This window comes from Sciurus vulgaris (genome assembly GCF_902686455.1).
Source record: "Sciurus vulgaris genome assembly, chromosome: 1".
NCBI lineage: Eukaryota > Metazoa > Chordata > Mammalia > Rodentia > Sciuridae > Sciurus > Sciurus vulgaris.
Genome location: NC_136461.1, coordinates 175,256,425 through 175,327,895, shown reverse-complemented (window position 1 = coordinate 175,327,895; position 71,471 = coordinate 175,256,425). Strand labels below are relative to the sequence as shown.

At 47.1% G+C, this 71,471-nt stretch overlaps 3 long non-coding RNA genes across 5 annotated transcripts; 1 reads left to right on the top strand and 2 right to left on the bottom strand.

Moving 5' to 3' along the window:
* Window positions 1-11,699: 11,699 nt before the first annotated feature.
* Window positions 11,700-20,362, bottom strand: LOC306655460. 2 transcript variants are annotated; one of them, XR_013762263.1, is made up of 4 exons: window positions 20,299-20,362; window positions 19,582-19,620; window positions 18,454-18,619; window positions 11,700-12,202 (listed from the first exon to the last, which is right to left on the bottom strand). It is a non-coding gene; the product is annotated as an uncharacterized lncRNA (long non-coding RNA). The 2 variants fall into 2 exon arrangements; XR_013762264.1 differs by having other exon boundaries at window positions 18,454-18,647; window positions 20,299-20,333.
* A 24,812-nt stretch (window positions 20,363-45,174) lies between these two features.
* On the bottom strand, window positions 45,175-54,424 carry LOC306646872. Of its 2 annotated transcripts, none has more exons than XR_013759991.1 (4): window positions 54,004-54,424; window positions 53,284-53,322; window positions 52,154-52,347; window positions 45,175-45,934 (listed from the first exon to the last, which is right to left on the bottom strand). It is a non-coding gene; the product is annotated as an uncharacterized lncRNA (long non-coding RNA). The 2 variants fall into 2 exon arrangements; XR_013759992.1 differs by having other exon boundaries at window positions 52,154-52,319.
* On the top strand, window positions 53,706-57,057 carry LOC306646879. Its single transcript, XR_013759995.1, has 3 exons — window positions 53,706-53,905; window positions 56,190-56,308; window positions 56,952-57,057. It is a non-coding gene; the product is annotated as an uncharacterized lncRNA (long non-coding RNA).
* The last annotated feature ends 14,414 nt before the right edge of the window (window positions 57,058-71,471 follow it).

Below are 71,471 nucleotides of genomic sequence, written 5' to 3'. Positions count from 1 at the left end.
ACCCCCTTTCTCTCCGCTTCCAGCTGCCACCCCATACCTCTCCTAGCTGAGATTTTCAAGGGCAGAGACTGTGCCTTGGTTCAATTGTCAGCACCTATCTCAGTGCCTGGCACTTGCTGATAATTTCTTAGATGCTTGATATATGGATGAGTGAGTGCCAGGCGAGCAGATCAAAGGTGCTGAACACTTGGCCTCTGGCACAAGACGCACTCGCGTGCACATCCCACTAACTCACTACACTTGTTCACGCTTGCAGGCACTTATCCTTCAATCAGATATTTGAGTTGAGTTCCCATGATATTCCAGGCACCTGGCTCGCAGTTCGTTGTGGAACCCAAATGCACTGAAGCACTTAGCATAGTGCTGACCACATAGAAAGCACTTAAGATATACTAGCTCTTGTTTTCGATTACGGGGATCTGATGTAGAAGGGAAGTGAGGGTAAGGCCACGCAGGCTCTCTGCAATTACCACTTCCTTCTCCAAGTTATCCCAAGCCATCTGTTCAATAATCCATTCAAGAATGTTCCCGAGGGCTGGTGTTGAGGCTCAGTGACAGATGGTAGCTCGCCTTGCAAGTGTGAGGCACTGGGTTTGATCCTCAGCACCCATGAAAATAAATACAATAAAAAAGTCGCTGTGTTCATCTAAAAATAAATAAATAAATAAAGTTTAAAGACATGTTCCTGAGCACCTGCCTCAGCTTTCTGGTCTACAGTCTCTAGAATATTTCAAAAGCAAAAGTAAATACCTTATAAGATTGACAGGGAGCTCTCAAGTGGGACTGGCTTGAGACCCACTGACCCAAGGCAGCCTCACAACTAGGCAACAAGTTCGCTCCAGAAGAACAACAGAATCAAAGCCATGTCTGCTGCCTTCCCATCCTGGGCCCACCAGGTCTTCCAGGTGCACCTGTGGTCTGGCAGATGAGAAAAGGTTTGCGGTGTTTCTCCAGAGGGAAAAGCTGCCACTCAAGGAAATGCACAGCACTCTCAAGTCCGGCTTTATCTGCTGGGTGCATGGAAGGATCTTGCATTTGTAACAGGAACAAACAGAAAGATTCTAACTACCTCAGAGATGAAAGCTTTACTGCAGTTCAAAGTTCTTTAATCCTGTGCCTCCTCTGATAAAAGATGTGTGTGCACACACACATGCACACGCACACGTATGTGCATACAAGAGCGGCACTGGCTTCTGACAGGTATGATCATTCCATATAATTATGCTTTTTGAGTCGAGCCTTAAATGGCAACATAGAAAGATGACCAGGCGAGGGGTGGAACAAGAGTTTAATGACAGGGACCTTTGTCCAACTAACGTGCCAACAATTTGCCTGGCAGAATGATTCAGCAGTAATCCTGCCAGGGTTCCCAAAGAAAGCCCAAATCTGGAATGACGTAATGTCTCTCCTCCTCTGACGCGGCCGTCTCTCCACCCCCACCACTCCACGCTTGCCATCAAGTCTCGAGAGCCACCATTCCATGTGGAGCCATCGGCTGCCATCTGCATTGTGACGAATATGCATTTTATTATTTAAATGGTATTGCCAGGTTAATAATACAATAGAGAAATGAGGAAATGGGAAAAAATCCTGGTCTCTGGTGAATTAGGTATCAACAAATCATCAGCGATGTCTGCAGAATGTTCCAGTATCTCAAATTGGATATTTGATCTCCGCATCCCATGAATATTTATACTCTGAGGCAAAGTGATTGATTTAATTTATCAGTGGAAACTGAAGTGACTGTCTAGACTTGCTATGTGGTGAGTGTTGCAGGGAACATGAAAAGAAAGGGACCCTGGCCTTACTAGAATGTACCTTGTGTGCGACTGACAGGGACTTTGGCTGTCCTACCCCCAACCCATCACTCTCCCCCTTTTTCCTGACCAGTAAAACCAAATGCACGCTCATAAGAAGGTGCTCTTGTCTTTAGCTAATTTTGGTTTTCCTTGCCACTCCTGGCTAGGCATATCATTCATTTTATTTCAATTTACTTCAAAGCTCAAAAGGAAAGATATCAGGGGAGTGGGGAGGGTTCTGGGAAAATTCTTTGCAGGTAAAAAGAGTCAAAAAATAAATAGGTCCTTTTTTTTCTGCCCCTGAATATTGGTATGATGCAAGGAATTCCTCCATCTGGTTTGCAAATCTGAGAAGAGGGAGCTGGAAAAAAGACAGGGATGGCAAAAATCCAGGTCCCTGATGTTGATAAGCTGCTGATAAACCAAACGTAGAGTTTCCCTGTCTCCAGACTTCTCATTACGTGAGCTAATAAATTCTTTGTTATTTGAACTGGTCAGATCAAGGCTTTCTGTTACAAAAAAAAAAAAAAAAAAAAGAAAGAAAATATCATTATTACATGAAGCAGTGACTTTTTACTTTTTTTTTGGTACTGGGGATTGAGCTCAGGGGCACTCGGTCACTGAGCCACACCCCCAGCCCTATTTTCTATTTTATTTGGAGACAGGTTCTCACTGAGTTGCTCAGCACCTCACTTTTGCTGAGGCTGACTTTGAATGCACGATCCTCCTACCTCAGCCTCCCCAGCTGCTGGGATTACAGGCATGTGCCACTGTGCCCAGTGATTTCTCAACTTTTTGACCATAAACAAAAGGAATATGTTTATATGTAATGCACTCTATTCTATTTCATTTTTTAAAAATTCAAGTCATAACCCACTAAAGTGATTTCAAAGCTCTCTAATGGGTCATGGCCCACATTCTGGAGAACATTGAAGTCATAGAGGATGTTAGCTACTGTGATAGAATAGAAAGCATATGGGGTGTCATTCAGACACTATATAAAGGATCATCATAAGAGGGAATGGTCATTTTGAGATGGGGCAAACAGGGCTGGATATTGAAAAGTAGCCTGATTTTCAGCAAGGGAGGGAAGTGGAGAATGGATAAGACCATGGAGAGACGAGAGCAAAGACAGGTGGTGGAATGTACAGAAATATTTTGATACAAGTGAGTAAACCTGGCCAGAGGGTGATGTAGCCTGGAGAGTGGTGGGAAGCAAGGAATGATTTGGGTTAGGTGGTGCGCAGCTTTGAAGGGAAGGCCACTGGGAAGGACTGGGAGGGCCAAAGGTTGAGGGCATCTAAAACGGTAGCAGTTGCAAGTTGGATTGGGTCTGGATTCTATCGGGAGCTTTGACTGTGAGAGCTGAAGTTGGAGGCAAATGAGGAGGCCCTGTGTCCCTGGGGGTCAGCTTCTGCTCTGTCACTCTGCTCTGCCTGCAGTCACTGCAAAGCACTTGACACTGAGAAGCATTCTCTAACAGGGGCTGAACAAAGAGTCAACTGGCCTTTGGAAAAATTTTGCCTGGCAGCTGGCAATTTAAGCTCAGAGTACTGGTGCGATTCCTCTAAATGAACCAACAGAGAGTAGGCAAGAGGCGCCAACTAGCCAACCCAGAAAGGCGACAATCCTGACTTCTCATTGTTCTCTTCTTGTTCCCACCTGCTTGCTTTCTGATGGAAGCAAATTGCCTTCACATTTTGCTAGATTCAGACCCAAAAGGTGGGCTGAGCCCTGTTACTTGGCACCCTAATAAAAAAAAAAAAAAAAAAAAATCAGTGGAGGAGGATTTGAACTGCCAGTAAATTGGGTGTTTGTGCTATCTGTGGATTTTAATTATCCATGTCACTCTTTCTCTACTCTCTCCCTGAAAAGCAAAATTTGACTCTCTCTCTCTCTCATGATGGAAATTAATCAGAACTAATCTGTGACTTCTATCATACCCACAGGGACTGGAAATCAGAGTGGAATTTTACTGGGAATCCCACATACTGAAGAGAAGAAACAGATCTTGATAAGTATAAAGCAGAGCTGAGCTTAATCTTACCCTTTTCCTTCAAAATAGTGACAGTTTTGAATATTTGAGACTGAGCAATCAAATTTCTAGAATTTCCATTTTGTCCTGACAGTTATATTTTTTGTGGTTGGGCACGTCTCCTACCTTTCTGCACTAACGGGTTCCTATGGAAAATTACAACCAATACCTACCCTTGGGAGTGCAAAAGTGAATTGCTAGGTGGAAGGGAGCTGTACTTTGATGATGAAAAGTACCAGCTAGATACATTGGACCCTGAAACATAGAATCAAGTGATGATTTGATGTAGCATAAATTGCAGTTGATTGAGTCTTACTGTCTTTATCCAGTCATTTTTTTGGAGTTTTTCTTTGTAGAAGGTGCTGGGGATTGAATGCAGGGCCTTGTGCTTGACAGGCAAGCACTCTACCAACTGAGCTATAGCCCCAGCCCTGTAGGACCTTTTAACACTCCAGGTATTACAACCTAGGTTTGGGGTTAAATACACTGATAAAAGTAAGTGTGAAGGAAAGAGCGAGCAGTGTATATTATTCCTCTCCACAAGTCCAGTCTCGAACTATGTCATCTTCAGTGTCTGCTTCTTGCCACCCACAGGCCCTCAGTTGCCAGATCCTTCCACACATCTTCTGCCTCTATTTTCCAAAGCTCTTACTCTTAACCCAGGTTCTCCCAGTACCTCCACTGGCCGCTGGGATCGCCTCTGTGGCCCTCTACTTTCCACCATCTTTCCACTTCAAACCACCTCTTACCTGACTCCTTGGAGTAACTTCCCAAATCACAGCTTTAAGCAGGTTCACTGGCTTCTTTGCACTCAGTCCCTCAATGTCCAGCCCCCATCAAAGTCTCAACTTAATAGGAACATCATTCAAAAATACTGAGCCCCAACCTATCATTCCAGTGTTTTCTCCCATGATGTCTGTTTCATGCCTCAGAGTGTAGGATGGACAAGAAATTTCTTCTACTCAGTCTTAAAGTTTTATTATAAAGTATTGAAAACTCTCTGGATCCGGCAATATCTTCTAGACTCTAAGCTTTATGCAGACTATCAGTGTCTACTATGGGGCCAGGTACATGATTTATATTTGATAAATATTAGTTGGGTAAATCAATAAGTGAATAAAGATGTAGTGAGTCATGGATTCTGGTTTTAAAGTTCTGGAATCCCGCAGATGAAAGGAAGTGTCATTTGGAAGCCTAGAGGAAGAGCGCATTTCTGAAGATGATCTACTTCGGAACCAGAAGAGAGTTCTAGAAAACTGTTTTTCATCTTTGTTAGAACATAGGAGAACATGGTCTTTGTGAAGTAGGAGCAGTAAATCATAAGAAAGCAGGTTGAAATGAAACGTGAGAGGAATTAAATAAAAAACTACCGAGAGAAAGGTAAAAACACAAGGATGTATAGTGATCGTGAGGAGAGTCAGCACTGGGTGACAGAGCACCTCAACATTTTTGGTATTACTAAATAAGGAAAAGGGCAGCTGAAACAGGCACTAGCCAAAGACCACCCTTCCTCTCACCAGGCAACCATATTCCTAGAGCTTTGCCCGAACACTATTGTTCAGGAAATAGTGAGAGCTCGCTCGTGTTACAGGCCAAGATCAAATAGGAATCAAATGGAACACAGAAAGTGGCCCCACCCACCCTCCCTTCCACACCCTAACTCTTCACTGGCACCTTTACCCTTCCATCATGCGCAAACTGTTAACACAGCGGCTCCTCAAAAGGAGTGTGATACTGGAGGACAGGACGGGTGACTTGCTTATCTCTGTAATCCCCTAAATCTAATACAGAAACCATTTCTTGAGCAACAAAAATTAAAATCAATGAACAGCACATTACAAGACTGATACAGAGGCTCCTCTTCAGGATTTCTTGGACAATAAGAGTTCAGAATGGATTCACCTAGACTCGTCTGGTGTTGATTTTCCGTCCACACCCATCAGGGTCCCCTCAGAGTCCAAAGTGTGCTGTTCCTGCAGACGTGTGATTACCTGGCATTTCCTTTCCACATTTTTATTTCCTTCATGGATATTTATTCAAAAACAATTTCTGATCACTTACTTGAATAACTTTTCCCCGAATTTAAAAAGTAACACAAGCCCAGTTGTGTACAGAGAAATATAAAGAAAACACTGTCACATTTGTAGAATGGACTTTCTGAGGCCATCCTGTTCCACCAGGACAGGGCTTTCTGTCGTGACCATGGCCAGGCCCCCCTCGAGCCCCCAGAACAGCTGAGCATAGAATAGACACGTGACAATAAACGTTTGCAGAATGATAGCCATCAGCTGCTCGGTGCATCAAGGGAGGGCACCTCCTTGAGAAGCCCTGAGCCACAGCTCCTGGGTGTGTCCTCACAACTGCCCACTAGGCTGGAAGCTACTGCCACCTTGGTGCTCCAGGACTGCAGTACCTCTGGGACTCTGTGGCTGTCAATGCAATTCTTCTGCAGTTGGGGTCCTAGGCCCTTGGGGTCTGGGAAGGCCACTGGCTGTATCTCAGCTTAAGAGTCTGTTTTTTTCTTTATTTCCCCCATGGAGCAAAATTGTACCGTATACCCTTCAGGACTAGAGAGAAAACTGTCCCCTCCCTTTTGTCCTAAAGGGAGAAAAACTGGTAGTCCATTCTGCCAGTGCCTTGGTTTTAGTGAAAGTTTTTGTATGTGTTGAATATTTTGGTATTTGTTTCTGTCACAGCAGCAGAGGCCGGTTTGGGACCTGTTCCCCAACTGTCCCATTCAACAGAGGCCTAAAACTACAATGTTTGCCCCTCGCCACATTTAAGATGCAAAAGAAGAGGATGAAGACATCTTGCTCATGGCTTCCTGCCTCTACAGAGAACAGAGTGGCCCAACCCCAGGGCACAGGGATGGGCCTCAGGGGACCCAGCCCTGAGTTGAAGCTTCTGTGGGGTTGGCTCTCTCTCCCACCCTTAAGAAGGAACTGGTGATAACAGAGGTCCTCAGATTGGCTTACTGTGACTCAGAGAGCGGACAAAAGCTGTCAGAGACTGGAAATGTTCAGCAAAGCCTCCACCACGGGGAGGGAGGCCTGCGGGACCATCGACACCGGTAGCTGTCCCAGGCCTCCCATCTCCAGCCTCCCTGGTGGAGCACTCCCTTTAGCTAGCTCTGCAGTCGGTGTCTGTATTACAGCATTTCACTTAGCTCAGAGGCTGCCTTGCCAGGGGAAGTTTGGACACCCTGCTATCCAGGGAAGCCACTGGTTACCCAGAGAGGGTCTCACAGGGCAGCCAACCCTCCAGGTGGTCTTTCTTCCCCCTCAGTGTCTCAAGTCCTAGGACCCCGCTTTGTCAGGAACTTGGTTCTGAGACTCCGGATAGACTTAACCAAGTTCACAAGGAATGCTACATTAATAAGAATTCCAGGGTGCCTGCTTATAACTGAGGATTCTCCTTTTCAGGGACCAGAACCCTGGTGGGCCAGGCCTGAGAGTCACCACTGAAGGCCAGAATAGTCATCGGAAGACTGCCTGGTGCAATTGGAAGCAAAGGAAGGAAGGTGGCCGCCGTCAATGGATTGATCCAGGCTGAGTTGGCTAAGGATACGCATCCTCCTCAACAATACCCCCTTCTCTCTTCCTGGAGAGCTGCTGCTTCTGGCTCCAGGGCCTCTCTTCCTCTCCTGGGTGGCACAGCTTGGAGCGGACAATGCTCTTTCTACTCTGTGGTCCATTCTCACTTCATCCTTCCCAAACAAATGCTGATTTTGTCCTGGTACCCAACCTACTCGGCCTAAAAGTGGAACTATCCGTGCATTGCAGGTTGTCTAGTTCTGGCCTCTACCCACTACCTGATTAGAGCCCTCCCTACATTATTGTGATATCCAAAAATACCCCCTGCACATTTCCACAGTGGCCCATGGAACCAAGTGATCCCAGGGCCCCATTCCCCTTTCCTGCAATGCAATGTGAGGGGAACTTTATGGCAGGCCTTTTGCACAAGCTGTTCTAGCTGATAAAGACACAGGTGAATAGACAGTCCCTCGGTCCTGTTCTGTGAGGATATGACATCTGGGGACTGCATCTGTCATGTCTGCTTGGGGGAGCTGGCTACAGAAGAGACCACTATGGAGAAGAAAGGTGAGCAAGCTAGTACCTGCTGGCTTCAGATGAGTCCTTGGATCAGCCAGTCCTGGAACTGTCCCCTTCATGTGTTAAATAATCATGCAAAGGAGTGGTGCAGAGTCTTTCCCATATTATAACCCAAAGCACCTTCCTGCAAAGGCTGTTCAGAGATCCCCATTTCTGGACTCCTGTAGAGGCACGGCCTCCTCTTGGTTCCATCTTGGGAGGTGGTAAGCTGAGATGGGTAAGGGACCATTTCTGGAAATCATTCCAGCTCTGACTTCATCTTGGCGAGTCATTTCCTCTTTTGATGTCTCATTTCCTCATCTGTAAAATGGGGGCAAAAATGGCTTTTGAACTCCAGGAATCCATCCAGGATTACATTAAATGAGCCAACGGAAGTACTGCTCTTCAATCAGTGCTGTGTCTAATGGACGTTGGCTCTAATGATGAAGGATCCCTGTGTGTTAGTTAGATTTCTTTCGGTCACAAATAGAAATCCAATACAAACTATGTGAGCAACAAAAAAGTGACATTATCACAGCTGGAGACAATGAGATGGGGGGTTACAGAATAAGGAACTGCTGTCGAAATCAAGGACTTGAAGGTCAACCGTGATCTGGTGCTCTAGACGAGTGGTCCAGCTCCTCTGCTGCACCTAAAAATCACCTCAAGCAAGGCCCGGGATGTGCAGCAAGACAGACCAGTAAAAACTTCTGGGCTGGCACCCAGGTACCGGTATTTCTCAGGCTCTCCAGGAGATTCCAGCGTTCATGAAGATGAAGTCTCTCCTCATGTTCTCCTCACTGTTTCTCCCTGCTCACCAGAAGCACTTCGCAATTCCCTCCAGACCTAAGAGGGCTGAATAGGAAAAATGCATACATATTATCTAAGCAACATGAGACTAATTGGACTTCATCTTGGTTGATGTAACTTACTGTCAACATCATTTCCTTCAGTCATTTTTCTGTAACCACTAAGATTTGGGCTCCGTGGTCTCTTTTCTTCCAGTCCTTTACCCACTGCAAGTGGCTCAGTGATCCCTTCCCCACAGTGATCCTTGGGGCTGTGCCTTGACTGCTGAGATGGAATTGCAGGCTTTTTATTCTCTGAAGCTTATTCACTGGGTCCTTGACACACCCACAGATAACTGCTCTCATATGTTACCCTCTTGATTTCTCCAGATTTCATTCCGGGATAATCAACAACACTCTTAACTTTAGGTATGAGCGAACACACTCAGCATTTCTTTTTTTTATTAATTCTAATTGGTTATACATGACAATAGAACACATTTCAACACATTGTACACAAATGGAGCTTTAACTTCTCATTCCTCTGGCTTTACATGGTGCTGAGTCACACCAGTAGTGTAATCATACATGTGTATAGGGTAATAATGTCTGTCTCATTCTACTGTCCTTCCCATCCCCATTGCTCCACCCCTCCCTTCACTCCCCTCTGCACAATCCAAAGTTCCTTCATTCTTCCCTACCCACCTCCCCAACTATGGATCAGCATTAGCTTATCAGAGAAAACATTCAGCTTTTGTTTTGGGGGGATTGGCTATTTCACTTAGTATAATATTCTCCAGTTCTATCCATTTACCTGCAAATACTATAATTTCATTCTTCCTTAAGGCTGAGTAACATTCCATTGTGCATATGTACTACATTTTCTTTACCCATTCATCTGTTGAAGGGCATCTAGGCTGGTTCCATAGTTTAGCTATTGTGAATTGAGCTGCTCTAAACATTGATGTGGCTGTGTCACTGTACTATGCTGATTTTAACTCCTTTGGGTATGAACCAAGGAGTAGGATAGCTGGGTCAAATGGTGGTTCCAATCCAAGTTTTCTGAGGAATCTCCAGAGTGCTCCACTGTTTTTCCAGAGTGGTTGCACCAGTTTGCAGTCCCACATGACACACTCAGCATTTCTATGCAAACTGAAATCCAAATTTCCATTTTCTTGAACTTTCAACCTCTCTCATCTCCTTTCCTTGGTTATCTTTGAGTTGGAGTAGTGCTTGAGGGAATGCATGCATTTTTAACCAAAACAAGATTAGAATCACCATGTGGGGATCCTCAATGGTATTTACCCAGTTTCCAAAGAGCACTTATGAATTCTCTTTTTTTAAACTAGACATAATTGAAAATAATAAAACACATGCTCAACTTACCAGATAGTGGAGAAGTTTTTTCATTAGTTCAAAGCAAGTTCATTTAATGAGACAGACCATTGTAAATACTGTGCAGAATTAACTTAATCGACAGCATCCTCAAATGACCCTTCTGGCACATGTCTATAGCCCCAGGTCGTGCTTTCTCTGTGGTCTACTTCTATGGTCCTATCAACGCACATTTTCTGAATTTGACTGACTTTAGGTTTCACAAAATTCTGGGTGCACAGTGAGCTCTTCCTTTGGATGTCTGTGTTTCCTTTCCTGACTAGCTAAAGTCACTGCAGCAACATGACAGATAAGCGACAGGAAAAATGACTATAGGGCTGCTGCTGGGGAGGGAGGGAGGAAGGGCCGTGCCATTAGGTGTGCTGCCTCTGGAGTCTTTGACTGTTGAGGAAATCTTGACCTTGGGTTATTAGGTCTATACCTTCCAGGCCTCCTCCGGCTTCGTTTCCTCTTTTGGTGGTTTCAGATGAAGTCAAAAGGGAATCCAAGAGGGGCTTTGCCCTCCACTTGCTGGAGGAAACGCCTCTGGCCCATAAGACCCTGAGGATAAGGGTCCACAGCACAAGAGAAGATCCGTCACCTCTCTCCCGGCCCCCCTTTCCCTCCCCTCTCTGGCTGGGCAGGAAGCCACCTGCCACAGCAACGGTCACTGCTGGGTCACAGACTCGTGTGCATTACATTCCGAGGTCTGATTTCTGCGTGAAGTCACAGCAGCCTCCTTCCTGTTCTTTGAAAGTTTCGTTTTTCCAGCTGTTCCACAAACCTTCTCTGGCCGGGGCAGCCTTGCACATAGTTTTCCAAAATTACCACGGACACGGGCGTTCTTTCCGCCCACAGCATCCGCACTGACCCCTCCAGCATCCCTTAATGCAAATCCTCTCCCCTTCTTACAGTTTTCTCACTTCCACTTATCAAAAAAAAAAAAAACTGTGTGCGTCACTCTCGGCCTCTGAGTCGCACTGGAAAGGGGTCAGCAGGAGTGGTTGGCTCTGCTCTCGATTTTAACATAAATAGAGCCACACCATGTGTCCTTTTCTTATGTGGCTTCTTTGGATCAACACATTGTCTGTAAGTTTCACCTGTGTTGTGTTGATCAGTATTTAAGAACTTTGTCGGCCAGTGGCGTACTCCTATTATCCCGGCAGCTCCGGAGACTGAGGCAGGAGGATTATGAGTTCAAAGCCAGCCTCAGCAACTTAGTAAGGCCCTAAGCAACTTGGCAAGACCCTGTCTCGAGATAAAAAATAAAAAGCGTTGGGAATGTGTCTCAGTAGTTAAGCACCCCTAGGTTCAATCCCTAGTACCAAAAAAAAAAAAAAAAACCCATATTATAATTTGTTTATTTATTCATCTATTCCCTCATTGATGGCCATTTGAGTGATTTCCAGGTTCAAGCTGTTGTGAATGAGGCTGCATGCATTCTTGGGCTAGGAGTCTTCTGGATATATGCATCATTCCTCTCCTGTGTATATTGAGGAGGAGAACTGCTGTTCCTTGTTACCATATGCTTAGATTATTAGAAACTGCCAATTTTCCAAAGTGGTTGTTTTAACATATGCTTTAATCTGTGTTTTCATTCTCTTAGCAATCTCAAGTGTTGTTCAGTCCGCTCACAGTGGTCTACTGAGCACCAGGTCTATGCCAAGCACTGTTCTAGGTGTGGGACATAGCATTGAATAAGGAACATGAGGCCCCTGCCTTGACCCATCCTCATGAAGGTGATGAGCAAGACAACCTAAATGAACAAAGAAGGTAATTTCAGGGGCTGACCCACACTCTGAAAAAGAGTCACGTTGCAGGCTGTGGTGGTGCACACCTGTGATCCCAGTGGCTCTGGAGGCTGAGGCAAGAGGATTGCAAGTTCAAAGCCAATCTCAGCAAGTTAGCAGGGGAGGCCCTAAGCAACTTAGCGAGATCCTGTCTCAAAATAAAAAATGAAAAGGGCTGGCAATGTAGCTCAGGGGCTGAGCACCCCAGGTTCAATTCCTGGTACCCCCCCAAAAAAGTCACATGTGGGAGCAGGATGGCCATGTGCTCCTTCTGCTGTTGCACCCAGGGAAGGTCTGCTTGAGGAGCTGATCACTGAACACAGATCTGAAAAACAGATGATATCAGCAGCGTGGAGCTTGGGAAAGAGTGCTGGCAGCAGAGGGAATAGCAGGTGCAGTTGCCCCAGGACAGCAGAGAGCATGGTGGGTTCGGGGGAGAGAAAGAAGGTCCCCAAGGCTGGCACACCGTCATCCATTCACTCACTCAACAAATAAGCATAATTGAGCTCCGACTTCTACTATGTGTTGGGCACTGTTCTAGGCTCTGGCACCCCAGCCATGAACAAGATGGATATTGTGCCATCACAGAACAAGCAGGAAAGAGCAGATGGGAGAATGTGGAGGAGTAAACAGAGGCCAAGGTCAGTAGGACTGTTTAGATCATGGAAAGGAATTTGGATTTTCCCCTAGAGCAGTGGGAACCACAAAAGGGTTCTAAGCAGAGAGGCGGAAATGATGGACTTGAGTGGATGAAGGAAGGATGGAGGAGGGAGACCTGGGAGGAGGCAGGTAGTGGTGCAGGCTGGAGACCCGGACTAGGATGACGGCTGTGGCCATGGAATCAGTGAGGATACTCCACATTCAGGATGTTATTTTGGAGGTTGAACCAATCGGACATTAATGAAAGGTGGATCATGAGGTAACCGATAGGAGGAATCCAGTTCAAATTCTGGGTGCTGATCCTAGCAGCTGAATAGAGGATGGTGCCCTGCACTGAGGTTTGGGATGACTGGGGTGGGGGAGGAAAACCAATAGGTCCATTTTGCTAACTTTGAGGTGCAAATGAATTTCCAAGTGGCTTAAAGAGCCCAGAGTTCTAGAAAGCCAACCTGAAGATAACTTTGAGACTCACCAGCATGTAGATGCATTTGAAAGATAAAGGACTGGATGGAATTACAAAGAAAGAGAAAGTAGGCCAAGAAAAGGATGGAGCAGTCTTGGAATAATGAGAATTTGCAGTTACATTCTATAGATGAGGAGACTGAGGCTCAGAGAAGCTAAACAAGTTGTCCAAGTTCATACAGCATGACAAAGCTGGTCTTGTTCCAGGGTCCACCTACTTATAATGCCTGAGGTTTCTCAACCGTACCACTGAAATGCCATGTAATTTCAAACAAATTGCTTAACCCCTCAGAGTCTCAGCTTCCTTGTGTGTGATGTGAGGATCATTATAATGACACATACATACCACGTAGGGCAGTGTGAGTATAAAATATAATTAAAGTGCTTAGGACAGTGTGATCAGCCAATGTTATGTGAGCCACAGGGTAAGAGCATGCAAGCCTCAGAGGTAGGGAAGAAGAGATGAGAAATTCCACATCTGCACAGCCAGGGAGCCAGGTGAGCTGGCTCCAGATGGCCCTGTTAGTATGTGATGGGGACACAGGCCAGGTCAGACAAGGTAGGTCTGGCCCAGATGGGAGACCTTTCTATTTGCTGCTAGGGCAACCACTGGCCCCAGAAACCACTGGGTGTGGATAAGTTTTACCATCCCCTGAAGGTGGATTGTGGCACTGTCACTGGGCCAGGGCGGGGCTGCAGTCAGAGGACATTGTGGTTCAATCCAGGGACAGAACCAAGCGAGCAAGGGCCTTTCCCTGGAATTATACATGGGAGCCCTGCTAATGGACCTGGGTGACATTTGTTGTTCAGTCATGACTCGGATTCCTCCAGGTAGCACCTATGCTACAAAAGCTGAATCTGGAGGCAAGAGAAGAGAAAGCTCTAGTGCATATTGAATGAATTTGCTGTTCCCTGACTTTGGGGAGCACCGTTCTCCTTGGCCTCTACTCTTGGTAACAGCATCCCCTGCTGCCCTGCCCAACGCTGTGTGCTTCAGACCCCAGCCCCCTGCCTGCCCAGAGAATGGATGGGGGATCAAATCTGCACCAACCAAGAGTTGTCCCCCTTGATTTTACAGGTATTAGGAGAACTACCTTTTATCTCTCAGGATTGCTGGCTGCAGTGACACACGTGGGACTATCTCTGTCCTTAGCTTCCTTTGCGTGTCAGCCAAGAGAGAACAAAGCCACAGACAGAGTTAAAACCAGGAGACAGAGAGCTTGGGTGACTTCATCTGGTCCCTGGATCCTGCTGTCTGGGCCAGGCCTGTGGGCTCTATTCCATGATGGGTCAATGTGTTCCTGACATTTGCTTAAGCTAGTTGGTACTGGGGTCCTTCAGAGCCATAAAGCTCTGACTAGCTGATTCACATTAGAATTGAGTAAGTGCTAATCTTCACAGAGTGAACTGAAACTCACTTTGTGAGTGATTCATGGCTGCCATTGAGTTTCATGAATAACGAACCTGGAAGGTTTAAAGTTCCAGTCCAAGGTCCACGGCATTTAAACAAACCAGCCAACAGAGCTTTTGTGGTCTATTTTTAGTTTATCTCACACCTATCTGCCCATGTAGCTTCTAAAGTCCTTGCCCCCACCCCATCAAAAAAAAAAAAAAAAAAAAAAAGCAAAGAAGCAGCAGCCCCAACTCATGTGGACAAGGTAACACTAAAATGGCTTATACTTAGCTTGGGGAGCTAGAATGTTTCTTAGGGAGATCAAGGCAAAGGAGCCCAAAAGACTGAATTTAAGTTCACACCGGACCAGATCAAAGGTACCATTTGGACTTGAGGTTTTACAATTGTGGCCTCAGCAATAGGCTCCAGTTGAATTATGAATGCCTAAAAGATTTAGCCATCTAAAATCTCATGGAATCCAGTCTTCCCACAGAGACTAAGTCACTGGGTAGCCTCTAGTTCATTCATATGAACATGTACACATATACCTCTGTGTGTGTGTGTGTGCGCGCGCGCGCGCATGTGTGTGTATGTGTGTGTGTGTGTAGTGGTCCCCCTTGCTCCTTCATGTTCAATGCCTCTACGGAAGCCTAAAACTGCAAGTAGCACTGAACACTATATATACTACGTTCTTCCCTCTACATACATACCAATAATAAAGCTTAACTTATAAAAGACGGCACCGTAAGAGATTAACAATAACTGGTAATAAAATAGGACACAAGTAATAATGTACTATAATAAAATTGTATTAATATAATGTCTCTCTCTCAAAATATTGAATTTTCCATTTAAACTTATTGTGCTGTGGTTGACTGCAGGTATCTGAAACTTTGAAAGACAGAAGCACAGATAAGGGAGACTACTCTGTGTATAGATGTGTGTACAGGCACACTCAGTTTCCAGCCTCACGTGCTTCTTAGAAAAGAGAGAGAGAGAGAGAGAGAGAGAAAGAGAGAGAAAGCCAGCCATAGTTCCTTAAAATTTCTTAGGAATTCCTTCCTGGCTGTCACCTCCTTTCCTCTGGAAACACTTTGATCTAGTAGCTCCACTGTCCTTGCAGAACCACTAAGCAGGTGAGAGCCAGTTCAGAACCATCTTGCATGACCTTGCTTTCTGCTGGGAAGTGGGGTGGGAAGGCGCCTTGAGAAGTCGGAAGAGGGGAGGGCATAGTCTCCCTGAACCTTACATCTGGCAGGCCCAGAATATGCAGCTCTTGATTAGGGCAGAGAGAGCAGACCCAGGAGACCCAGAACCAGTAGCCAAAGCGGGTTTGAAGTGTTGTCCTCAGGGGCTTGGAGGCTGGAAGGCCAATCTCCCCTTCTCATTGTTCTCACGGCCTGGAGCAGATCCTTTAAAAGGGGTAATTCCCTCCTTGCTGCAAGGAGGAGCTCTTTTGTGGGACTGTGTTTGAAGGAGGGAATTGCGAAAGCCTGACAGGAGCCCAGGCACCTCTGCAGGTGCCCAGGGCAGTGGGGTGTGGGTGCCCCTTTCTGCACCACTGTTGTGCTGGTGGCTACAATCAGCCTCTTGGAAGATGCTAATGAGATCCTTATAGAGAGCTAGAAAATCATCTGCAGCAGATGGTAGAAGGTTAGGTTTTGATTTCTCTTGTTCCACTGTTGTTTTTCTTTTTAAAAAAGAGAAAAAGTGCTAACCAACATGCTGCTTTCTTCTGCTTGATTCCTACAAAGCCACTTTTCATTTTTAAATTAACTTAACCCCTTTTATCTGACCATCCTCAAATCATAAATGTAAGGAACGATATCCTTTTAGAAACCAAAGCAAATCATTACCCAGCTCCTTCCTTCTGTCCCTCTTGTGCTTTCCACATTTTTTTGTTTATACCAGAGAAATCATTACATTTTTTCCAAATCTACAGAGATGATATTCACAATGTGATGAGGACCCTAGGGATGTGTGATTTCATTTTATTACTGGCTGGGGCAGGGCCAGGTTATCATGTTTTGGTTAATTTTTACTCCCTCTATAGATAGATGTAAAAGCGAAAAAAAAAAAAATTGCATAAGAGCCCTTAAAGAGAAAGCTGCATACTTTATTAAATACCTTCCACATGCAGGCACCATGCTAAGCAACACTCTGACATCACCACCTCATATAATCCTCACATTCACACTAAAGGAGGCACTACTATTATCCCATTTTACAGATGAAGAGACTGAGACCTGGAGAAAGAAGCTAGTCCAAAATCAAATGGCCAGGAAGGGCAGCACTGGAACTCAAAGCCACTCCCAAGCCAGGGCTTCAAGATGGTACATTTTTCCTTGATAAATTCCAGGTGGATGAGTGATAGTAATCTCTGGAGTTTGGGGGGCACTTCCCATGATTTTAGCTGCTTGTTTGGCAGCCAGATGTTGAGAGACACACTTATGGAAAGAGAGATGGACATGAGTTATAGAGGCCCAATATCAAAGATGGAAGATAGAAGCTCCATTTGTAGGTGAAGACGCTAGAGTCCAGAGACTATGGCGTTTTTGTTACTTACTGATGTGTAGCAAAAAGCCTAAAAGGTGGTGTCTTAAATCACAAATTGTTTTTATTGCTCCCGATTCTGTGGGCCAGAACTTTGGCAGAGCTTAGCAGTGCCATGTCAGGATGGATCCATGTGCGTTGGCCAGGCTGGCCGGAGCAGGGCCTCTCTCACACCACACGGGCCTTGGGGTAGGCTGCTGGCTCTGCCTGGCCCAGACTGGAACAGAACCCCTCTTGTCTTATTTTACTGCGTGAAGCTGGTCATAGGACCAGCCTAGATTCAAGAGGAGGGAACAGATTCACTTTTGGATACTGAGTTGTGACCATCCTTGCAGATGATCTACCATATAGTGCCTTAGGAGCAGCAGGTATCCAAGCATTATAATGTTACAGAAAATCCTACTGTGGCTGCTTCCCTGGAAGGGAAAAGATTCCCTTAGAAATTATATTGTTCAGATTTTTTCAGCCCTAACAAGTAAATGTGGAAGATATTTTAGGGGGCTGGGAGCTGGCGTCACTCATCTATTCCTGTGGGTGGTCTCATGGGCCTATGTGACCAGTTCGATTCAGCCAGGGTGGGAGACACCTTCCCTTGACCCAAGCAGTCTGCACATTCTCTCTGCCAAGGCAGAGCCCTGTGCAAAGGGAAGGGGCAGGGCCATGTCTGTGTGGGGGGATGTCCACTCCACCAAGGACGCAGAGGCAGTGTGCCCAAGGCTGTTGCAGAGGCTGCCAAGGTAAGGGAGGTAGGGAGAATAAACTCCATCCACTGAGAATGATGGGCTCCATGTCCCTCTAACAAAAACCAGACCAATGGCCTGGTTCAGAAGAATTTAGTAAGAAAATAAATTCTAGGCCTTAACCAGCTGGGCATTTGCAGTCATTTTATAAAACTCATTCACATACCTGAGTAAGAAGCAAACAAAATTCAAGGTCAAATACAGGACTGTGTTCTGGGATGAAAAACTAAAGTGGATTATGATGAGATGAAGTATATTTCAAACTTAGGAATTGCTAGAGTCAGAGGTAGCCTAAGAAATCAAATCTGGTCCAAGTCCCATTTCATACATGAGAAGACTGCGGTCCAGAGAAGTGTGGGTTCTGAAGCTTTGTGGGTTCTGAAGCTTTCCGTTACTTTCAAATTGCTAATGAGTGCTTAGCAAGCACTGGTTAGATTAGGTGTCAAGTGTTTTGCCTGGTGATGGGAATTCAAGGTGGGGAAGGACATAGCTGACAGTGGAGGCAGGGTATGCAGAAGGACAGCAGAAGCAAGCTATGACCTCAGCAGTGCGTGTCCGGAGGGCACCATGGGAACCCAGGTTGGTGGTGGTGGTGGGGGGGTGTTTTCAAAACAGTTTGTCTACTGAGCTGCCCATCAGAGCTACACTGGAACACCATGATTTAAAAGAAATTGCATTCATGTGCATTAACAAGAGAAAATCCTACACATGGCTTGCCTGTAAGCAGACCCTGCATGTCACATGCAGTCTCACAGAATGTGACCTTACCAACTATCCTGAGGGAGGTGGTAAGCTTTAATCCAGAGCCTCTGGTTTCCAGCTTCTTCTCTGCACCACAAAATGAGATGTATTCTAGCTGGAGACTCAGGATAGCCAGACCATGACTGGAGTCCACCATCCATCAGCATGCCTGGTCACAGCCCTTGACAAAGTCCTAAGAGTGCTACGAAGGGTGTTCAGAGCTGAGGGGAATCCAGAGAAAGGACAGCACAAGCCTGGGAGTCAAACTCTTGGAGCTTCAGGCTGCTCACTTGTCCAATGGGAAGAATAATAATAATAGCAAACACCCACGGGGTGCCCACAGTGCAACAGGGACTGATCTGAGGCTTTACCAAATTATCTTTCAGTCTGCACACAATTCTGTGAGTCAGCAATGACAATGACTCATTTTACACATGAAGGAACACAGCCTTGAGGGCTCAAGTTACCTGCCAAGGTCACACAAACTGGGGAGGGGTGTCCAGATGCGGCCCCACGTAGTCTCAGGAAAGCCTGTGAACTCTGGCTACACCTTTTTTTTTTTTTTTTTTTTTTTTTTTTTTTTGCAGGAGAAACAAAACAGGGGAAGCTCTCCTTCTCTGGGCTCCATCCCCCTTTCTCGCAGCTCTCTCCTGGGAACCTGACCCTACTCTTTGGCCTTCTGTGGCTCTTACCATCTGCTCAGAGCACCCCTCCTGCAGCCTCCCTTCTGCCTTCAGGAGACCTGCTCTCCTGGGAACTCAGGCCTAGGGGGCGGGGGTCCCTCTGGTCAGCTCCAGGCTCTGACACTGATCCTCCTTGCCCCTCCCTCCCTTCAACTGCAGCAACCACATCAAATCTGATACCATTTCCGCTCCCTAGAGAGACAGCACCGCATATGACTTTCAACCCTGTCCTGTAAGAGACAGCAGAGAGGAGACCTGGAAGGTTCTTCCTCAGCTTCTGCCATTCTCTGGCCTACTCCACCAAGGGGACCATAGGGGAGTTAAAACATCCCAATACAGTTGACTTTCACTCACTGTCACCAGGTTTCTACCAGACATCTTCCACCTCACACCATTCTCCCCTCCACATTTACACACAAAGACCAGAGTCCAATTTCATCAAACAAGGAAGTGGCAGAGATAGGATACAAACCCATGTCCATCTGCTCCAAAGTCCATGTCTTCTTCATCACTAGAGGAAACACAAAGGGACATTGAGGGTGTCTTGGAGCTCCAAATGTAACTCTCAGATCAGCAACCTTGGCATCATGGGGAACCTGTGAGAAATGCACACTGACAGCCCCTCCTAGGCCCTGCTGAACTAACTAACGGGGAAATAGGCATTTATGGAGCTCCCAGCAAAGCCTACTAAAATTTGAGAAGCCAGGGCTGGTGGTGGTTGACCACCCTGGCCAAACAGTGGGAATTACCTGGGGAACTTTACAAACTACCCGGGTCCCCTACCCGTGCTTCTGAGTTAAGGGTATGGGTACAGCCTGACCGGATTTTTACATCTTCTCGGGCGAGCCTCACGGGCAGCCCTGAGACCCACTGGCAGGACAAAGGGGAAGACTGAAGGCAGCGCAGGGTGTTAACACCAGAGGCAGAGATATGTGACCAGCATCAGGAGGCTGGGGAGACACAGTGACAGGACGGTGACGGGGTGTCCTTCCCGCCGGTGTGCGGTTGTACAGGCAGCGGAGAAAGAACCCGCGTGCTGAGAAGCCAGAGAGGTGATGCCCAGCGACCTCCGGGGGCCTGCGGCGCCCAGGGTGGGGTGCTGAGCCAAGGGGGCGCAGCGTGCATCGCGCGCAGGCGCAGAGGCGTGAGAGCGGCAGGGCGGCGGCGGCGGCTGGGCGGGGTGACTCACCGGGCGGAGGCGGCGCGGAGGCGACGGGCGGCGGGAGGCCAGGAGCCAACTGCAGCCGCCGCGGGCCGGCCTGCCTGGCAACAGCCAGCGCCGCCCCCGGGAGGGGAGGGAGCCCAAGCGGCGCTGCAGGTGCGGCGCGGCCCGGGGAGGGCGCGTTCGAGCGCGGCTTTGTTTCGGTCCCGCACAGCCCGGGGCCCCAGGCCTGTGCGCCAGCCTGCCAAAGCTGAGTCACGGCCGGGCAAGTGGCCAGAGGGCCCCACCCGCGAGGATGCATCCCTGTCCTGAAGCTGGCCGTCTGATGACCAGAAGGAACAGGAGCCGGGGAAAGGCGGCTTCTATTCTACCAAACCCCTTCGGGAGGTGGGAGTCAGGCCACCCTCAGACGGTGTGACTCCATAATCAAGGTCACCCCAGCCTTCAGCCCTTGAGCAGATTAGGAAGCAAAGCAGCAGCCGCAGTCCCTGAAGATGCCACAGCTTAAGGGAGCATGCTTTTAAGACACCTGTGAGGGGCTTGAGGCACAGCCTCCACGACAGACCTGGAGCAGCGAGGTGCAGAAAGGACCCTGGACTGCTCCAGGTCCCTGCACGTTCCTGAGGTGTGGGGTGCAGGCGAGAGTGGCTGGCCTGGGGCCGTCTGGAGGACTGTCAGAAATGCAGATTCCCTGGCTTTGTTCCCAGTGAATGAGATTCCTTAGAACTGGGCTGAAAATCATTTTAGCAGGCATGCCAGGTGTTTTTTAAATAGGTGGTTGGTACAGTGCAGTTTGAGAATCACTGATGTTGTAGAAGGTTCCATGAACAGAAACCTTTGACCACATATGGCTGCCCCTGAATAATAACAAGTTGAGGAGTTTACCCCAAGGAGCAGTTGGCAGAAGTGGAAGTCAAAGCAGGGTCATCAGTCCCCACATTTATGTTTATAAGCACAGGCCAAACCTACTCTAGGGTAATTCCCAGGAAGCTTCTAAAAACTTCCCTTGTACTTTTACAGTATTGGATGCCACCCGAGATAAGCATTCTTCTGACATTTGTATGCTGTTAGTTTTTTTTTTTTTTTCTTTTCAGAGCAATTGATTTTTTAAAATTTATTTATTTTTTTATTGTAAACAAATGGGATACATGTTGTTTCTGTTTGTACATGGAGTAACAGCATACCATTTGCATATTCATACATTTACATAGAGTAATGATGTTTGATTCATTCCGTTATTTTTTTCCTTCCCTGCTGTTAGGTTTTTATTTCTTTTTATTTATTTTGGGGAGTACCAGGGGTTGAACTCAGGGGCACTCAACCACTGAGCCACATCCCTAGCCCTATTTTGTATTTTATTAGAAACAGGACTTAGCGCCTTGCCATTGATGAGGCAGGCTTTGAACTCATGATCCTCCTGCCTCAGCCTCCTGAGGGGCTGGGTTTGCAGGTGTGGGCCACCTGGCCAGGCCACTGTTTGGTTTTATAGGGATGTTGGTATGATACGTGGATTTGGGGATATTCTACCTTAAGCCTATCAGTTACTAATAGACACAAACACCCAGAAGAGTCTATTATTTCTAGGTAGATGTCAGCTCAAATGGATTTTTATATAATCTCTAGTTTAAGGGCTGTTAGTCTATCAAAAGAGGATAGAGAAAAAATTCACTGAAAATTAGTCTTAAGACAATTTATCTCTTTGCTTGGCAAATGTCCATCTTATCCTGTTTAAAAACCCATAATGGAAAAAAATGAGTAAAAATAAATTACATTTTCAACAATTTGAAGTGTGGACACATATGTGTCTGGGGGCAGAGACTTTGACTCAGATCTCAGCATTTCCACTTCCAAGCTGTTTCAGGCAAGTTTATAGCATTCGTGCCTTGGTTTCCCTAACCTGAAAAAAGGCATAAATAGCTGACACTGACTACATGAAGAGATGGCAATGGTTCTTTTATGTAATCCACATTTTACAAAGAAGGAAATGGAGACTGGAGGCTAGGTACAAGGGATGCCACCTTTCAGGCCAGGCCTGTTGCCCCCAGCCCCTGCCTTTGACCACTCCTCATCTCTCCTGACTGGCTCTCGACACTGGCCCTGGGTGTTCTTCATCAATACTCCTAATGACTACAGGTTTTGTGTGCCGTGAACTAGTGTAAATACTTCGCTCGAAGTTAATTCATCTAATTTTACTCTTACCCTATGAAATGGAATTATTATTTCATCTTCATCTCTCAGAGGAGGAACAGAAGCACAGAGGTATGAGAAGCTTACCTAAGACTGCCACTGTGAGAAAGGGGCAAAGTCCAAACTTACACGTGACCAAGGGTACCCAACCGCTGCCCTGCACTGCTGCTCTGATATAATCACACGGGTTATATAAGGAGGGAGAGGCTGACCCATTAGAGGCAAGGCTGGGAGGCGGATTTTTCTTACCTCAGGTCCCTGCCTCTGGATACAAGGATCCTTTCTATTTACTTTTGGGAAATTTATGGCTCTCTCACTTTGAAAATTGGGTGGTTATATGGGGCAATTTAGAGGGGTTTTGGAAAGCCTGTATACAGCAAGCACATGATCTGTAGGAGACACACTGGGAGCCTTCAGCAAATGTGCATTCCGAGGCAGGGGTGGACATCGAACTGCCCAGGGGCTGAGCAGTGCCCCCTGGGTGCAGGGGAGTGGCTCACAGGCGTCAGCTTAGCTGTCACCCATCTGGTCTCCTGCAGGACCACCTGGCGCCAACCCCACACACGGCAACTGTTCTCCTGCTGAAGTGTTCCTCCTTACCTCCTTCCTCCACGCCCTCCACTGAGTCGCTTGTCTTCAGTCCCTCACTCTCTCCAGGGTCAAACTCCAGCTGTCCTCTGCACCCCCCGCCCTCCAGAGCACCATCTTGTGTTTGTGGTGGCAATAGCAGTGGTGGTGGGGAGAGGGGAGAATCTCACTCTTGCCTCTTCTCTTCCAGTTTATTGTGATTTTTAAAACTCTACACTATTACATCCGTCAAGTCATCCTTTTTGATTCTTGCCATGGGCTGAATTGTATCTCTCCCTCCCTGCAGTTTCAGATGGTGAAGTCTGTTGTGTGTGAGATCGTAAGCTCACAGCAAGTGTTAAAGGGGCTCTGCCCTGGTGGATGGATTAACGCCCATCATAAGAGGGCTTGAGGCTGTGCGCTTGAGCTTTTACTCTCTCCTGTGTGTGCCCTTCCTCCTTCCATCATGGTATGATGCAGCAAGAAGCCCTTGCCACAGGCAGTGGCTTGGCCTTGGACTTTGCCCAATGTCCCACACTAAGAAAGAAATCTCTGTTCTTTATAATATAATTACCCAACCTGTAGTAGATTGTTATAACCACTAAAACAAAATAGACTAAGACAAAGACCGACCCCAAAATAATGGTATTTGGGTCTTTGGAGGTAGGATTAGATGAGGTCATAAGGGTGGCACCCCACGATGGGATCTGAGCCTTGGTAAGAAGAGATGAGAGCTAGCGCGTGCGTACTCACTCCTGCTCTCTCTCCCCGCCATAGGGAGAGGACACGGAGAGAAGGCAGCCATCTGCACCCCAGGGGGAGCGTCTGCTGCAGACACTGACCTTGTCAACACCTTGATCTCAGACTTTCCAGCCCCCAGATCTGTGAAAAAATAAAGTTGTGTTGTTTGAGTGACCTGTCAATAACATTTTGTTATAGTTGACTAAGATAATCCTAAAAGACCTGATTTGTACGTTTAAAAACCCTGAGCTTCCTGAGGCAATGAGGTTACTGCTAGGTGTCCAGCTTAGGGAGACACTTACCCAGAGAGCTGGGGGACGGGGTAGGAAGGGAAGAAAAGCGAAGAACTTTATTTCAAGACAGGAATGGGCTGAATCTCCACCTTGTTCCAGGCACTGCGATAAGCTTCACCCTGGGGTAACACTACCTCTGGTCCCACAAATACCTGAGGGAGTTATTTCTGGCTGCTGTTAGCCAACTAGCCCTCCAGGCAGCCCTTAATCCTCGCTTCTCAAACCTACCTGCATAGACCCGGCAGGGTGACCACACCCCCACCTCAGCACCAAAAACTGGGAACATGCATGTAACCCACAGCAGATAGGTCCCCTTGATGGGACTCATGCATGTAACCCACAGCAGATAGGTCCCCTTGATGGGACTCTCCACACCGAGCCCTGGACCATGCATGGACAAGACCCTGCCAGGCCTGCAGGCTGTAAATAGCAGATAGCAGGATTGTACCTGCATCTCAGAGCTTCTCCTTTCCCATTTCCATGTTTATCTGGCCCCTGGCCAGGACCATCAATTAGAGGGAGAACTGGTCCGAGTTTTATTTCCTCTGGGAAGATGGAAATAAAAAGAAAATGTCCCAAACTTGGGCAGCAGAAGTGGAAAGAGGAAGGAGATAACCCATATTTATGAAGCCTCAAATTACTTTACCCATTTGGGAACCACCCAAACACCCCTGTGCAAACAGGCTGGGAGAAGCCAAGCAAGTTGCCCAAGAGCACCTGTCCAGGGGGCCAGAGGAGGGCAGGAGGGAAACTCTTGGACCACCCCAAATGCAAGTTCTCTCCCCTACAGCATTCTGTATTCAAGAAAGAGGAGGCCAAGAGGAGGTCTCGCTGGTTCCCAAGTTGACACATCTGCTTCTGGACCACTAGCATCCTCTGCATTATCTGTCAGATGCCCCAGCAGACGCCAGCCGCTAAGTCCGCCCTCTCCTCCTTGGCCCCCCCTCCCCAAGTTCCTCATACAAGCCTGGGACTCAACTTGGCATTTGTGTGGCTATTTAAATTTCCCAGGTGATTCTAACACACAGCCCACCTGAGCTTTCCTACCCTTCATCTGTGTAATGGGGTCAGTGATGCCTCCCCACAGGGTGGCTGTACCTGGGAAGAGGGGTCTGGAGAGTGGGAAGAGATGGCCCGTGGCCACGTACCAGGCGCTAGCTAGGGGCTGACTCACTCTGCAAGGATGACAGACAGGCCAGGGCTGGTACCTAACCTCAGCTCCCGCCTGCCCAGCTCCTGGCGGCTCAGAGACACTACCCACCCTCCACTCCTTGAGATGAGGCTGGTGCTCTGAGGTCCCCCAACAGATGTTTGCTAAAGAAATGAATGGGTGCTATCCTATGATCTTCACCACAAAAGAGGTTCTTATCTCCCCTGATCCCAAAGTAAGTGTTGGAATTTGGAGTCAAGGTTCTGTCCCTGGCTGTGGGGCCCAGAGAGGTAACTTCACTTCTCAAAGCCTTTGTTTCTTCATGTGTAAAACTGGACTTCCCAACCGCTCTTATGTTATAGGGCAAGTCTGAAGAGCAGTTGAGACAAATCATGGGGGAAACAGTTCTATAAACTATGATTTGGTGAGAGAATTGAGATTCAGAGAGGTTAAGTGATTTGCTCGCAGGAACACGACAAGTAAATAGTGAAGCCAGAACTTAAATTCAGTACTTTTAGTCTTCTCTGATCCCCTAAAAGAAACCCAGATCCTCATTCTTAAAAAATAAAAATAAAAATAAATAAAACTCAAGTGCTTGGTTATAGAGGAGGGTGCAGATCCCTGGAAAACGAACCCTGGGGCTTTGTCAATTCTCTTGGGCCCACCTTATGGGTCCTCTATTGAGTCAGACTTTGCTGGAGGGAGCAGCTAGACCTTTGGTAAAGGTTTTTGATGAGGACAAGCCTGAGAAAAAATTCACAGACATTTTGTTTTTCCATGACAGAGAATCGACCTCTGCCGGTATAACTTGGGGTTGCCTTTGTCATTTCTAGAGGGTCTTGCAACCTGGGGGAGGGTCTCTGCAGATCAGAGAATCGCTCCAGCTTCCCAGCTCACAGCCTGGGGACCTGCTGTGGAGGGATTAGGAGGTCTCCAGAGCCAAACTTTGGACTCAGGAGCTGCTGGCCTGGTGCTGGCTCCTCCATGTGGAAGCTACTGCCCCAGAGGGACACAAGAGAAAGAACCTGGCACCTCTGACCACTTGTCATGTTACCTGTGATCAAAGCAGGATGCCACAGGATCTTAAACCTTCCAGAAAGAATTGTACAGTGAGGCTGGGAGAAGGGAGTTCACTGACCACTTCTCAAGGTCCCTCCACCCCCACACACCCTGACCATTCTCCTAGTGCATGGCCCTGCACCTCCACCCCCGAATCCAGGTTTTCCTCCTCTCCTGGGCTCCCTAGTGGACTCTGGAACAAGCTGAGGAGGGCTGCCCAGCAGGCAGGCTGGCATTACCTAATTGCTGGCCAGCTTCTTTTGTCACTTCATTTTTCCAAGCTGCCTGGCTCTGAAAGTCTCCTTCTCAGACAGACAAATGAGACTCCAGCCTTATTCTGCCCAAGCTCTGCAAAAAGCAGAGATCACAGGCTGTCGCCTTGATGGAGCAGCAGCCAGGAGCCAAGGCACAAAGCGCCGGGGGGCAGCGGATGTCTTTAGCAGGTAACAAAGCCTGAGCCAGTGCCCTACTTACGGCTGTGGCTTTTCTCATTGGGCTCTGCTTTCTGCTGTGAGATGCCTGGGGTCAGCATTACCAGTACTGGGACTTGATCTTCCTCAGCCAGCAGCCTCCTGGGAAGATGAGCCCTTGGCATCTAAAAAGCCTCTCCTGCCTCAACCCAGCAGGTGTTTCTTGGATCAGGAAGAAAACCTAATCAGAGGAATGCATAGCACTACCTGGCCTCAAACAGGTCTTCACGCCTGGGGCGGAAGCCAATTTCCAAGTGCAAAGGCAAACTGCAGCATCTGGCACCTCTGGGCTCCCGGTTCTGTGTTGCGGCATCTGCTTTTGAAAGAAAACTCCTTGGAGAGGCCAAAATAGATGCGACCTCATTTCATCCTGGTCCTGGCTGGTCAGTGAGATAGACAGAACAGCCTTGACCTCCTCACTGGCCTGTGGGCATCTCAAGGATAGGAACCAGGCCCCATTGGACTTGGTATCTCCTGGCACATGGTGTCCCTTACTGAGCCCAAGCAAGGTTCTGGATGTTTTGAGAAATTTCTCCACTTACGCCTCACCCCACTTCCAAGGGTGTTATATCCATTTTTCTGATAAGAAAACTGACTCACAGAAAGATTAGGTTCATAAAGGTCTTAAGTGGGGACATCAGACTCTGGATTCAGGTAACCAGGCTCCAGAATCCAGTTTCTTACCATTGCACTACAGTGAATAAGTAAATAATGGATGAATAAATGAAGGAATGAATAAGGCAGTTAATGATTTTGTGGAGGCCACGACATGAAAGCCCTCTGTTCAAAAATATTCCCTCCGTTATGGGTTTCATAGGCACTGAATGAGCTATTGAAGTACATCCTTTGGGTTTTTAATATATCATTATTTTCAAAAAAGTTCCTTAAAAATTGGAGCAATGGCAATTATTGACCATGCCTGAAGCCACTGGAATTTCTAGGGGAGGCCTAAGCTCCTAGAAGAGATGGTACCATATATGAGGAGAGAGGAACAAGGAGTCACGTGTTCTGCAAGGGGACAGGCATGCAGGTCTGGAAGGCTGTGAGCTGGGTTCAAGGTGCCCGTGCCTCTTGCTGGCTGTGGGACCTGGGGTGAGTCCCTCATCTGCCAGCAGGATGCGGATAACTGCCTGATGGCTTAGGATGGAATAAACATCGCAGGTAATGTGTCTGACTAAGTCCATGGTCAACAAATAGTAGCTGTCACTGTTATGACATAAATCAGAGCCACAAACGAGTCAGTGGTGATTATTACTCTGATCTTCCTTCTCAAAGTGGGTTCTGCCCTGGTGACCCTGTTTCTGGTCTCCCGGGCACTCCACTCATGCCCCCAAGGGCTAGCCCTGCCCTTCTCCCCGTGTCTCCTGGTGGACCCCGTCTCTTCTTTCTCCCACCGTGGCACTGGGCTTTGGCTTCCACCACTGGCCTGGGCATCTACCACTTGTCACATGGACTGTGTCCACTCAGAGACAGAGGACACTTATGGTCAACCTATTCCCTCATCTTTTTAATTCTTTGCCAGCTTGGATCTTGGGCTTCTTTCTGCTTCTCTACCCCTTTTTCTCACTATTTTCTCTTCCCCCTTCCCTGGTCCTGTTTGGCTCTAGTGGCTCTAATTGGACTTTGCAGCATGTGGCCATGAAGACACCCTCTCCCCTGCCAGCCTTGCTGAAAGGTCACACGACAGACTCAAGAGCACCATAGACAGAAAGAGGCCTGGCTACGGTGAGGGCGTGACAGCAGGGTGACTCCTCAGCAGAGGCAACCTGAAGCCACGGAGGGTCTGTGGGCCTGCTGTGTGTCCTGGGGGTAACTCTGCTTGCCCAGCCGTTACGCCAGCACAGAATCCTCCATCCTGAGGGCAATGAGTGAAGGAGGACATTAGAGGTGACACATGGCCTCATAATAATAACTAGCATTTGACAGGGCGAGATGGGGGGCAGGTTGGGAAGTCAAGCTTACAAAGCTCCTCTAATAAATTCTGTCACTGAACCTCACACCCATCCCATGAGGTGGACAGAGAAGTACAGTGAGCTTCATTTTACAGATGATCCAACGGAGGCCTTGAGAGTTTCAATGACTTGTCCATTACCCAGGCCTCGGGGCTGATCACCTGAACCATTTTCCCGCCATTTCTCTCAGCAAATTCTCACTGTGCACACTCGACTGTGGACCCACGCATCAGTCCCACCTGATGGGAGGCAGTCTCCTGGCCTGCTCCGGGTGCTGAGCATTCTGGAGAAAGCCACACTGCTGTGAGGATTGTGGCCAACACGGACTCTGGCCTCCAATGTCAGCCAGGCCCACAGGTCCTCTGCGATCTGTCTCCCGTGCCAGGTCTGCCCTTCTTCACTCCTCTTCACTACACTTCCGGACAGTCCCTTCCCTGCTTGCTTGGCTTCCCTCCACCCTGAACAAGCAGGTGACCTCTTCTCCTTTGATGTCACATGACTGAGTTCCTGCAGCAGGTGGCCCCACACCTATAAACACACCACCTCCTCCCAGCTTGCTGTGGCTAGGTGTGTCCCCCACAGTCATCTCCAATGTAGTGCTGGGAAGAGGGGCCTCTTTCCACCTGTGCTCACTTGCCTTCTACTTTTCATCCATAAGATGACAGAGCGTGAAAGCCCTCACCAGACACTATTGTGAAGTCCTTGGATTTTCCAACCTCCAGAACTGCTAGCTAAATAAACTTCTTTTCTCTATAAACTACCCAGTCTGTGGTATTTTGTCATAGCAACAGAACATGGACTGAGACACCTCGCTTGTTTTCTATTCTATAGTTTCAGAGCTATAAGTGTCCTTCCTATTGGAGGCTCCCTTCAACCCCCTCTCCAGGGCCTCTCCAGCCTTCATATATATGGAGGTAACACCAAAAAAGGTCAAATGTCACTTCTAGGACTCTAGTCCTTTCTTCTGGACTCTCAGGCTGGTGTCTCTCCCACTTTCCTTCCTGCTGTATTTCTTACTACTCTCCTATTCAACCTTGCTTCTTGAAAGGATGGTCCAGGCCAAGGCTTGTCAGCCTCAGCACTACTGAGGCTGAACCAGACAGTTCTCCTTTGGAGCCTCCTGTACATTGGAGGATGTATAGCTGCTCCCCTGGCCTCTATTCACTAGACATGTATTCCTCTCTGTTTGGAAGGATGCCAAAGGACTCTAGATGCCAGGCACAGAAAAGTACTCCACACTTGTTGACCTGTCGGTCTGTCTGTGTCAGGAGGTAAAGCTTTTGTTAGAAAGAATAAAGGATTGTAAATCTAAAATATAAATCTGTTCACAGCATCTCCCACTGGCAGGGACCCTGGGGGCTTCCCACTGTCTAAGAAGTAAAGACACTTCTCCCACAGCTCAAAAGCCCACACAGGCACCCATTTGCTTCCTGGCCTCCACTCTCGCCCTTGTTCACTTGTACCAGCCACAGGACTTACTTCCTGTCTCAGGGCCTCTTCCTGTCTCAGTACTTTGCACATCTGCTTCTCCTGCTCCACTTCCTTTCACCTAGTCAATGCTTAGCCTGTCTTTGCATGACAGGTCATAGTTCACTTTCTCAGGAAGTGACATTTGACCTTTTTTGTTACCTCCATATGTCCCTCCTGCCTCCATCTTTCTAGAATCCAGAGGAGGGGGAGAGCCATCCTGGCAGTACCCTGCTTTTAGGATCTGAGGGGAAAGTAACCCCGGGAAAGAGGTGAGGCTTTGCCAAGGAATTAGGACTGGGCTCCCTGGCTGCTCCTGTTGCTCCAGGGTTTCCTCTGGCTCCTGTGGCTGGATGCTCAGTGCACTCTGCTGCTCTCTCTTGGAGTCCAGCTTTCTTGGCCCGTCCCTACTTTCACAGTGTCAGTGGCAGGAAGAAAGCTGGAAGCCCCCATCCTAAGCCACAGGACATTTTCAGTACATGGGCCAGAGGGGGAGGCAGGCGCTCCACCCCTCCCCAGACAGGAAAGGGAGACATGCTTTTTCAGGCCCAATGACTACACAGGCAGGTGTCCTTGAGTGAATGGTCAGCATGTCACATGAGTCTGAGATTTGGACCGTGCAAGTGGGAGCTGGTGCCCAAGCCCCAGACACAGGGCTCAGTTTGTCACTCAGCTCAAGAAGAGGTCATGGAATTTTTGAGGGTAGGAGCCATTGTTAAATGAGAAAGCCCCTGAAAAATGCTGTGGAAACCATGTATTAAGGGGCTCAAAAGCCTGTCTCAGAGGATTTTTCTGGGTGTTCCAGGTAAAGCATGAAGAAAAGGAACCATCTAGAGTGATGCTGTGCATGTGGTAATTTGCAGAATCCACTAGACAAGTGCCTGGAAAAACTTCAAAACTTTCTCCACTTTGAAGGTTAAACCAGAAATAAGATATGTTTCTCCAACTGATAATAATAAAACTAATAATTGCTATTAATGGTAACTGCATGTCAAGTATTGAGCTCACCATCTTTACATTCCTGTAACGGTTCATTTTATGTTTAACATTCAACATTTAGTGTAATATTATTCTAGGTGTGTCTGTAAGGGTGTTTCTGGAACAGATTGACATTCAAATCAGTAGACGGAGCACAGTGGAGGGTGCTCCCTGAGGGGGGTGGACCTCATCCATCAACCGGAGGCCTGCAGAGACCAACGCCTGGCCCTCCTTCAAGAAGACCGTGCTTGAGAAAATGGGAACCCTTCCTGCCTGACTACTTTGAGCTGCAACATCATCATTCTAGCCTTTGAACTAGAACTTCGACATCCAGACTCTCCTGGGGTCTTGGGCCTTCAGACTGGGACTGGAATGACCCCATCAGCATTCCTGGGTCTCCAGCCTGCCAACCACAAGCTGGTTGGGACTTACCAGCTTCCATGATAACATGAGTCAATTCCTTAACCCTCTCTGTCTGTTGTCCTGTCTGTCTATCTATCCATCCATCCTACCTGCCTAATGGTTCTGCTTCTCTAACATAATGCCCGACCTCATCTAGTCCCATGATGCTGTGAGAGGAAATGTCCTTATCATTTCCATTTTGTGGATGTGGAAACTGAGGTTCAGGAGTGCTAGACAGCCTGCCTCAGGTCGCACACAGCCTGGAGAGGCAGAGCCAGGAGCAAACCCGAGTTCCCTGATGACTACGTATGCAAGCCTCTCACATGCAGAGTGGTTTGTCCAAAGACTACTTTACAAGAAGGAGTTAATCTTGCAGCCAGTCATATTTGACCAGAGCATCCCAACCTGGCTATCCATAATGATCCTGAAGGGACCTTTACAAAAAACCTACATCTCAGCACCTTCTCAGACCAAGGGAATGAGAATCCTGCTGGAAGGTGGTTCTGGGCATAAATGTCTTCTAAAAATGTCAGGGGAGTTGTCCTTACTGATCTTCTCCCTCCCCCCACCCCAGTTCCCCAATGCCAAACAGAGCCCAAGAGGGCTGACTTTGCCCCACCTGGCATAGCACTGTCTTCTGCAGATGCTCGGGGTCCCCCCTGCTCACTCTGGTTAATATACTACACCCACACACAGGTAAACTAGCACGACCTTTGCACCCAAGAGAAAAAGGATGGAAACCTTCTTCTTCTTTTAATTGGGTCAAGAGAAAAACAGAATTATGAAAAATGCAAGTCATGGTTAGAACTCTTGTCAGGCTTTAGGATGCTGCCTCACTGTGCTCTTCTGCGTGGGAGAGCCACTGGTCCTGTCAGGGGGCTGGGATAACAGTGACAGAGCAATGACCATGAAACCCTGAGGTGCTGGCACTGGGCTGGTCACGTTTGTGCCTGGCCACCTATAAGGGAGGTGTTACAAATGAAGAGGCTGACTTAGTGGTGGCAGATGCCACACTGAGATGTGTGAGATGAGACTGGACATCAGCTTTGCCAGGTAACTTCTGTGGACAACCTCAGAGCCAGTGGGCGTGGCTGCCTCCTGGAAGGTCTGGTCTCTTCTTATAAGATGGACTCAGGTGACTGGAGACCCACAGGTCTGAGGATCAATCCTGGCCACACTCAGAGCTTCCCCTTCAAAAAAGCCAATTTCTGCAGCTGCTCAGCTCTGTGGTTTGGAGAAGTCAGGAGAGGACATTCCACCTGCTGAGCCTTCATGGGGCAGATGTGGCTGCTGACCCTGGCCACCCTCAGAGGTGGACGTGTGATCCCCTGGGGGTCTGCCATGCACCGGAACCAGCAGGAACTCAGTCTCTCCTCCCAGACACCCGTTAAGAAGGACTCCTGGTCCTCTTTCAGGAGCTGCCCACGTCTACCCCCACATGCAGACGTAACCCAGCAGGGTGGGAGAGGGAGGCCCATGGGGACAGTGTCTTTTGCTTCCTCTTGCCTTCAGCTCACAGGCTTGAGCCTGGGGCTGGGCTGTCACAATACAGTCTCAAGCCCGTGGGACTCCGGGTACAGAGGGGAACCAAACAGCTAACAAGGTGTCGCACAGTGGAATGACGGCAGTGTCGGGAGCACGTCCAGCACACGGCCTTAGTCCCCGGGAGGGCGGTGCTACTTTGCGGGGCAGGGGCCGCAGGAGGAGAGCGTAACCAGGCGGAGGACCCCGGGAAGATGGTTTTGAACAGAATGTGACCTCTAAGCACATGGCCAGACTCTCCCTCTGCAGCTTGCCCTGGCCACGCCCATTGTCCCAGACTCCCCTGCGAGGGGTGCAAATAGCACATGGTCCTTTATCTCACCCTGCTGTCTTGCTTTGTTCACAGAGCGGGGGCTTTGGTTTGGTTTTATTGTTGTGGGAGGGAAGTGTTTGGCAAGGGTCTCTTTTTTAACTGGATTTTTAAGTCCTTGAAGGCAGGTACTTTCTGGTACTTTCCACAGCCCCTACCCTACCCTGGGGCTGTCAGTGTTGAGCTAATAAACATAGAGTGAGGAGGGAAGGACGGTTGACTGGAGGGTTGGGGCCTCTGAATTGAATAGCTGGTTCCTAACAAAGGGTGGGGACCCCGAAAAGGACAAAATTAGAAGGAGGGAACCAAGTTGCTGCAATTGATACTTTTCATCAGAGAAAGAGTAAACTAGACAGAGGCAGGATGGGAAAAGTGGACAGCCCTTAAATGTGTCCCCATCTGGCTTTCACAATGTAATTGATGACCTAAGCATAGTTAAATATAACCATAAAATTAATTTCAGAGTCAAATATTGGGTTGAGGATTAAGTGCTCTTTGGGGTTATTAAAACGACTGCTCTGTTCCATAATGAAGAAGTAGGAGGAGTCAGTGCATTCTGTACAAAGACCAAATGGCCCAGGGAGGGAATGCTTTTTTTTTTTTTTTTAGATTCTAGTTTATTGAGGAAAAAAAGGCAAGTAAGTTAATTTTGAAATGGCCTTTTAAGCAGGGTGCTTTGGCACACACCTGTAATCTCAGTGACTTAGGAGCCTGAGGCAGGAGGATTGCAAGTTTGAGGCCAGCCTCAGCAACTTAGTAAGACCTTGTCTCAAAATAAAAATATAAAATAAAAGGGCTGGAAATGTGGCTTGGTGGTTAAGTGCCCCTGGGTTCAATCCCTGGGACCAAAAAACACAACAAAAAAAAAAAATGCCTTTTAACATGAATTTTGATCAGGGTAATAAATGTTAAACATCAAAAGGTCAAAAGGTGCTATAAGGTTTATAATGAAAAAGGGATCCCTTACCCACCATGTTGCAGCCTGGAATCTTCCTTCTCAGAGGGAAGCACTTTCAACTCAGACATTTTTCTGGAATTTTCCTCCATAGTTTTAAGTAATATATATTTTTGCTTCTCTTAATTGTAGACATGTATTAACTTCCTACCATAGAAGAGGAGAATGTCCCTTTTTATATACACACGTGGTGACATACACACTCAAACATTCTTCTCTATGCTATGTCACCCTTTGGGGATAAATTAATACTCAATTTACGTTAACATGCTTCTGCAAATGTCATTAAGTATTGCTCACAGCTAAGCCTCAGGGTTTACTATAGTTACATTTCCTTTTTTTGCACAATATTTGTTTTTCCTGGAGGTAAGAATGACCTCATTTGTCACATTTGCTCAGATTTTTCGGTGTCATTCACTAACTCTCTGACCTCTTCCACCAAGCTTCCTAACGGAGCAAACACAGGAAGCTGTTGTCAGATCTCTGACCTTACCCTGGTTATTACTTGACTCCGGATGGCCGGTGTCCTCCATCCTGTGGCTCCATCTGAACTAGTCGCCCTGTCCCGTGACAGCACCACATTGCCCTGGACTTCCCTTCACTCTCCTGTGTTCAACTACCGTTTCCTGGGCTGTCTGTTGGTGCTGTTGGTGGTGGTGGTGGTAGTTTACGCCCATGTTTTGTTATATTTTTAGTAGCTTCTTGAGAAAGGTCCATGGAAAGTGAGTTTACTGAGACTGTTTGTCTGAAAAATGTTTATCCTTACATTTAACCAGCAGCGCAGAAGTCATTGCCCTTCAGAATTTCACAAGCATTGCAGTGTTGTCGTCTAGTGTCCAACAGTGTTAATAAGAAGTCCAAATACTGTTCAGATTCCTGATTTTTTATTTTATTATATTTTTTATATTTTTATTTTTATTATATATATTTCTTCTAGAAGATTTTGTGACCATGTCTTTATCTTTGGTCTTTTACATTTTTCACACTGTTTTATCTAATTTTTAGCCGATCCTCTGGGCATTTACTACAAATTTTCTTAACGATTTTATTTCTTGCTCTCTATTTTTGTTTCCCTTTCTTTTATGGAATTCCTATTAGTTTGATGTTAGACTTCTTGGATTGGTTCTCTGGCTTTATCTTTTCTCTCCCATTGCTTATATCATTGTCTTTCCTGAGAGATTTCTTCAACGGTATTATTCAGCTCTTTTATTGAAATATAGTAGTCACCCCATATCTGCAGTTTTGCTTTCCATAGTTTTGATGACTTGGGGTCAACCATGATTTGAAATGTTAAATAGAAAAATCCAGATGTAAACAACTCATATGTTTTAAATGGTGCACTGGTCTGAGTAGTTGTGATGAAGTCTCATGCTATCCCATTCTGTCCTGCCCCACATATGAATCATCCCCTTGTCCAGTGTATCCATGCTGTATATGCTGCCTTCCCTTTACTCATCTCTCATATTAGAGGGACTATCAGGATCCCACGGTAGCCCTTAGATAGACTGTCAGACGTCAAGGAACCCTTACTAATAGCCTCATGTGACATCACAGTATTCATTCACGTCATTCACCTCTCTTTATCTCATCATACAGGCATTTGTATCATCTTACACAAGAAGGGGGAGTACAGTAAAATAACTATTTTGAGAGAAAAAGCATCTCCACATAACTTTTATTACATCATGTTTTATAATTGTTCTATTATAGTGTTAGTTTTTGTTAATCTCTTTCTGTGCCTAATTTTTAAGTTAAACTTTAGCATACATACATATGCATAGGAAAAATAGTATATATAGGGTTTGGAAGTATCTGCAGTTTCAGACATCCCTAGGGGTCTTGGACTGTATCCCCTATGGATAAGAGGAGTGATTACTATATTCATTTCCATTATGAACTTTTAAAATTCTACAAATGTTTTCTTATCTTCTGAATACTTTTCTTTTTTTTTTTTTTTTTTTTTTTTTTTCCTATTCTTGTTTCTTGGTGCAATATCTTCTAATTCTTCAAGGATATTGGTTTCAAGTTATTTGAAGTTTTCTTCTGCTTTCTGCCTAATTTTAGCTTTGGGATAGTCTGAAGTTTTCTTTTGCTTAGGTAGTTCCCTGGCATTTGTGTTAGAGGCTTTCCTCAAACATCTGGAAATGCTCGACTGGCCCTTCCATATTTAACAAAGGTGCCATTAAGGCTGTTCGAATGTTCTGGGGAGGTATTTATTATGATCCTTATGAGTGTGGGCCCTGGAGTCAACTAGTCCTGTGTTCTAGTTCTGCTTATTCTTTAGCTCTCTGACCTTGGACAAGTGGCCTGGTTCCCTTACATGCCAAGATGGAAATAGAGAACAGGATCAACCAGGGCTGGGGCCAAGGGAAGCTTTCTTGGGTGTCTTCGCATGGCCGTGAGGGAGGATCGTTCCTAAATGCCTCACCCTAGGTATCCTGTGTGGCTCCCCTAATCCCAAGCCCCTGTTGGCGGCCACAAGTGTCCAGCCATCCCGTAGACATGTGACACTGAACTGCCAGGTGGTAAGTGAGCAGTGGACAGGAACTTCAGGCACAGGACATATGATGTCACACTCACTAATGTGAAACATTCACTACTGTCCCCAGGACATTTGGTGCTCTGACATGAAGTAAAGGAATTAGAAAGAGAGGAAAAACAGAGAGGATTAAAAAAATAGCAAGAATTATGATGATAAAAGTAGGGGGAAAAGCAGGAAAATAGTCAAAACCTAACTTTAAAAAAGCTAGCCTGGTTGGGTGTGGTGGTGCACACCTGTAATCCCAGCAGCTCAGGAGCCTGAGGAGGATCACGAGTTCAAAGCCAGCCATCATCTTAGTGAGGCCCTGAGCAACTCAGTAAGACCCTGTCCCTAAATAAAATATTTTTAAAAAGGGCTGAGGGATGTGACTCAGGGGTTAAGTGCCCCTAGGTTCAATCCCCTGTACCAAAGAAGAAAAAAGAAAAAGAGAAAGAGAAAAGTTAGCCTGGGAGACAGGAAAGAGGCTGAAGTCACATCTTGAGGACTCCATTGGTGAAGAGAAATGCCGTAGTTAAAACAAAGGAGTTGATAAGAAAAGCCTGGAATTCCTCTCTTTTAGAAAAATCAGAAGTGCTCGACTCTGAGTTCTGCCTGAGGAAAGAAAAGCAACCCGGAGTCTGAAAGGAAATGACCTTTTACCATTTTTGTCCCCTAGATTTTAATCTATACCAGTCCCCTTTGCAGCGAGCGGCTCCATGTTTTAATTGATCATTAGTGTTCCGGGCAGGTGCCTCAAGGTGATTGGAGTCAGGAGCTGGCAAGTTATAGGCCTGAGAGGCAAACAAAGAAACACTGGAGACTCCTTCCATTCTTAAGATGATGGGACATAAAATCATTATGAAGAAGGAAAGAAAAGAATCCCCCAAACAATAAAATAGAAAGCTAGGAGGAATTGAGAAAAATACCAAAGGGTCCAGGGAAATTGTTTTCTTCTTCTAACTTATTGCCCTTCCTGGTTTAAGAGCTCTGTTGCTGGGCTCAGTTTAATTGACGAGCAGAAAGCAATGTCCAATAAGCTTTTAGGGTTGCCTTGATTCTTTTCTCCCCTTTGGGCCCAAATGCTGTGGCTTGGCCTTCCTGGGCAGAGCCCTGGAATGGAAGCTGCAGGGAGCCAAAGTCAGCCAGGCTGAGGCAGAGGAAGAGAGGGGAGAGACCGCACCCTCTGCCTCCTAGGCCTGTCTCAGAAAGAATCTAAGAGAATTTCCTCTACCAACATGGAGCCAACCTCTGTTCAACAAAGCACTTGACCTTCTAGGAATTCCGTTATTTCTTTGTGTTCTGTCAGTATTAGGGAAGTGATTGAAAAAACTCAAAGTAGTTCAAAAGTGCAATAAAGCTTTACTGCAGGGAGTGTGGCTCAATCCTGGCCTGAGGGGGCTCAGGCATCATGGAAGGGCCAGGACTGCAGAGCTTGTGTGCTGGGCAAGGGGTGGGCTTTCTGGGTATGAGGTGGACAGGAAGTAGGGCCTTCTGTAAGGCTAGGAGCCATAGAATAAAATGATTACGTGACTTTAACTAGCTTGTCTTCCTGGAGTTGTGGCAAGAACAAGGAGTGTTGGCATGACTGCACCTGTGTCTGGGGGCAGAGAGGAGGCTGTTCTTTGGTTTGGTGGAAGGACATTACTTTGGAACATGAGTTCTGGCTGGACACTGTGGCCAACTTCTGTAATCCCAGCAGCTCCGGAGCCTGAGGCAGGAGGATCTGGAGTTCAAATCCAGCCTCAGCAAAATCAAGGTGCTAAGCAACTCAGTGAGACCCTGTCTCTAAAAAAATACAAAATAGGGCTGGAGATGTGGCTCAGTGGTCGAGTGCCCCTGAGTTCAATCCCCAGTACCAAAAAATAAATGAATAAAAGAACGTGAGTTCAGGACTCAGCAGATGTGAATCTGTAGGTGGGGACAAGTCCTTTGAAGCTCAGATTTACAAAGACTTCCTCTGAAAAATGGGCACCTGTGTTCCTCCCATATTTGGCGATGGAAGGATTGGTAAAACAACATGGCAGTGTTTGGGTCAGGGATGCACATGGAATGAATGACCATTATATGGACACAGTGAGGAAGAAGCTGGTAAGTTGGATTTCACAGTTTACGTTACACTAGCTCATTGCTGGGGTATCCTGATGCTTGTTGGTGTCTTACAGGTACCGCTGAGTACCCATAGCTAATGTTGGGAAACTGACCTTGCTGTAAGCCATTTATTCTTCCAGAAGGCCTAGGTACTTGCAATGTGCCAGACATATTCTGGTTGCTAGGCATCTAGCAGTAAACCAGGAGTGCCCTCATGTAGCTTGCATCCTCATGGGAGAGATAGAAGAAAACAACAAGAAGGGCTGGTGGTATGGCTCACTAGTAGAGCACTTGCTTAGTATGTGAAAGCCCTAGATTCCATCCCCAGCGCTGCAAAAAAACAACTACAAAAACAAAACGAGAACCCTTACAATATGCCAGCATATGCTGAGTGCTAGGGATAAAAATCACAGGTAGGGAGGAAAGGGAACACAAGTGTTTGCATGGAATGGTCAAGGGGGGATCTCGATGATAAGGTTGCATATGAGCTAAAGGAAGCAGAAGAGATGTGTGAATAGAGGAAGTATAATTGATGCAACGGAGTGCAGTAAACTGAATAATGGCCTCCAAAATATCCATGTCCTCATCCCCAGAATCTGAGAATATGTTGCTCTATGTAGCAAAATAGACTTTGTAGATGTGATTGAATTGAGAATCTTGAGATGGAGTGAATAGCCCAGATTATCTGGGTGGTCTCAATGTAAGTCCAAGGGTTCTTACAAGAGGAAGGTAGGTTAGTCGAAGTCAGAAAAAGTGAAGTACTGATAGGATTAGAGGAAGATAGGAAAAGGCTGCTATGCTGGTTTTGATTCTGGAGGATTTGGCCTAGAGCCAAGGGATGCAGGCGGACTCTACAGAAGTAGAAAAGGGAAGAAAATGGGTCCTCCTCCAGAGAGAACCAGTCCCCCCACACCTTGAGTCGAGGACTTCTGGTCTCCAGGATGTAAGATAACACATTTCGTTGTTTCAATTCATTGAGTTTGTTATTTGTTGCAGCTGCAACAGGAATCAAATGCAAGGGGTCAGCAAGCAGGACAGGCCTGAGAAGGGAGTGTGCTTGGCATGTTCAGGGGACCAGCAGGGGGCTGGGGGGCTGCAGAGTATGAGCAAAGGCCAAGTGGAAAGGGACAAAGTCAAATCAGGGAGAGTTTCATGGGAACTTCAAAGGATTCTGGTTTAAAGTCATGGAAATAACGAGAAGAATGATATGGTTTGACTATCGTTTTAAACCAGGAGAAAGATAAAGATGACTGGAAATATAGCCAGAGTGGCAGAGGTCATGAAGAGTCAAATTCTAAGAATTTGCTAATGAGTGAATCAAGGTGGCCAAGAGGGATGACTCCAAGGTGTTTCACCTGGACAACATGACATCTCTGAGATGGGAGAGCCTGTGAGAGAAAGAGGAACTGACTAAGAAGTTCAGTTTCAGAGAGGTAAGTGTAAGATACTGCCAGGCACTCAGGTAGAGATGCTGGACTTGTGGCTGGACACATGAGTCCAGAGTTGGATGTACAGACTCAAGACATGGCTCTAGAAGCCATGGGACTGGATGAAATCACCGGGAATAGGTAGAGGAGAGGGATCTGAGGGCAGAACACCAGCAGTTAGAAATCCAGGAGATGGGAGAACCCACAGAGGAAACAGCAAAGGGCCGCCAAGATAGGAGAACTAATAAAATGTGATTCCCACAACCATGGAGAGAAGGTTTCAAGAAGTGAATAGCTGGCTGTATCAAATGCTATGGGGAGTCAACTAAGAAGGCAAGCAGAATGGACCAGATGTGGTAACTGTGGGTCATCTGCCATCTTGGAAAGAGCAATTTCAGAGGAAGGGTGGAAAGGTGACAAGGCTGATTGAGCTGGGCATAACAGAGAAATGGTAGGGAAGGCAAACTCTTCAGCACAATGAGGACCAGAGAAATAGACTCATAGCTGGAGATGAATGTTGAGTTAAGAGGTTTTGTGTTTTGTTTTTCTAAAGATGAGAGAAAGAACAAAATGTTTATGTATTAATGGAAATATCCAGCAGAGAGGGACAATTTGAATAATGTAAAAAAGAGGGGAGAATGACTGCCTGGAGTTAAAGGGGAACCACTGATTTTAAGGCTGTATTAGTTTCCTACTGCTGCTGTAACAGACTAGTTCAAATGTAGTGGCTTAAAACAAATGCAATTTAATTATCTTACAGTTCTATGCGTCAGAAGTCCTAATATCAAGTGTCAGGAAGACCACATATCTACTGGAAGCTCCGGAGAACAATCTGTTTCTTTTCCTTTTCTAACTTCTAAAGTTTACCTCATTCCTTGGTTCTCAACCCCTTTGTTCAAGTTCAAAGCCAGCCATGTAGCACATCTAATTTCTCTCTTTGCTTCCATGGGCACATCACCTTTTCTGACTTTGACCCTTTTACTTCACTCTTATAATGACCCTTGTGATTACATTGGGCCACCCAAATAATTAAGGTCAATCCCGCATCTCAAGATCCTTCACCACAGCTACAGAATTTCTTTTGCCATGTGAATTAACATATTCACAGGTCGATGCACACATGAAGGGGACATCATATTGGTTGACCATGGAATTTATGTTGGAGAAGGAAGAAGTAGATAACATGAGGGTGGAAGGGGACAGTTAATATGATAGGACCAGTGATTTTAGGTTGTGATTCAGTCAAAGAACAGTGGGAATTGAGGTTCTGGAAGGAGTGAGCAGAACTGGTAAGTTGGGGGGTGGGAAAAGTTAAGGAGGCTTCGCAGTTCTTGGCAGTGGTGAGGTCTAGGGACTATGAAGAGGAAGACATCGAGGAACAAGAGAACAGGTATTAAAGGGACCATCTCCAAGGCTACAGAAATCATCAAGAATTGCAATGGGCATCTGAGGGGTGACAAGGCAGGTGCTTAATTCTGAAGAAATTAGGGGAGCCATGCTGGGTCAGTGAGTGGCTGCACCTAGGTGGGGCCAGGGCTGAGCCCCAGCTGTAAGAGTTTAAGGACAAGTCTTGGAGGTGACCCTGATATAGAAAGCCCAGGGGTCAGAGAGCTCACCTGAACAGGCCAGAGTCTCACAGCTCCCACAGAAGTTTGCTGTGGCCCCAGATATACACATGCTTATCACTCATCCAGGATTTCTAAGTTACTCCCTCACCAGCACCTAGGGATGCCCAGGATGTGTCCTGGACAGTGCTGGACCTGCAGAGGGTCAAAAATGAAGCCAGAGCCTCTGCCCCAAACAGAAAAGTGACATTATCACAGCTGGAGACAATGAGATGGGGGGTTACAGAATAAGGAACTGCTGTCGAATCAAGGACTTGAAGGTCAACCGTGATCTGGTGCTCTAGACGAGTGGTCCAGCTCCTCTGCTGCACCTAAAAATCACCTCAAGCAAGGCCCGGGATGTGCAGCAAGACAGACCAGTAAAAACTTCTGGGCTGGCACCCAGGTACCGGTATTTTCTCAGGCTCTCCAGGAGATTCCAGCGTTCATGAAGATGAAGTCTCTCCTCATGTTCTCTCACTGTTTCTCCCTGCTCACCAGAAGCACTTCGCAATTCCCTCCAAGACCTAAGAGGGCTGAATAGGAAAAATGCATACATATTATCTAAGCAACATGAGACTAATTGGACTTCATCTTGGTTGATGTAACTTACTGTCAACATCATTTCCTTCAGTCATTTTTCTGTAACCACTAAGATTTGGGCTCCGTGGTCTCTTTTCTTCCAGTCCTTTACCCACTGCAAGTGGCTCAGTGATCCCTTCCCCACAGTGATCCTTGGGGCTGTGCCTTGACTGCTGAGATGGAATTGCAGGCTTTTATTCTCTGAAGCTTATTCACTGGGTCCTTGACACACCCACAGATAACTGCTCTCATAGTTACCCTCTTGATTTCTCCAGATTTCATTCCGGGATAATCAACAACACTCTTAACTTTAGGTATGAGCGAACACACTCAGCATTTCTTTTTTTTATTAATTCTAATTGGTTATACATGACAATAGAACACATTTCAACACATTGTACACAAATGGAGCTTAACTTCTCATTCCTCTGGCTTTACATGGTGCTGAGTCACACCAGTAGTGTAATCATACATGTGTATAGGGTAATAATGTCTGTCTCATTCTACTGTCCTTCCCATCCCCATTGCTCCACCCCTCCCTTCACTCCCCTCTGCACAATCCAAAGTTCCTTCATTCTTCCCTACCCACCTCCCCAACTATGGATCAGCATTAGCTTATCAGAGAAAACATTCAGCTTTTGTTTTGGGGGGATTGGCTTATTTCACTTAGTATAATATTCTCCAGTTCTATCCATTTACCTGCAAATACTATAATTTCATTCTTCCTTAAGGCTGAGTAACATTCCATTGTGCATATGTACTACATTTTCTTTACCCATTCATCTGTTGAAGGGCATCTAGGCTGGTTCCATAGTTTAGCTATTGTGAATTGAGCTGCTCTAAACATTGATGTGGCTGTGTCACTGTACTATGCTGATTTTAACTCCTTTGGGTATGAACCAAGGAGTAGGATAGCTGGGTCAAATGGTGGTTCCAATCCAAGTTTTCTGAGGAATCTCCAGAGTGCTCCACTGTTTTCCAGAGTGGTTGCACCAGTTTGCAGTCCCACATGACACACTCAGCATTTCTATGCAAACTGAAATCCAAATTTCCATTTTCTTGAACTTTCAACCTCTCTCATCTCCTTTCCTTGGTTATCTTTGAGTTGGAGTAGTGCTTGAGGGAATGCATGCATTTTAACCAAAACAAGATTAGAATCACCATGTGGGATCCTCAATGGTATTTACCCAGTTTCCAAAGAGCACTTATGAAATTCTCTTTTTTTAAACTAGACATAATTGAAAATAATAAAACACATGCTCAACTTACCAGATAGTGGAGAAGTTTTTCATTAGTTCAAAGCAAGTTCATTTAATGAGACAGACCATTGTAAATACTGTGCAGAATTAACTTAATCGACAGCATCCTCAAATGACCCTTCTGGCACATGTCTATAGCCCCAGGTCGTGCTTTCTCTGTGGTCTACTTCTATGGTCCTATCAATGCACATTTTCTGAATTTGACTGACTTTAGGTTTCACAAAATTCTGGGTGCACAGTGAGCTCTTCCTTTGGATGTCTGTGTTTCCTTTCCTGACTAGCTAAAGTCACTGCAGCAACATGACAGATAAGCGACAGGAAAAATGACTATAGGGCTGCTGCTGGGGAGGGAGGGAGGAAGGGCCGTGCCATTAGGTGTGCTGCCTCTGGAGTCTTTGACTGTTGAGGAAATCTTGACCTTGGGTTATTAGGTCTATACCTTCCAGGCCTCCTCCGGCTTCGTTTCCTCTTTTGGTGGTTTCAGATGAAGTCAAAAGGGATCCAAGAGGGGCTTTGCCCTCCACTTGCTGGAGGAACGCCTCTGGCCCATAAGACCCTGAGGATAAGGGTCCACAGCACAAGAGAAGATCCGTCACCTCTCTCCCGGCCCCCCTTTCCCTCCCCTCTCTGGCTGGGCAGGAAGCCACCTGCCACAGCAACGGTCACTGCTGGGTCACAGACTCGTGTGCATTACATTCCGAGGTCTGATTTCTGCGTGAAGTCACAGCAGCCTCCTTCCTGTTCTTTGAAAGTTTCGTTTTTCCAGCTGTTCCACAAACCTTCTCTGGCCGGGGCAGCCTTGCACATAGTTTTCCAAAATTACCACGGACACGGGCGTTCTTTCCGCCCACAGCATCCGCACTGACCCCTCCAGCATCCCTTAATGCAAATCCTCTCCCCTTCTTACAGTTTTTCTCACTTCCACTTATCAAAAAAAAAAAAAACTGTGTGCGTCACTCTCGGCCTCTGAGTCGCACTGGAAAGGGGTCAGCAGGAGTGGTTGGCTCTGCTCTCGATTTTAACATAAATAGAGCCACACCATGTGTCCTTTTCTTATGTGGCTTCTTTGGATCAACACATTGTCTGTAAGTTTCACCTGTGTTGTGTTGATCAGTATTTAAGAACTTTGTCGGCCAGTGGCGTACTCCTATTATCCCGCAGCTCCGGAGACTGAGGCAGGAGGATTATGAGTTCAAAGCCAGCCTCAGCAACTTAGTAAGGCCCTAAGCAACTTGGCAAGACCCTGTCTCGAGATAAAAAATAAAAAGCGTTGGGAATGTGTCTCAGTAGTTAAGCACCCCTAGGTTCAATCCCTAGTACCAAAAAAAAAAAAAAAACCCATATTATAATTTGTTTATTTATTCATCTATTCCCTCATTGATGGCCATTTGAGTGATTTCCAGGTTCAAGCTGTTGTGAATGAGGCTGCATGCATTCTTGGGCTAGGAGTCTTCTGGATATATGCATCATTCCTCTCCTGTGTATATTGAGGAGGAGAACTGCTGTTCCTTGTTACCATATGCTTAGATTTATTAGAAACTGCCAATTTTCCAAAGTGGTTGTTTTAACATATGCTTTAATCTGTGTTTCATTCTCTTAGCAATCTCAAGTGTTGTTCAGTCCGCTCACAGTGGTCTACTGAGCACCAGGTCTATGCCAAGCACTGTTCTAGGTGTGGGACATAGCATTGAATAAGGAACATGAGGCCCCTGCCTTGACCCATCCTCATGAAGGTGATGAGCAAGACAACCTAAATGAACAAAGAAGGTAATTTCAGGGGCTGACCCACACTCTGAAAAAGAGTCACGTTGCAGGCTGTGGTGGTGCACACCTGTGATCCCAGTGGCTCTGGAGGCTGAGGCAAGAGGATTGCAAGTTCAAAGCCAATCTCAGCAAGTTAGCAGGGGAGGCCCTAAGCAACTTAGCGAGATCCTGTCTCAAAATAAAAAATGAAAAGGGCTGGCAATGTAGCTCAGGGGCTGAGCACCCCAGGTTCAATTCCTGGTACCCCCCCAAAAAAGTCACATGTTGGAGCAGGATGGCCATGTGCTCCTTCTGCTGTTGCACCCAGGGAAGGTCTGCTTGAGGAGCTGATCACTGAACACAGATCTGAAAAACAGATGATAATCAGCAGCGTGGAGCTTGGGAAAGAGTGCTGGCAGCAGAGGGAATAGCAGGTGCAGTTGCCCCAGGACAGCAGAGAGCATGGTGGGTTCGGGGGAGAGAAAGAAGGTCCCCAAGGCTGGCACACCGTCATCCATTCACTCACTCAACAAATAAGCATAATTGAGCTCCGACTTCTACTATGTGTTGGGCACTGTTCTAGGCTCTGGCACCCCAGCCATGAACAAGATGGATATTGTGCCATCACAGAACAAGCAGGAAAGAGCAGATGGGAGAATGTGGAGGAGTAAACAGAGGCCAAGGTCAGTAGGACTGTTTAGATCATGGAAAGGAATTTGGATTTTCCCCTAGAGCAGTGGGAACCACAAAAGGGTTCTAAGCAGAGAGGCGGAAATGATGGACTTGAGTGGATGAAGGAAGGATGGAGGAGGGAGACCTGGGAGGAGGCAGGTAGTGGTGCAGGCTGGAGACCCGGACTAGGATGACGGCTGTGGCCATGGAATCAGTGAGGATACTCCACATTCAGGATGTATTTTGGAGGTTGAACCAATCGGACATTAATGAAAGGTGGATCATGAGGTAACCGATAGGAGGAATCCAGTTCAAATTCTGGGTGCTGATCCTAGCAGCTGAATAGAGGATGGTGCCCTGCACTGAGGTTGGGATGACTGGGGTGGGGGAGGAAAACCAATAGGTCCATTTTGCTAACTTTGAGGTGCAAATGAATTTCCAAGTGGCTTAAAGAGCCCAGAGTTCTAGAAAGCCAACCTGAAGATAACTTTGAGACTCACCAGCATGTAGATGCATTTGAAAGATAAAGGACTGGATGGAATTACAAAGAAAGAGAAAGTAGGCCAAGAAAAGGATGGAGCAGTCTTGGAATAATGAGAATTTGCAGTTACATTCTATAGATGAGGAGACTGAGGCTCAGAGAAGCTAAACAAGTTGTCCAAGTTCATACAGCATGACAAAGCTGGTCTTGTTTCCAGGGTCCACCTACTTATAATGCCTGAGGTTTCTCAACCGTACCACTGAAATGCCATGTAATTTCAAACAAATTGCTTAACCCCTCAGAGTCTCAGCTTCCTTGTGTGTGATGTGAGGATATTATAATGACAATACATACCACGTAGGGCAGTGTGAGTATAAAATATAATTAAAGTGCTTAGGACAGTGTGATCAGCCAATGTTATGTGAGCCACAGGGTAAGAGCATGCAAGCCTCAGAGGTAGGGAAGAAGAGATGAGAAATTCCACATCTGCACAGCCAGGGAGCCAGGTGAGCTGGCTCCAGATGGCCCTGTTAGTATGTGATGGGGACACAGGCCAGGTCAGACAAGGTAGGTCTGGCCCAGATGGGAGACCTTTCTATTTGCTGCTAGGGCAACCACTGGCCCCAGAAACCACTGGGTGTGGATAAGTTTTACCATCCCCTGAAGGTGGATTGTGGCACTGTCACTGGGCCAGGGCGGGGCTGCAGTCAGAGGACATTGTGGTTCAATCCAGGGACAGAACCAAGCGAGCAAGGGCCTTTCCCTGGAATTATACATGGGAGCCCTGCTAATGGACCTGGGTGACATTTGTTGTTCAGTCATGACTCGGATTCCTCCAGGTAGCACCTATGCTACAAAAGCTGAATCTGGAGGCAAGAGAAGAGAAAGCTCTAGTGCATATTGAATGAATTTGCTGTTCCCTGACTTTGGGGAGCACCGTTCTCCTTGGCCTCTACTCTTGGTAACAGCATCCCCTGCTGCCCTGCCCAACGCTGTGTGCTTCAGACCCCAGCCCCCTGCCTGCCCAGAGAATGGATGGGGGATCAAATCTGCACCAACCAAGAGTTGTCCCCCTTGATTTTACAGGTATTAGGAGAACTACCTTTTATCTCTCAGGGATTGCTGGCTGCAGTGACACACGTGGGACTATCTCTGTCCTTAGCTTCCTTTGCGTGTCAGCCAAGAGAGAACAAAGCCACAGACAGAGTTAAAACCAGGAGACAGAGAGCTTGGGTGACTTCATCTGGTCCCTGGATCCTGCTGTCTGGGCCAGGCCTGTGGGCTCTATTCCATGATGGGTCAATGTGTTCCTGACATTTGCTTAAGCTAGTTGGTACTGGGGTCCTTCAGAGCCATAAAGCTCTGACTAGCTGATTCACATTAGAATTGAGTAAGTGCTAATCTTCACAGAGTGAACTGAAACTCACTTTGTGAGTGATTCATGGCTGCCATTGAGTTTCATGAATAACGAACCTGGAAGGTTTAAAGTTCCAGTCCAAGGTCCACGGCATTTAAACAAACCAGCCAACAGAGCTTTTGTGGTCTATTTTTAGTTTATCTCACACCTATCTGCCCATGTAGCTTCTAAAGTCCTTGCCCCACCCCATCAAAAAAAAAAAAAAAAAAAAAAAGCAAAAAGAAGCAGCAGCCCCAACTCATGTGGACAAGGTAACACTAAAATGGCTTATACTTAGCTTGGGGAGCTAGAATTTCTTAGGGAGATCAAGGCAAAGGAGCCCAAAAGACTGAATTTAAGTTCACACCGGACCAGATCAAAGGTACCATTTGGACTTGAGGTTTTACAATTGTGGCCTCAGCAATAGGCTCCAGTTGAATTATGAATGCCTAAAAGATTTAGCCATCTAAAATCTCATGGAATCCAGTCTTCCCACAGAGACTAAGTCACTGGGTAGCCTCTAGTTCATTCATATGAACATGTACACATATACCTCTGTGTGTGTGTGTGCGCGCGCGCGCATGTGTGTATGTGTGTGTGTGTGTAGTGGTCCCCCTTGCTCCTTCATGTTCAATGCCTCTACGGAAGCCTAAAACTGCAAGTAGCACTGAACACTATATATACTACGTTCTCCCTCTACATACATACCAATAATAAAGCTTAACTTATAAAAGACGGCACCGTAAGAGATTAACAATAACTGGTAATAAAATAGGACACAAGTAATAATGTACTATAATAAAATTGTATTAATATAATGTCTCTCTCTCAAAATATTGAATTTTCCATTTAAACTTATTGTGCTGTGGTTGACTGCAGGTATCTGAAACTTTGAAAGACAGAAGAAGTGTGTATAGATGTGTGTACAGGCACACTCAGTTTCCAGCCTCACGTGCTTCTTAGAAAAGAGAGAGAGAGAGAGAGAGAGAGAAAGAGAGAGAAAGCCAGCCATAGTTCCTTAAAATTTCTTAGGAATTCCTTCCTGGCTGTCACCTCCTTTCCTCTGGAAACACTTTGATCTAGTAGCTCCACTGTCCTTGCAGAACCACTAAGCAGGTGAGAGCCAGTTCAGAACCATCTTGCATGACCTTGCTTTCTGCTGGGAAGTGGGGTGGGAAGGCGCCTTGAGAAGTCGGAAGAGGGGAGGGCATAGTCTCCCTGAACCTTACATCTGGCAGGCCCAGAATATGCAGCTCTTGATTAGGGCAGAGAGAGAGAGCAGACCCAGGAGACCCAGAACCAGTAGCCAAAGCGGGTTTGAAGTGTTGTCCTCAGGGGCTTGGAGGCTGGAAGGCCAATCTCCCCTTCTCATTGTTCTCACGGCCTGGAGCAGATCCTTTAAAAGGGGTAATTCCCTCCTTGCTGCAAGGAGGAGCTCTTTTGTGGGACTGTGTTTGAAGGAGGGAATTGCGAAAGCCTGACAGGAGCCCAGGCACCTCTGCAGGTGCCCAGGGCAGTGGGGTGTGGGTGCCCCTTTCTGCACCACTGTTGTGCTGGTGGCTACAATCAGCCTCTTGGAAGATGCTAATGAGATCCTTATAGAGAGCTAGAAAATCATCTGCAGCAGATGGTAGAAGGTTAGGTTTTGATTTTCTTGTTCCACTGTTGTTTTTCTTTTTTTAAAAAAGAGAAAAAGTGCTAACCAACATGCTGCTTTCTTCTGCTTGATTCCTACAAAGCCACTTTCATTTTTAAATTAACTTAACCCCTTTTATCTGACCATCCTCAAATCATAAATGTAAGGAACGATATCCTTTTAGAAACCAAAGCAAATCATTACCCAGCTCCTTCCTTCTGTCCCTCTTGTGCTTTCCACATTTTTTTGTTTATACCAGAGAAATCATTTACATTTTTCCAAATCTACAGAGATGATATTCACAATGTGATGAGGACCCTAGGGATGTGTGATTTCATTTTATTACTGGCTGGGGCAGGGCCAGGTTATCATGTTTTGGTTAATTTTTACTCCCTCTATAGATAGATGTAAAAGCGAAAAAAAAAAAAAAATTGCATAAGAGCCCTTAAAGAGAAAGCTGCATACTTTATTAAATACCTTCCACATGCAGGCACCATGCTAAGCAACACTCTGACATCACCACCTCATATAATCCTCACATTCACACTAAAGGAGGCACTACTATTATCCCATTTTACAGATGAAGAGACTGAGACCTGGAGAAAGAAGCTAGTCCAAAATCAAATGGCCAGGAAGGGGCAGCACTGGAACTCAAAGCCACTCCCAAGCCAGGGCTTCAAGATGGTACATTTTTCCTTGATAAATTCCAGGTGGATGAGTGATAGTAATCTCTGGAGTTTGGGGGGCACTTCCCATGATTTTAGCTGCTTGTTTGGCAGCCAGATGTTGAGAGACACACTTATGGAAAGAGAGATGGACATGAGTTATAGAGGCCCAATATCAAAGATGGAAGATAGAAGCTCCATTTGTAGGTGAAGACGCTAGAGTCCAGAGACTATGGCGTTTTGTTTTACTGATGTGTAGCAAAAAGCCTAAAAGGTGGTGTCTTAAATCACAAATTGTTTTTATTGCTCCCGATTCTGTGGGCCAGAACTTTGGCAGAGCTTAGCAGTGCCATGTCAGGATGGATCCATGTGCGTTGGCCAGGCTGGCCGGAGCAGGGCCTCTCTCACACACACGGGCCTTGGGGTAGGCTGCTGGCTCTGCCTGGCCCAGACTGGAACAGAACCCCTCTTGTCTTATTTTACTGCGTGAAGCTGGTCATAGGACCAGCCTAGATTCAAGAGGGGGAACAGATTCACTTTTGGATACTGAGTTGTGACCATCCTTGCAGATGATCTACCATATAGTGCCTTAGGAGCAGCAGGTATCCAAGCATTATAATGTTACAGAAAATCCTACTGTGGCTGCTTCCCTGGAAGGGAAAAGATCCCTTAGAAATTATATTGTTCAGATTTTTTCAGCCCTAACAAGTAAATGTGGAAGATATTTTAGGGGGCTGGGAGCTCGTCACTCATCTATTCCTGTGGGTGGTCTCATGGGCCTATGTGACCAGTTCGATTCAGCCAGGGTGGGAGACACCTTCCCTTGACCCAAGCAGTCTGCACATTCTCTCTGCCAAGGCATAGCCCTGTGCAAAGGGAAGGGCAGGGCCATGTCTGTGTGGGGGGATGTCCACTCCACCAAGGACGCAGAGGCAGTGTGCCCAAGGCTGTTGCAGAGGCTGCCAAGGTAAGGGAGGTAGGGAGAATAAACTCCATCCACTGAGAATGATGGGCTCCATGTCCCTCTAACAAAAACCAGACCAATGGCCTGGTTCAGAAGAATTTAGTAAGAAAATAAATTCTAGGCCTTAACCAGCTGGGCATTTGCAGTCATTTTATAAAACTCATTCACATACCTGAGTAAGAAGCAAACAAAATTCAAGGTCAAATACAGGACTGTGTTCTGGGATGAAAAACTAAAGTGGATTATGATGAGATGAAGTATATTTCAAACTTAGGAATTGCTAGAGTCAGAGGTAGCCTAAGAAATCAAATCTGGTCCAAGTCCCATTTCATACATGAGAAGACTGCGGTCCAGAGAAGTGTGGGTTCTGAAGCTTTGTGGGTTCTGAAGCTTTCGTTACTTTCAAATTGCTAATGAGTGCTTAGCAAGCACTGGTTAGATTAGGTGTCAAGTGTTTTGCCTGGTGATGGGAATTCAAGGTGGGGAAGGACATAGCTGACAGTGGAGGCAGGGTATGCAGAAGGACAGCAGAAGCAAGCTATGACCTCAGCAGTGCGTGTCCGGAGGGCACCATGGGAACCCAGGTTGGTGGTGGTGGTGGGGGGTGTTTTCAAAACAGTTTGTCTACTGAGCTGCCCATCAGAGCTACACTGGAACACCATGATTTAAAAGAAATTGCATTCATGTGCATTAAAAGAGAAAATCCTACACATGGCTTGCCTGTAAGCAGACCCTGCATGTCACATGCAGTCTCACAGAATGTGACCTTACCAACTATCCTGAGGGAGGTGGTAAGCTTTAATCCAGAGCCTCTGGTTTCCAGCTTCTTCTCTGCACCACAAAATGAGATGTATTCTAGCTGGAGACTCAGGATAGCCAGACCATGACTGGAGTCCACCATCCATCAGCATGCCTGGTCACAGCCCTTGACAAAGTCCTAAGAGTGCTACGAAGGGTGTTCAGAGCTGAGGGGAATCCAGAGAAAGGACAGCACAAGCCTGGGAGTCAAACTCTTGGAGCTTCAGGCTGCTCACTTGTCCAATGGGAAGAATAATAATAATAGCAAACACCCACGGGGTGCCCACAGTGCAACAGGGACTGATCTGAGGCTTTACCAAATTATCTTTCAGTCTGCACACAATTCTGTGAGTCAGCAATGACAATGACTCCATTTTACACATGAAGGAACACAGCCTTGAGGGCTCAAGTTACCTTGCCCAAGGTCACACAACTGGGGAGGGGTGTCCAGATGCGGCCCCACGTAGTCTCAGGAAAGCCTGTGAACTCTGGCTACACCTTTTTTTTTTTTTTTTTTTTTTTTTTTTTTTTTTGCAGGAGAAACAAAACAGGGGAAGCTCTCCTTCTCTGGGCTCCATCCCCCTTTCTCGCAGCTCTCTCCTGGGAACCTGACCCTACTCTTTGGCCTTCTGTGGCTCTTACCATCTGCTCAGAGCACCCCTCCTGCAGCCTCCCTTCTGCCTTCAGGAGACCTGCTCTCCTGGGAACTCAGGCCTAGGGGGGGGGTCCCTCTGGTCAGCTCCAGGCTCTGACACTGATCCTCCTTGCCCCCCCCTCCCTTCAACTGCAGCAACCACATCAAATCTGATACCATTTCCGCTCCCTAGAGAGACAGCACCGCATATGACTTTCAACCCTGTCCTGTAAGAGACAGCAGAGAGGAGACCTGGAAGGTTCTTCCTCAGCTTCTGCCATTCTCTGGCCTACTCCACCAAGGGGACCATAGGGGAGTTAAAACATCCCAATACAGTTGACTTTCACTCACTGTCACCAGGTTTCTACCAGACATCTTCCACCTCACACCATTCTCCCCTCCACATTTACACACAAAGACCAGAGTCCAATTTCATCAAACAAGGAAGTGGCAGAGATAGGATACAAACCCATGTCCATCTGCTCCAAAGTCCATGTCTTCTTCATCACTAGAGGAAACACAAAGGGACATTGAGGGTGTCTTGGAGCTCCAAATGTAACTCTCAGATCAGCAACCTTGGCATCATGGGGAACCTGTGAGAAATGCACACTGACAGCCCCTCCTAGGCCCTGCTGAACTAACTAAACGGGGAAATAGGCATTTTATGGAGCTCCCAGCAAAGCCTACTAAAATTTGAGAAGCCCAGGGCTGGTGGTGGTTGACCACCCTGGCCAAACAGTGGGAATTACCTGGGGAACTTTACAAACTACCCGGGTCCCCTACCCGTGCTTCTGAGTTAAGGGTATGGGTACAGCCTGACCGGATTTTTACATCTTCTCGGGCGAGCCTCACGGGCAGCCCTGAGACCCACTGGCAGGACAAAGGGGAAGACTGAAGGCAGCGCAGGGTGTTAACACCAGAGGCAGAGATATGTGACCAGCATCAGGAGGCTGGGGAGACACAGTGACAGGACGGTGACGGGGTGTCCTTCCCGCCGGTGTGCGGTTGTACAGGCAGCGGAGAAAGAACCCGCGTGCTGAGAAGCCAGAGAGGTGATGCCCAGCGACCTCCGGGGGCCTGCGGCGCCCAGGGTGGGGTGCTGAGCCAAGGGGGCGCAGCGTGCATCGCGCGCAGGCGCAGAGGCGTGAGAGCGGCAGGGCGGCGGCGGCGGCTGGGCGGGGTGACTCACCGGGCGGAGGCGGCGCGGAGGCGACGGGCGGCGGGAGGCCAGGAGCCAACTGCAGCCGCCGCGGGCCCGGCCTGCCTGGCAACAGCCAGCGCCGCCCCCGGGAGGGGAGGGAGCCCAAGCGGCGCTGCAGGTGCGGCGCGGCCCGGGGAGGGCGCGTTCGAGCGCGGCTTTGTTTCGGTCCCGCACAGCCCGGGGCCCCAGGCCTGTGCGCCAGCCTGCCAAAGCTGAGTCACGGCCGGGCAAGTGGCCAGAGGGCCCCACCCGCGAGGATGCATCCCTGTCCTGAAGCTGGCCGTCTGATGAGCCAGAAGGAACAGGAGCCGGGGAAAGGCGGCTTCTATTCTACAAAACCCCTTCGGGAGGTGGGGAGTCAGGCCACCCTCAGACGGTGTGACTCCATAATCAAGGTCACCCCAGCCTTCAGCCTTGAGCAGATTAGGAAGCAAAGCAGCAGCCGCAGTCCCTGAAGATGCCACAGCTTAAGGGAGCATGCTTTTAAGACACCTGTGAGGGGCTTGAGGCACAGCTCCACGACAGACCTGGAGCAGCGAGGTGCAGAAAGGACCCTGGACTGCTCCAGGTCCCTGCACGTTCCTGAGGTGTGGGGTGCAGGCGAGAGTGGCTGGCCTGGGGCCGTCTGGAGGACTTGTCAGAAATGCAGATTCCCTGGCTTTGTTCCCAGTGAATGAGATTCCTTAGAACTGGGCTGAAAATCATTTTAGCAGGCATGCCAGGTGTTTTTTAAATAGGTGGTTGGTACAGTGCAGTTTGAGAATCACTGATGTTGTAGAAGGTTCCATGAACAGAAACCTTTGACCACATATGGCTGCCCCTGAATAATAACAAGTTGAGGAGTTTACCCCAAGGAGCAGTTGGCAGAAGTGGAAGTCAAAGCAGGGTCATCAGTCCCCACATTTATGTTTATAAGCACAGGCCAAACCTACTCTAGGGTAATTCCCAGGAAGCTTCTAAAAACTTCCCTTGTACTTTTACAGTATTGGATGCCACCCGAGATAAGCATTCTTCTGACATTTGTATGCTGTTAGTTTTTTTTTTTTTTTCTTTTCAGAGCAATTGATTTTATTAAAATTTATTTATTTTTTTATTGTAAACAAATGGGGATACATGTTGTTTCTGTTTGTACATGGAGTAACAGCATACCATTTGCATATTCATACATTTACATAGAGTAATGATGTTTGATTCATTCCGTTATTTTTTTCCTTCCCTGCTGTTAGGTGTTTATTTCTTTTATTTATTTTGGGGAGTACCAGGGGTTGAACTCAGGGGCACGCACCACTGAGCCACATCCCTAGCCCTATTTTGTATTTATTAGAAACAGGACTTAGCGCCTTGCCATTGATGAGGCAGGCTTTGAACTCATGATCCTCCTGCCTCAGCCTCCTGAGGGGCTGGGTTTGCAGGTGTGGGCCACCTGGCCAGGCCACTGTTTGGTTTTATAGGGATGTTGGTATGATACGTGGATTTGGGGATATTCTACCTTAAGCCTATCAGTTACTAATAGACACAAAACACCCAGAAGAGTCTATTATTTCTAGGTAGATGTCAGCTCAAATGGATTTTATATAATCTCTAGTTTAAGGGCTGTTAGTCTATCAAAAGAGGATAGAGAAAAAATTCACTGAAAATTAGTCTTAAGACAAATTTATCTCTTTGCTTGGCAAATGTCATCTTATCCTGTTAAAAACCCATAATGGAAAAAAAATGAGTAAAAATAAATTACATTTTCAACAATTTGAAGTGTGGACACATATGTGTCTGGGGCAGATGACTTTGACTCAGATCTCAGCATTTCCACTTCCAAGCTGTTTCAGGCAAGTTTTATAGCATTCGTGCCTTGGTTTCCCTACCTGAAAAAAGGCATAAATAGCTGACACTGACTACATGAAGAGATGGCAATGGTTCTTTTATGTAATCCACATTTTACAAAGAAGGAAATGGAGACTGGAGGCTAGGTACAAGGGATGCCACCTTTCAGGCCAGGCCTGTTGCCCCCAGCCCCTGCCTTTGACCACTCCTCATCTCTCCTGACTGGCTCTCAGACACTGGCCCTGGGTGTTCTCATCAATACTCATAATGACTAACAGGTTTTGTGTGCCGTGAACTAGTGTAAATACTTCGCTCGAGTTAATTCATCTAATTTTTACTCTTACCCTATGAAATAGGAATTATTATTTTCATCTTCATCTCTCAGAGGAGGAACAGAAGCACAGAGGTATTGAGAAGCTTACCTAAGACTGCACTGTGAGAAAGGGGCAAAGTCCAAACTTAAACGTGACCAAGGGTACCCAACCGCTGCCCTGCACTGCTGCTCTGATATAATCACACGGGTTATATAAGGAGGGAGAGGCTGACCCATTAGAGGCAAGGCTGGGAGGCAGGATTTTTCCTTACCTCAGGTCCCTGCCTCTGGATACAAGGATCCTTTCTATTTACTTTTGGGAAATTTATGGCTCTCTCACCTTTGAAAATTGGTGGTTATATGGGGCAATTTAGAGGGGTTTTGGAAAGCCTGTATACAGCAAGCACATGATCTGTAGGAGACACACTGGGAGCCTTCAGCAAATGTGCATTCCGAGGCAGGGGTGGACATCGAACTGCCCAGGGGCTGAGCAGTGCCCCCTGGGTGCAGGGGAGTGGCTCACAGGCGTCAGCTTAGCTGTCACCCATCTGGTCTCCTGCAGGACCACCCTGGCGCCAACCCCACACACGGCAACTGTTCTCCTGCTGAAGTGTTCCTCCTTACCTCCTTCCTCCACGCCCTCCACTGAGTCGCTTGTCTTCAGTCCCTCACTCTCTCCAGGGTCAAACTCCAGACTGTCCTCTGCACCCCCCGCCCTCCAGAGCACCATTCTTGTGTTTGTGGTGGCAATAGCAGTGGTGGTGGGGAGAGGGGAGAATCTCACTCTTGCCTCTTCTCTTTCCAGTTTATTGTGATTTTTAAAACTCTACACTATTACATCCGTCAAGTCATCCTTTTTGATTCTTGCCATGGGCTGAATTGTATCTCTCCCTCCCTGCAGTTTCAGATGGTGAAGTCTGTTGTGTGTGGAGATCGTAAGCTCACAGCAAGTGTTAAAGGGGCTCTGCCCTGGTGGATGGATTAACGCCCATCATAAGAGGGCTTGAGGCTGTGCGCTTGAGCTTTTACTCTCTCCTGTGTGTGCCCTTCCTCCTTCCATCATGGTATGATGCAGCAAGAAGGCCCTTGCCACAGGCAGTGGCTTGGCCTTGGACTTTGCCCAATGTCCCACACTAAGAAAGAAATCTCTGTTCTTTATAATATAATTACCCAACCTGTAGTAGATTGTTATAACCACTAAAACAAAATAGACTAAGACAAAGACCGACCCCCAAAATAATGGTATTTGGGTCTTTGGAGGTAGGATTAGATGAGGTCATAAGGGTGGCACCCCACGATGGGATCTGAGCCTTGGTAAGAAGAGATGAGAGCTAGCGCGTGCGTACTCACTCCTGCTCTCTCTCCCCGCCATAGGGAGAGGACACGGAGAAGAAGGCAGCCATCTGCCACCCCAGGGGGAGCGTCTGCTGCAGACACTGACCTTGTCAACACCTTGATCTCAGACTTTCCAGCCCCCAGATCTGTGAAAAAATAAAGTTGTGTTGTTTGAGTGACCTGTCAATAACATTTTGTTATAGTTGACTAAGATAATCCTAAAAGACCTGATTTGTACGTTTAAAAACCCTGAGCTTCCTGAGGCAATGAGGTTACTGCTAGGTGTCCAGCTTAGGGAGACACTACCCAGAGAGCTGGGGGACGGGGGTAGGAAGGGAAGAAAAGCGAAGAACTTTATTTCAAGACAGGAATGGGCTGAATCCTCCACCTTGTTCCAGGCACTGCGATAAGCTTCACCCTGGGGTAACACTACCTCTGGTCCCACAAATACCTGAGGGAGTTATTTCTGGCTGCTGTTAGCCAACTAGCCCTCCAGGCAGCCCTTAATCCTCGCTTCTCAAACCTACCTGCATAGACCCGGCAGGGTGACCACACCCCCACCTCAGCACCAAAAACTGGGAACATGCATGTAACCCACAGCAGATAGGTCCCCTTGATGGGACTCATGCATGTAACCCACAGCAGATAGGTCCCCTTGATGGGACTCTCCACACCGAGCCCTGGACCATGCATGGACAAGACCCTGCCAGGCCTGCAGGCTGTAAATAGCAGATAGCAGGATTGTACCTGCATCTCAGAGCTTCTCCTTTCCCATTTCCATGTTTATCTGGCCCCTGGCCAGGACCATCAATTAGAGGGAGAACTGGTCCGAGTTTTATTTCCTCTGGGAAGATGGAAATAAAAAGAAAAATGTCCCAAACTTGGGCAGCAGAAGTGGAAAGAGGAAGGAGATAACCCATATTTATGAAGCCTCAAATTACTTTACCCATTTGGGAACCACCCAAACACCCCTGTGCAAACAGGCTGGGAGAAGCCAAGCAAGTTGCCCAAGAGCACCTGTCCAGGGGGCCAGAGGAGGGCAGGAGGGAAACTCTTGGACCACCCCAAATGCAAGTTCTCTCCCCTACAGCATTCTGTATTCAAGAAAGAGGAGGCCAAGAGGAGGTCTCGCTGGTTCCCAAGTTGACACATCTGCTTCTGGACCACTAGCATCCTCTGCATTATCTGTCAGATGCCCCAGCAGACGCCAGCCGCTAAGTCCGCCCTCTCCTCCTTGGCCCCCCCTCCCCAAGTTCCTCATACAAGCCTGGGACTCAACTTGGCATTTGTGTGGCTATTTAAATTTCCCAGGTGATTCTAACACACAGCCCACCTGAGCTTTCCTACCCTTCATCTGTGTAATGGGGGTCAGTGATGCCTCCCCACAGGGTGGCTGTACCTGGGAAGAGGGGTCTGGAGAGTGGGAAGAGATGGCCCGTGGCCACGTACCAGGCGCTAGCTAGGGGCTGACTCACTCTGCAAGGATGACAGACAGGCCAGGGCTGGTACCTAAACTCAGCTCCCGCCTGCCCAGCTCCTGGCGGCTCAGAGACACTACCCACCCTCCACTCCTTGAGATGAGGCTGGTGCTCTGAGGTCCCCCAACAGATGTTTGCTAAAGAAATGAATGGGTGCTATCCTATGATCTTCACCACAAAGAGGTTCTTATCTCCCCTGATCCCAAAGTAAGTGTTGGAATTTGGAGTCAAGGTTCTGTCCCTGGCTGTGGGGCCCAGAGAGGTAACTTCACTTCTCAAAGCCTTTGTTTCTTCATGTGTAAAACTGGACTTCCCAACCGCTCTTATGTTATAGGGCAAGTCTGAAGAGCAGTTGAGACAAATCATGGGGGAAACAGTTCTATAAACTATGATTGGTGAGAGAATTGAGATTCAGAGAGGTTAAGTGATTTGCTCGCAGGAACACGACAAGTAATAGTGAAGCCAGAACTTAAATTCAGTACTTTTAGTCTTCTCTGATCCCCTAAAAGAAACCCAGATCCTCATTCTTAAAAAATAAAATAAAAATAAATAAAACTCAAGTGCTTGGTTATAGAGGAGGGTGCAGATCCCTGGAAAACGAACCCTGGGGCTTTGTCAATTCTCTTGGGCCCACCTTATGGGTCCTCTATTGAGTCAGACTTGCTGGAGGGAGCAGCTAGACCTTTGGTAAAGGTTTTTGATGAGGACAAGCCTGAGAAAAATTCACAGACATTTTGTTTTTCCATGACAGAGAATCGACCTCTGCCGGTATAACTTGGGGTTGCCTTTGTCATTTCTAGAGGGTCTTGCAACCTGGGGGAGGGTCTCTGCAGATCAGAGAATCGCTCCAGCTTCCCAGCTCACAGCCTGGGGACCTGCTGTGGAGGGATTAGGAGGTCTCCAGAGCCAAACTTTGGACTCAGGAGCTGCTGGCCTGGTGCTGGCTCCTCCATGTGGAAGCTACTGCCCCAGAGGGACACAAGAGAAAGAACCTGGCACCTCTGACCACTTGTCATGTTACCTGTGATCAAAGCAGGATGCCACAGGATCTTAAACCTTCCAGAAAGAATTGTACAGTGAGGCTGGGAGAAGGGAGTTCACTGACCACTTCTCAAGGTCCCTCCACCCCCACACACCCTGACCATTCTCCTAGTGCATGGCCCTGCACCTCCACCCCCGAATCCAGGTTTTCCTCCTCTCCTGGGCTCCCTAGTGGACTCTGGAACAAGCTGAGGAGGGCTGCCCAGCAGGCAGGCTGGCATTACCTAATTGCTGGCCAGCTTCTTTTGTCACTTCATTTTTCCAAGCTGCCTGGCTCTGAAAGTCTCCTTCTCAGACAGACAAATGAGACTCCAGCCTTATTCTGCCCAAGCTCTGCAAAAAGCAGAGATCACAGGCTGTCGCCTTGATGGAGCAGCAGCCAGGAGCCAAGGCACAAAGCGCCGGGGGGCAGCGGATGTCTTTAGCAGGTAACAAAGCCTGAGCCAGTGCCCTACTTACGGCTGTGGCTTTTCTCATTGGGCTCTGCTTTCTGCTGTGAGATGCCTGGGGTCAGCATTACCAGTACTGGGACTTGATCTTCCTCAGCCAGCAGCCTCCTGGGAAGATGAGCCCTTGGCATCTAAAAAGCCTCTCCTGCCTCAACCCAGCAGGTGTTTCTTGGATCAGGAAGAAAACCTAATCAGAGGAATGCATAGCACTACCTGGCCTCAAACAGGTCTTCACGCCTGGGGCGGAAGCCAATTTCCAAGTGCAAAGGCAAACTGCAGCATCTGGCACCTCTGGGCTCCCGGTTCTGTGTTGCGGCATCTGCTTTTGAAAGAAAACTCCTTGGAGAGGCCAAAATAGATGCGACCTCATTTCATCCTGGTCCTGGCTGGTCAGTGAGATAGACAGAACAGCCTTGACCTCCTCACTGGCCTGTGGGCATCTCAAGGATAGGAACCAGGCCCCATTGGACTTGGTATCTCCTGGACATGGTGTCCCTTACTGAGCCCAAGCAAGGTTCTGGATGTTTTGAGAAATTTCTCCACTTACGCCTCACCCCACTTCCAGGGTGTTATATCCATTTTTCTGATAAGAAAACTGACTCACAGAAAGATTAGGTTTCATAAAGGTCTTAAGTGGGGACATCAGACTCTGGATTCAGGTAACCAGGCTCCAGAATCCAGTTTCTTACCATTGCCCTACAGTGAATAAGTAAATAATGGATGAATAAATGAAGGAATGAATAAGGCAGTTAATGATTTTGTGGAGGCCACGACATGAAAGCCCTCTGTTCAAAAATATTCCCTCCGTTATGGGTTTCATAGGCACTGAATGAGCTATTGAAGTACATCCTTTGGGTTTTTAATATATCATTATTTTCAAAAAAGTTCCTTAAAATTGGAGCAATGGCAATTATTGACCATGCCTGAAGCCACTGGAATTTCTAGGGGAGGCCTAAGCTCCTAGAAGAGATGGTACCATATATGAGGGAGAGAGGAACAAGGAGTCACGTGTTCTGCAAGGGGACAGGCATGCAGGTCTGGAAGGCTGTGAGCTGGGTTCAGGTGCCCGTGCCTCTTGCTGGCTGTGGGACCTGGGGTGAGTCCCTCATCTGCCAGCAGGATGCGGATAACCTGCCTGATGGCTTAGGATGGAATAAACATCGCAGGTAATGTGTCTGACTAAGTCCATGGTCAACAAATAGTAGCTGTCACTGTTATGACATAAATCAGAGCCACAAACGAGTCAGTGGTGATTATTACTCTGATCTTCCTTCTCAAAGTGGTTCTGCCCTGGTGACCCTGTTTCTGGTCTCCCGGGCACTCCACTCATGCCCCCAAGGGCTAGCCCTGCCCTTCTCCCCGTGTCTCCTGGTGGACCCCCGTCTCTTCTTTCTCCCACCGTGGCACTGGGCTTTGGCTTCCACCACTGGCCTGGGCATCTACCCACTTGTCACATGGACTGTGTCCACTCAGAGACAGAGGACACTTATGGTCAACCTATTCCCTCATCTTTTAATTCTTTGCCAGCTTGGATCTTGGGCTTCTTTCTGCTTCTCTACCCCTTTTCTCACTATTTTCTCTTCCCCCTTCCCTGGTCCTGTTTGGCTCTAGTGGCTCTAATTGGACTTTGCAGCATGTGGCCATGAAGACAAAAACCCTCTCCCCTGCCAGCCTTGCTGAAAGGTCACACGACAGACTCAAGAGCACCATAGACAGAAAGAGGCCTGGCTACGGTGAGGAGGGCGTGACAGCAGGGTGACTCCTCAGCAGAGGCAACCTGAAGCCACGGAGGGTCTGTGGGGCCTGCTGTGTGTCCTGGGGGTAACTCTGCTTGCCCAGCCGTTACGCCAGCACAGAATCCTCCATCCTGAGGGCATAGAGTGAAGGAGGACATTAGAGGTGACACATGGCCTCATAATAATAACTAGCATTTGGACAGGCGAGATGGGGGGCAGGTTGGGAAGTCAAGCTTACAAAGCTCCTCTAATAAATTCTGTCACTGAACCTCACCACCCATCCCATGAGGTGGACAGAGAAGTACAGTGAGCCTTCATTTTAACAGATGAGCCACGGAGGCCTTGAGAGTTTCAATGACTTGTCCATTACCCAGGCCTCGGGGCTGATCACCTGAACCATTTTCCCGCCATTTCTCTCAGCAAATTCTCACTGTGCACACTCGACTGTGGACCCACGCATCAGTCCCACCTGATGGGAGGCAGTCTCCTGGCCTGCTCCGGGTGCTGAGCATTCTGGAGAAAGCCACACTGCTGTGAGGATTGTGGCCAACACGGACTCTGGCCTCCAATGTCAGCCAGGGCCCCAGGTCCTCTGCGATCTGTCTCCCGTGCCAGGTCTGCCCTTCTTCACTCCTCTTCACTACACTTCCGGACAGTCCCTTCCCTGCTTGCTTGGCTTCCCTCCACCCTGAACAAGCAGGTGACCTCTTCTCCTTTGATGTCACATGACCTGAGTTCCTGCAGCAGGTGGCCCCACACCTATAAACACACCACCTCCTCCCAGCTTGCTGTGGCTAGGTGTGTCCCCCACAAGTCATCTCCAATGTAGTGCTGGGAAGAGGGGCCTCTTTCCACCTGTGCTCACTTGCCTTCTACTTTTCATCCATAAGATGACAGAGCGTGAAAGCCCTCACCAGACACTATTGTGAAGTCCTTGGATTTTCCAACCTCCAGAACTGCTAGCTAAATAAACTTCTTTTCCTCTATAAACTACCCAGTCTGTGGTATTTGTCATAGCAACAGAACATGGACTGAGACACCTCGCTTGTTTTCTATTCTATAGTTTCAGAGCTATAAGTGTCCTTCCTATTGGAGGCTCCCTTCAACCCCCTCTCCAGGGCCTCTCCAGGCCTTCATATATATGGAGGTAACACCAAAAAAGGTCAAATGTCACTTCTAGGACTCTAGTCCTTTCTTCTGGACTCTCAGGCTGGTGTCTCTCCCACTTTCCTTCCTGCTGTATTTCTTACTACTCTCCTATTCAACCTTGCTTCTTGAAAGGATGGTCCAGGCCAAGGCTTGTCAGCCTCAGCACTACTGAGGCTGAACCAGACAGTTCTCCTTTGGAGCCTCCTGTACATTGGAGATGTATAGCTGCTCCCCTGGCCTCTATTCACTAGACATGTATTCCTCCTCTGTTTGGAAGGATGCCAAAGGACTCTAGATGCCAGGCACAGAAAAGTACTCCACACTTGTTGACCTGTCGGTCTGTCTGTGTCAGGAGGGTAAAGCTTTGTTAGAAAGAATAAAGGATTGTAAATCTAAAATATAAATTGTTCACAGCATCTCCCACTGGCAGGGACCCTGGGGGCTTCCCACTGTCTAAGAAGTAAAGACACTTCTCCCACAGCTCAAAAGCCCACACAGGCACCCATTTGCTTCCTGGCCTCCACTCTCGCCCTTGTTCACTTGTACCAGCCACAGGACTTACTTCCTGTCTCAGGGCCTCTTCCTGTCTCAGTACTTTGCACATCTGCTTCTCCTGCTCCACTTCCTTTCACCTAGTCAATGCTTAGCCTGTCTTTGCATGACAGGTCATAGTTCACTTTCTCAGGAAGTGACATTTGACCTTTTTTGGTGTTACCTCCATATATGTCCCTCCTGCCTCCATCTTTCTAGAATCCAGAGGAGGGGGAGAGCCATCCTGGCAGTACCCTGCTTTTAGGATCTGAGGGGAAAGTAACCCCGGGAAAGAGGTGAGGCTTTGCCAAGGAATTAGGACTGGGCTCCCTGGCTGCTCCTGTTGCTCCAGGGTTTCCTCTGGCTCCTGTGGCTGGATGCTCAGTGCACTCTGCTGCTCTCTCTTGGAGTCCAGGTTTCTTGGCCCGTCCCTACTTTCACAGTGTCAGTGGCAGGAAGAAAGCTGGAAGCCCCCATCCTAAGCCACAGGACATTTTCAGTACATGGGCCAGAGGGGGAGGCAGGCGCTCCACCCCTCCCCAGACAGGAAAGGGAGACATGCTTTTTCAGGCCCAATGACTACACAGGCAGGTGTCCTTGAGTGAATGGTCAGCATGTCACATGAGTCTGAGATTTGGACCGTGCAAGTGGGAGCTGGTGCCCAAGCCCCAGACACAGGGCTCAGTTTGTCACTCAGCTCAAGAAGAGGTCATGGAATTTTTGAGGGTAGGAGCCATTGTTAAATGAGAAAGCCCCTGAAAAATGCTGTGGAAACCATGTATTAAGGGGCTCAAAAGCCTGTCTCAGAGGATTTTTCTGGGTGTTCCAGGTAAAGCATGAAGAAAAGGAACCATCTAGAGTAATGCTGTGCATGTGGTAATTTGCAGAATCCACTAGACAAGTGCCTGGAAAAACTTCAAAACTTTCTCCACTTGGAAGGTTAAACCAGAAATAAGATATGTTTCTCCAACTGATAATAATAAAAACTAATAATTGCTATTAATGGTAACTGCATGTCAAGTATTGAGCTCACCATCTTTACATTCCTGTAACGGTTCATTTTATGTTTAACATTCAACATTTAGTGTAATATTATTCTAGGTGTGTCTGTAAGGGTGTTTCTGGAACAGATTGACATTCAAATCAGTAGACGGAGCACAGTGGAGGGTGCTCCCTGAGGGGGGTGGACCTCATCCATCAACCGGAGGCCTGCAGAGACCAACGCCTGGCCCTCCTTCAAGAAGACCGTGCTTGAGAAATGGAACCCTTCCTGCCTGACTACTTTGAGCTGCAACATCATCATTCTAGCCTTTGAACTAGAACTTCGACATCCAGACTCTCCTGGGGTCTTGGGCCTTCAGACTGGGACTGGAATGACCCCATCAGCATTCCTGGGTCTCCAGCCTGCCAACCACAAGCTGGTTGGGACTTACCAGCTTCCATGATAACATGAGTCAATTCCTTAACCCTCTCTGTCTGTTGTCCTGTCTGTCTATCTATCCATCCATCCTACCTGCCTAATGGTTCTGCTTCTCTAACATAATGCCCGACCTCATCTAGTCCCATGATGCTGTGAGAGGAAATGTCCTTATCATTTCCATTTTGTGGATGTGGAAACTGAGGTTCAGGAGTGCTAGACAGCCTGCCTCAGGTCGCACACAGCCTGGAGAGGCAGAGCCAGGAGCAAACCCGAGTTCCCTGATGACTACGTATGCAAGCCTCTCACATGCAGAGTGGTTGTCCAAAGACTACTTTACAAGAAGGAGTTAATCTTGCAGCCAGTCATATTTGACCAGAGCATCCCAACCTGGCTATCCATAATGATCCTGAAGGGACCTTTACAAAAAACCTACATCTCAGCACCTTCTCAGACCAAGGGAATGAGAATCCTGCTGGAAGGTGGTTCTGGGCATAAATGTCTTCTAAAAATGTCAGGGGAGTTGTCCTTACTGATCTTCTCCCTCCCCCCACCCCAGTTCCCCAATGCCAAACAGAGCCCAAGAGGGCTGACTTTGCCCCACCTGGCATAGCACTGTCTTCTGCAGATGCTCGGGGTCCCCCCTGCTCACTCTGGTTAATATACTACACCCACACACAGGTAAACTAGCACGACCTTTGCACCCAAGAGAAAAAGGATGGAAACCTTCTTCTTCTTTTAATTGGGTCAAGAGAAAAACAGAATTATGAAAAATGCAAGTCATGGTTAGAACTCTTGTCAGGCTTTAGGATGCTGCCTCACTGTGCTCTTCTGCGTGGGAGAGCCACTGGTCCTGTCAGGGGGCTGGGATAACAGTGACAGAGCAATGACCATGAAACCCTGAGGTGCTGGCACTGGGCTGGTCACGTTTGTGCCTGGCCACCTATAAGGGAGGTGTTACAAATGAAGAGGGCTGACTTAGTGGTGGCAGATGCCACACTGAGATGTGTGAGATGAGACTGGACATCAGCTTTGCCAGGTAACTTCTGTGGACAACCTCAGAGCCAGTGGGCGTGGCTGCCTCCTGGAAGGTCTGGTCTCTTCTTATAAGATGGACTCAGGTGACTGGAGACCCACAGGTCTGAGGATCAATCCTGGCCACACTCAGAGCTTCCCCTTCAAAAAAGCCAATTTCTGCAGCTGCTCAGCTCTGTGGTTTGGAGAAGTCAGGAGAGGACATTCCACCTGCTGAGCCTTCATGGGGCAGATGTGGCTGCTGACCCTGGCCACCCTCAGAGGTGGACGTGTGATCCCCTGGGGGTCTGCCATGCACCGGAACCAGCAGGAACTCAGTTCTCTCCTCCCAGACACCCGTTAAGAAGGACTCCTGGTCCTCTTTCAGGAGCTGCCCACGTCTACCCCCACATGCAGACGTAACCCAGCAGGGTGGGAGAGGGAGAGGCCCATGGGGACAGTGTCTTTTGCTTCCTCTTGCCTTCAGCTCACAGGCTTGAGCCTGGGGCTGGGCTGTCACAATACAGTCTCAAGCCCGTGGGACTCCGGGTACAGAGGGGAACCAAAACAGCTAACAAGGTGTCGCACAGTGGAATGACGGCAGTGTCGGGAGCACGTCCAGCACACGGCCTTAGTCCCCGGGAGGGCGGTGCTACTTTGCGGGGCAGGGGCCGCAGGAGGAGAGCGTAACCAGGCGGAGGACCCCGGGAAGATGGTTTTGAACAGAATGTGACCTCTAAGCACATGGCCAGACTCTCCCTCTGCAGCTTGCCCTGGCCACGCCCATTGTCCCAGACTCCCCTGCGAGGGGTGCAAATAGCACATGGTCCTTTATCTCACCCTGCTGTCTTGCTTTGTTCACAGAGCGGGGGCTTTGGTTTGGTTTTATTGTTGTGGGAGGGAAGTGTTTGGCAAGGGTCTCTTTTTTTAACTGGATTTTTAAGTCCTTGAAGGCAGGTACTTTCTGGTACTTTCCACAGCCCCTACCCTACCCTGGGGCTGTCAGTGTTGAGCTAATAAACATAGAGTGAGGAGGGAAGGACGGTTGACTGGAGGGTTGGGGCCTCTGAATTGAATAGCTGGTTCCTAACAAAGGGTGGGGACCCCGAAAAGGACAAAATTAGAAGGAGGGAACCAGGTTGCTGCAATTGATACTTTTCATCAGAGAAAGAGTAAACTAGACAGAGGCAGGATGGGAAAAGTGGACAGCCCTTAAATGTGTCCCCATCTGGCTTTTCACAATGTAATTGATGACCTAAGCATAGTTAAATATAACCATAAAATTAATTTCAGAGTCAAATATTGGGTTGAGGATTAAGTGCTCTTTGGGGTTATTAAAACGACTGCTCTGTTCCATAATGAAGAAGTAGGAGGAGTCAGTGCATTCTGTACAAAGACCAAATGGCCCAGGGAGGGAATGCTTTTTTTTTTTTTTTTTTAGATTCTAGTTTATTGAGGAAAAAAAGGCAAGTAAGTTAATTTTGAAATGGCCTTTTAAGCAGGGTGCTTTGGCACACACCTGTAATCTCAGTGACTTAGGAGGCTGAGGCAGGAGGATTGCAAGTTTGAGGCCAGCCTCAGCAACTTAGTAAGACCTTGTCTCAAAATAAAAATATAAAATAAAAGGGCTGGAAATGTGGCTTGGTGGTTAAGTGCCCCTGGGTTCAATCCCTGGGACCAAAAAACAAACAAACAAACAAAAAAATGCCTTTTAACATGAATTTTGATCAGGGTAATAAATGTTTAAACATCAAAAGGTCAAAAGGTGCTATAAGGTTTATAATGAAAAACAGGGATCCCTTACCCGACCATGTTGCAGCCTGGAATCTTCCTTCTCAGAGGGAAGCACTTTCAACTCAGACATTTTTCTGGAATTTTCCTCCATAGTTTTAAGTAATATATATATTTTTGCTTCTCTTAATTGTAGACATGTATTAACTTCCTACCATAGAAGAGGAGAATGTCCCTTTTTATATACACACGTGGTGACATACACACTCAAACATTCTTCTCTATGCTATGTCACCCTTTGGGGATAAATTAATACTCAATTTACGTTAACATGCTTCTGCAAATGTCATTAAGTATTGCTCACAGCTAAGCCTCAGGGTTTACTATAGTTACATTTCCTTTTTTGCACAATATTTGTTTTTTCCTGGAGGTAAGAATGACCTCATTTGTCACATTTGCTCAGATTTTTCGGTGTCATTCACTAACTCTCTGACCTCTTCCACCAAGCTTCCTAACGGAGCAAACACAGGAAGCTGTTGTCAGATCTCTGACCTTACCCTGGTTATTACTTGACTCCGGATGGCCGGTGTCCTCCATCCTGTGGCTCCATCTGAACTAGTCGCCCTGTCCCGTGACAGCACCACATTGCCCTGGACTTCCCTTCACCTCTCCTGTGTTCAACTACCCGTTTCCTGGGCTGTCTGTTGGTGCTGTTGGTGGTGGTGGTGGTAGTTTACGCCCATGTTTTGTTGATACATTTTAGTAGCTTCTTGAGAAAGGTCCATGGAAAGTGAGTTTACTGAGACTGTTTGTCTGAAAAATGTTTATCCTTACATTTAACCAGCAGCGCAGAAGTCATTGCCCTTCAGAATTTCACAAGCATTGCAGTGTTGTCGTCTAGTGTCCAACAGTGTTAATAAGAAGTCCAAATACTGTTCAGATTCCTGATTTTTTATATTTTTATTATATTTTTTATATTTTTATTTTTTATTATATATATTTTCTTCTAGAAGATTTTGTGACCATGTCTTTATCTTTGGTCTTTTACATTTTTCACACTGTTTTATCTAATTTTTAGCCGATCCTCTGGGCATTTACTACAAATTTTCTTAACGATTTTATTTCTTGCTCTCTATTTTTGTTTCCCTTTCTTTTATGGAATTCCTATTAGTTTGATGTTAGACTTCTTGGATTGGTTCTCTGGCTTTATCTTTTCTCTCCCATTGCTTATATCATTGTCTTTCCTGAGAGATTTCTTCAACGGTATTATTCAGCTCTTTTATTGAAATATAGTAGTCACCCCATATCTGCAGTTTTGCTTTCCATAGTTTTGATGACTTGGGGTCAACCATGATTTGAAATGTTAAATAGAAAATCCAGATGTAAACAAACTCATATGTTTTAAATGGTGCACTGGTCTGAGTAGTTGTGATGAAGTCTCATTGCTATCCCATTCTGTCCTGCCCCACATATGAATCATCCCCTTGTCCAGTGTATCCATGCTGTATATGCTGCCTTCCCTTTACTCATCTCTCATATTAGAGGGACTATCAGGATCCCACGGTAGCCCTTAGATAGACTGTCAGACGTCAAGGAACCCTTACTAATAGCCTCATGTGACATCACAGTATTCATTCACGTCATTCACCTCTCTTTATCTCATCATACAGGCATTTGTATCATCTTACACAAGAAGGGGGAGTACAGTAAAATAACTATTTTGAGAGAAAAAGCATCTCCACATAACTTTTATTACATCATGTTTATAATTGTTCTATTATAGTGTTAGTTTTTGTTAATCTCTTTCTGTGCCTAATTTTTAAGTTAAACTTTAGCATACATACATATGCATAGGAAAAATAGTATATATAGGGTTTGGAAGTATCTGCAGTTTCAGACATCCCTAGGGGTCTTGGACTGTATCCCCTATGGATAAGAGGAGTGATTACTATATTCATTTCCATTATGAACTTTTAAAATTCTACAAATGTTTTCTTATCTTCTGAATACTTTTCTTTTTTTTTTTTTTTTTTTTTTTTTTTTTTCCTATTCTTGTTTCTTGGTGCAATATCTTCTAATTCTTCAAGGATATTGGTTTCAAGTTATTTGAAGTTTTCTTCTGCTTTCTGCCTAATTTTAGCTTTGGGATAGTCTGAAGTTTTCTTTTGCTTAGGTAGTTCCCTGGCATTTGTGTTAGAGGCTTTCCTCAAACATCTGGAAATGCTCGACTGGCCCTTCCATATTTAACAAAGGTGCCATTAAGGCTGTTCGAATGTTCTGGGGAGGTATTTATTATGATCCTTATGAGTGTGGGCCCTGGAGTCAACTAGTCCTGTGTTCTAGTTCTGCTTATTCTTTAGCTCTCTGACCTTGGACAAGTGGCCTGGTTCCCTTACATGCCAAGATGGAAATAGAGAACAGGATCAACCAGGGCTGGGGCCAAGGGAAGCTTTCTTGGGTGTCTTCGCATGGCCGTGAGGGAGGATCGTTCCTAAATGCCTCACCCTAGGTATCCTGTGTGGCTCCCCTAATCCCAAGCCCCTGTTGGCGGCCACAAGTGTCCAGCCATCCCGTAGACATGTGACACTGAACTGCCAGGTGGTAAGTGAGCAGTGGACAGGAACTTCAGGCACAGGACATATGATGTCACACTCACTAATGTGAAACATTCACTACTGTCCCCAGGACATTTGGTGCTCTGACATAAAGTAAAGGAATTAGAAAGAGAGGAAAAACAGAGAGGATTAAAAAAATAGCAAGAATTATGATGATAAAAGTAGGGGGAAAAGCAGGAAAATAGTCAAAACCTAACTTTAAAAAAGCTAGCCTGGTTGGGTGTGGTGGTGCACACCTGTAATCCCAGCAGCTCAGGAGCCTGAGGCAGGAGGATCACGAGTTCAAAGCCAGCCTCATCATCTTAGTGAGGCCCTGAGCAACTCAGTAAGACCCTGTCCCTAAATAAAATATTTTTAAAAAGGGCTGAGGGATGTGACTCAGGGGTTAAGTGCCCCTAGGTTCAATCCCCTGTACCAAAGAAGAAAAAAGAAAAAGAGAAAGAGAAAAGTTAGCCTGGGAGACAGGAAAGAGGCTGAAGTCACATCTTGAGGACTCCATTGGTGAAGAGAAATGCCGTAGTTAAAACAAAGGAGTTGATAAGAAAAGCCTGGAATTCCTCTCTTTTAGAAAAATCAGAAGTGCTCGACTCTGAGTTCTGCCTGAGGAAAGAAAAGCAACCCGGAGTCTGAAAGGAAATGACCTTTTACCATTTTTGTCCCCTAGATTTTAATCTATACCAGTCCCCTTTGCAGCGAGCGGCTCCATGTTTTAATTGATCATTAGTGTTCCGGGCAGGTGCCTCAAGGTGATTGGAGTCAGGAGCTGGCAAGTTATAGGCCTGAGAGGCAAACAAAGAAACACTGGAGACTCCTTCCATTCTTAAGATGA